Here is a 72,089-nt window from a genome sequence, read left to right on the forward strand (position 1 = left end):
GCTCTCTCCTTGGCAATTTGGATAACAGTTTCTTCAGGCAATTCCACCCATCAGTTGTTGAGGGGATACTAGATAATAGAGCAAACACTCAGAATAGGGCAAACACACGGAGTCTGAAAAAGGGTCTCGACCCGAAACGTCACCCATTCCTTCTCTCCAGAGATGCTGCCTGTCCCATTGAGTTACTCCAGCATTTTGTGTCTATCTTCAATTTAAACCAGCATCTGCAGTTCTTTCCTACACACAGAATTATTTATCAGCTATCATCCTCCAAAACATTTTTAAAGAGAAAGCACAAAACCAAAGTAGACATTTCTGCTCCAAGAGCAGAAGCACTGTGTTCAATTTGATGCTATTGCGTTTATACTTATCAGCTGAGATACCACTCTGGTGGTAGGATGTTAATTTGCTATCTTGGGAAGAAGGCTGCAGACTCCACTGACCATCCATGGGATGAAGAACATGGATTGTGAGTTTGGTGTCCAAACTTATTGGTTCCTACCACCCCATTCCCCGAACAGTAATTTGCTACTCAACACCCATGCTGCTCCCAACTACGATTTTCCTGAAGGGGATACACAGTGTTTAGGTTTATTATTGTCACCTGTACCAAGGTACAGGGTTTTGCATGCTATTCAGTTAAATTAAATGCTATGCATAAATACAATCAAGCTAAACTCCAGCACAATAAAGAGCAAAGGGGAAGATACAAAGTGCTGAGTATTGTAGCTCATCAGCTCCAGAGTCCAATGTCCAATGGAGCTGATGAGCTACAATGCTGGGGATTATACAATGGAGTAGGGGTGGATTGGAGATTATTGGCAGAACAACCAGAAATGGTGCTAAATTTACAGGTGGAAAAGGCATTTGTCTTCTTATCGTGTCCACACATGCTAGATATTGTGTTTCAGCCAAAACTGAACACAACTCTTCGCAATATCATTGTTCTCTGCGAGGTCCTCAGCTTTGCATTCATGCTCCAATAGAGGACATCTCAATAGGTGCTCCATAGTTTGATTCAGTGCCACATATGCAAATGACTTCTTCAGTGTCTATGTAACCCTACTTGAGAGTCACTTTACAACGACCAGTACCAGCTTTCAGTCTGTTGAGAGATTTCCATTCAGCATTTAAAAGAGCAGAGCGATTGTAACAGATGATAGTAGATCCCCCTCTGGGACCAACAAGCAATGAGCTGCCACATTTTGGCACCTTCTTGCAAGGACTTGCAGGATCCCACTGAAGGAGTCAAGCCTTTCCTGGTTGATTTGTCTAATAAACGTTCTGGGACTTAATCAATATTTTGCAACCTATAGTCCTCATAATGCATAATAGAGCACAGTTTGTTCACCGTGTACCTAGTGCAATCTGTGAACATTTAGTTCCCAATCAATAACTGCCCTTGTATTCACCTATTGCCTCCAACAGGTAATCACACCTTTCACAATTGCCAGAACTAATTTAGATAATTAGTCCACATTAAAAGTTACCTGCCACATAACAGTTCACACCTCCATTGCTTGTTCAGATTAACCTCTGCCCTATTGATCTTTTCTAAATGACTCAGAGAAGGAGCAAGCATTCATCCAACTTCCTTTGATTTGTTTTGCTGCCTCTCAAGCACAGACAAAACGAGGATTGCTTGTGTACTTAAAATTTAGGGGCTAATAGAAGTCGACAGAAAACAAATATTGCTACAGATTTGTTTCTGCAGATAAAGCTTAAATCTATTTAAACATTGCACCAGAATCAATGAGAAAACGTTTCTTGGTTCATCTAGTATTGCTTTTACTAGTGGGTAAATCTTTGATTAAAAACTTCACAATTCTTTTAAAATAATTTGTGGGGAATGCATTATGAGCCTATTACAGAGTAAACTTTTTAAATAGAAACATAGAAAATAGGTGCAGGAGTAGGCCATTCGGCCCTTCGTCCCAACAATTTATTTCCATAACCATTCAATATGATCATCCAAAATCAGTACCCCGTTCCTGCTTTCTCCCCATATCCCTTGATTCCTTTAGCCATAAGAGCTATACCTAACTCTCTCTTGAATTCATATAAAATAAAATATCCTTCCTGCAATAGACTTTGGTCTTATACTTTCTGCTGACACAGTTATACTTCCTTTGGGTCTTTGTTCTATCATTCTGCCTCAACACTATTCATTGATGATGTGTATTCCAGATACCATGATAGTCTTGGCCTTGGAGAGGGGGTGGAAATTTAACAGAATATTACTCTTAATATTCATGACTTAGTGAATATTGGATATCTATGGGTTGACTGATAGTTATTCTATATTTATTTAATATAGAGAAGCTTCTCTGGGGAGGGAATCTATCTACCAATGTGGAAGGAAGGAAATTCTTTGTAAGCTCTTTAGTTTAATAAGCACTTTGTAATTTTAGGTTATAAGCTATTCTCCAGAATCTGGACATAGTAACAGAAATGTTGGTTAATCTATATACTAAAACTCTTGTTTGTTTGTTTGTTCCTGAACTACAGCCAAAATGGTACACAATAGCGTGACAATTTTAGGCCCACTTACTCACCGTCGTCCCTTTGGTGCTCATGGAAGAGGTTTCATTGAAATCGGTGTTATATTTGTAAAGTTATTCACATTTTAAAGTTTAAATCTATCTCCGAAGGAGGGAGGGGGAGGGTGGATAAGGGGGGTTGAGGGGGATGGAGTGGGGGAGTGGGGGAGAGGGGGAGGAGAGGGTGCTGCACCAATGCAGGAGAGGTTTGGGCACAACGGGTTCACTTGGTCTAGTGAAACTATTAAACTTGCTTGAAACTGAACACTGAGCATTATCGCTCTCCATTTATATAACACAATTTATGCACTGGGAAACAGCAAGTGTTTGATTCAATCGAGACAATAAGTGATGGAGTAAATCAATATTCTCAAACCACTGGATTTCCAGGCAAGTAGCTGCCTAAAGAATTGCGACCAAGGAAGAAAGAGTTTACTAGTCAGATGAAATGACTATGTTGTTTACTTCATTTTTACAAGGAGAGAAAATTGTACCACATCAAAATGCATACATTTATTACCATAAAAATGGGTTGGATATATTACACTGTAAAAATGAAACAGTTCACTGTTCTTGGTTTTATTTTCATAACCAGGAGAAGGGGAAATAATTTAATGATTTATTTCTAAAATTAGGAGTTTTCACAGAATTGAAAGTATATCTTGTTCTTCAAGGGTTCCCTGTTTTCGTAAAGAAATTTGGATATTCATCTGTGAGTTGTACGGTGAAAGCGATTGTTTGTGTTGAATCTGTTTTCTGATCATAACATGTTGGACTGTCACCATTTCTATGTGTTGCACTGTATTAGTCCCAGGCATGGGTACAATATCTCCCTAGTCTACATCCAATTTCAGAGTCTTGTTTGCGGGCTTTATGGTATGATACAATTCTCCTCTCCATTACTAGTGAGGTAGAAAAACATGTTAACTTTTGTCTATGATTACGTTTTTTCCTCATTGGCAACTCATTTAAAGTACCAAGGCAGACAAATTGCCAGAAACCAATGACCTGTCCTCAAGTATATTAAAGGAAATGGTGGCAGAGATAGTAGAACCATTCATTGAAGTTTTTTCAAAACTCATTCACTTCTGGGTAGATAGCAATAAATTTGAAAATCGTAAATGTGACACCATTTTACAAGGGAGACAAAAAGCGAGGTATTTCTTACTGTCTGCTGTGAGCAGAACTCGGAAGTCTATAATCAGAGAATAAATAGCTAGTCCTTTTGGAAAGCTTAAGGTTATCAAACAAAGTCAATATGGTTTTATGAAAGGTAAATTACTTTGGACTAATATGCTGGAGTTATTTGAGGATGCAACAAGTGAAAGATGAAATATGTAGCTGTCTTATACACTATTTCGTTTTCTAGAGGAAAGATATTGTCAAGCTAGAAAGGGTGCACAGAAGATTTAGAGGATGTTGCCAGGACTCTAGGGCCTGAATTATAGGGAGAGGTTGAGCAGGCTAGGACTTTATTCTTTGGAGCGCAGGAGGATGAGGGGTAATTGTATAGTGGCCTACAGGATCATGAGAGGAATAGATTGGGTATATGCACAGAACTTTTTGCTCAGAGTAGGAGAATCGAGAACCAGAAGACATAGGTTTAAGGTGAGCGAGGAAAGATTTAATAGGAACCCGAGGGGTAACTATTTTTACAAAAAAAGATCGTGGGTATATGGAACGAGCTGCCGGAGGAACTAGTTGGGGCAGGTAATATCATAATGTTTAAGAGACATTTGGACAGGTACATGGATGGGATAGGTTTAGAAGGTTATGGGCCAAGTGCAGGGACTAGCAGAGATGGAGCATGTAGGTTGGCATGCGCAAGTTGGGGTGAAGGGTCTGTTTCTACACTGTATGACTCTAGGACTCGATTACTAATTGGAATTAAGGTGTGTTTTCCAAGCTAGAAGGATATAACAAGGAACAGTTCTTGACCCTCAGTTATTTACTATTTACATTCAATAACCTGAATGAATGAGCAGAATGCAAAGTGTCCAAGTTTGCCCAGGATATTACATTGGTGGGAGGGCATGCTGCAATGGGCTCTACTAACAGATATTGATAGGTTGACAAGTGAATGGAAGGTGCATTTTGGTAAGAGGAATCATCTATTATCTAAATGGAAAGAGATGGTAAACAAATGAATGCAGAGAGGTCTTTGTGTACAAGTCTGCGATAAGTTAGCAGGCACGTGCTTGGCAGTGGTTAGGAAGGCAAATGTTATATTGGCCTTTACCTCAAGAGAGTTGGTGTTTAAAATAGAAAGTATTGTTTCAACAGGCAGATAGACGGGCAGATAAAGCATGAGTACGGGACCTTTGGACTATTGGTAGTAAAGAAAGCAAACTCAACTAGTATTTATTTTAAGAGGACGTGTACAAAAACAGGGATGTAATGCTGAGGCTCTACAAGGTGCTGGTGAGGCTGCATTTGGAATGTTGGGCACCATATCTGAGGAAGAACGTGCTGGCTTTGGAGAGGGTCCAGAGGAGGTTTAAAAGAATGATCCCAGGAATGAGTGGATTAACCTATGATGAGCATTTGTCAGCACTGGGCCTTACTCGCTGGAGTTTAGAAGAATGAGGGGGGACCTCATTGAAACATACAGAATAGGGAAAGGCTTGGAGAGAGTGGATGTTTTCACTAGTGGATGTTTCCACTAGTGGGAGAGCCTAGGACTAGAGGTCATAGCCTCAGAATTAAAGGGCATTCTTTTAGGAAGGAGATGAGGAGAAATGTCTTTAGTCAGTGAATCTATGGATTTCTTTGCCACAGAAGGCTGCAGAGGCCAAGTCAGTGGATATTTTTAAGGCAGAGATAGATAGATTCTTGATTAGTACAGATGTCAGAGGTTATAAGTAGAAGGCAGGAGTATGGGGTTAGGAGGGAGAGAAAGACCAACCATGATTGAATGGCAGAAGAGACTTTATGGGCCTAATTCAACTCCTATCACATGACCTTAGGCCCACCGAATCCATGCCAACCATCAATCACCCATTCATGCTAGTTCTATTTCACATCCACTCCCTACACAACCAGGACAGTGGAGTGTCTTGCAGGGGAGAACTTGCAGATTTCACACTGACAACGTCAGAAGTCAGAATCAAACCCGAATCCCTGGTGCTGTGAGGCAGCATTTCTACCAGCAGTGCCACTGTGCTGCCCTTATATAGCATGTTGGTAAGGCAGCATCTTCCATCCATCACGACAATAAAACAATATGGAGTATAATTTATATTTATATTTTTATATTTGTGTGAGGTGTGGCATTTCGGGAAGTCAAACCAAGGCAGGATTTTATAGTGAATGTAAGGCCCAGGGAGTGTTAAAGAACAAAGGAATTGAGGAGTACAAATACATAGTTCCTTGAAAGTGGTGTCACAGATAAATAAGGTGGCAAAGGCAGATTTCAGAACATTGGCCTCATTGAGTGTAGCAGTTGGGAAGTTATGTTACAGTTGTACATGATGTTGGCGAGGCCACACTTGGAGTATTATGTCGTGCTTTGGTCATACTATTAATCTGAAAAAGTGCAAAGAAGATTTATGAAGATGATTCTCCAGGACCTGAACTACAGGGAGAGGTTGGACAGGTTAGGAATTTTCTTGGAGCACAAGAGGTTGAGGGTGATCTTTTAGAGGTATATAAAATCATGAACGAAATACATATGGTGAATGCATAGTGTTTTTTTTAGCTAGAGGAGGTTAATCAAGTACTAAAGGACATACGTTTAAGGTGAGCTTGGTAAGGTTTTATAGAAACCTGAGCAGCAAATGTTTCAACTGAGTTTGATAGGCATACTGTATGGAATGAGCTGCCAAATAAAGAAGTTAAAGCAGGTACAATTACAATATTTGAAATATATTTTAGATAGGTACATGAAGAGGAAAGGTTACAGGGATATGGGTCAAATTTGAACAAATGGGACTAGGTTAGATGGGGTATGGACGAGTTGGGCCAAAGAGCCTGTTTTCATGCTGTTTGACTGACTCTATGACTCCATAACATCTTAACTATGAAGTAAAAATGAGCCTAGACATGAGGTAGTAGCCAGCGTCATACAAACATGTTCTGTTGTCTACAATGACATTTTTCAGAGTTAAACAGTCATTTTAGGAAACAAAATTAGACTCTCCCGGTCATGCCCACTTACTCATTTCCTATGATATTTTTCACAGGTAAAATTATGAATATTCAAATTTTACAAGTTCTCATTCCTTCATAGTTGCATTTCAGAAACAAAAATAAATAGGAGAATGTAACAGAGAAGAGGTTAAAATAAATTCTAATATAATTTACTTGATGAATGAGGGCTGTGGAGCATCCTGCTGGCATCAAGAGAGAGCACAGAAGGTAGAAGACCTAATTAAAAGCAATGAAAAGCTATTAAATAGGTTGGACGTACCAAGAATGAAAGCATAAAGAAAGAGCATGAATTATGATTAGACTCCAACCAAATGCAATCAGAAAATGAAAAAAGGAAAACAAAAATACAAAGAGTTAGAAGCAAGGTTAAAGAGAGAATGAATGAATTTTCGCAAAAAAAGGCTCGAAATTCAGAAACCAAAGATAAAGAGTTTTGGTTTAATCATCAGCATAATTTTGCTTATGCTAATTGATAACTAGAATTCAAAATTTGTCTGTGCTTGGTTAGTTAATGGATTTGCATCAAGTGCCTGTAGGCTTTTAAAAAAATATGTCAATTGATTTAGACCAAACAGATTTGTTTGTATATTAAAAAGAGTGCAAAACATTTTCAGCCCTTTGTAGTCAGGCTCAAACTGATAATTGTTAAAATGCCACCCATGTGGTTTTGACTAATTCTGTGAACTAGTCCACTTACAGTTTTTACTTAACTTGGCAGATTGTTTGATATTTGAAAACTGACCCAAGTGAAGTAATCATTGAAAACCATTATCTTTTCCTAGCCAACTGCCCTTCTTTCTAATGGGAGTACATTTTTCCTTTGGGACATGTTGTACAGGAAGATCATTGCTCCTGAGATTACCCTGACTTTCAACCAGCAGACTCCTCACAGTAGCTAGGATGTACCCACTATTAATTACCAGCTGCAGCTCTTTTGAAAAGCTGCAGTAAGGGGAAGACTTTGGCTTGGGCAGATTTCTTCGCTTTAAAATGTGCACCAAAACTGAGTTACACAGCAGACTCAAGCCAAGTTTTTGTGAGGAGCACAGCTACCAAATAATGCATGACCAATGGCATCTGAGGGAGGAACTGGCCCTTTAACTTGCTGACGCCGACATTCATCTTTTGATGGAATTCTTTTCCTGAATCTGAGCTCCATTCTTCTTCTCAAACAAGCGAACATGCTATGAATTGTAGAAGAGAAGCTAACTGTCCTTTTGTGCTGATTGAAGTCACTATGGTGTGTCCAGCAATGACTGGTTTTAAATGTGTCAAATAAAAAATGTAGCATTGTGTTATATAATAGAATTTTCAGGTCTTTGCATTTAATGTGACAATTTTCATGGCTGCAAGATGTGTCAAAGCACCTGACAGCTCATAAAGTGTTTTACAAGATGCTCAGTCTTGTATAGCAGAGAAATATGATATTTTGAAGCAGCAATGGTATTGTTTATTAAATTCACGCTGTTCTTGTAGTGAAGGTTGAAGGACCTCAGAAGCTGGGGAATTATCCTGCTCTTCTTGAATAGTACATCCACCTGAGAGGTCAGGCAGGGCATTAATTTAATGCTACATCTCCAACAGTGTAGTGGTGCCTCATGAAGACAGTGAAAGATCAGCTGAGTTTACGTTTACTTATTAATTCACAGGTTGAGGGCACCACAGGGTAGACGATCATTTATTCCTCATCTCTAATTGCTCCTGAATGGAGAGACTTGTTTGGTGGAAAATCAGACAAAAATAAATCACCATGGTCCTCGGGTGAGCTCCAAGCCAAACTATGTCAGGAGGCCTGGTCTCCTTTCCTCAGGCTCATTAGCAAAACAGATATAATATGGTTCCATTTATTGAAGCAACATTTTAATTTCAGATTTATTTAATTACCAATATTTAAATTCTCCAACTGATATGATGAGATTTAAACATACGAGTTCAGATTAAATACCTGGATACTTGTGAAGAAACATCTTTGCTTCAGGATACTGTGTACTGACGTCTTTGGTATATTGCGACATTTTCAGAGTGTAAGGGTGAAAGAGCCAATAGCGTGGAGAAAAACGGTACCTAAAGCTACCAGAGTTCTGGAAGTAGAACCATAAATCAAAGTGATCACGTTGTCACAATGTTAGACCCTCATAAGACCTTCTCCAGAGAACTGACCGTTTATGGTACTTCCACATGGTCAGTGATAATAATAATCTTGGCAAAAATCCAGGGGATAGCTGTAAGGTTGATTCCTAACTTAAAGTACCAAGGACATTGTCTACCTACTTGAAGTGATAGATTATGAAAGTTTAACGGACCAAAAAAGACTAAGAGGACTATGATTTTAAACAGTATACAAATTGCCCAGACACTGGGGATTTAATAGTAAATCCTCAAACGCATTTCTAGCTGATGTGCTAATTCCCAATTATCTGCTCCATCCGCAGGACAGAATTTGTCCAGCTTTGGACCAGAAACGACATAGTGATGTAGTGTTAAAGTTGTTGCCTTACAGACCAGAGACCAGGGTTCAATCATAACTGCAGGTGCTGTCTGTACAAAGTTTGTATGTTCTCTCTGTGACCACGTGGGTTTACTCAGGGTGCTCCGGTCTCTTCCCACACCCACAGACGTACAGGTTTGTATGTTAATTGAGATTGGTAAAAATTGTAAATTGTCCCTAGAATGTAGTAGGATAGTGCTAATGTATGGAATGATCACTAGGTGGTGCAGACTCAGTGGGTGAAGGGCCTGTTTCCGTGTTGCATCTCTAAAGTAAAAGTCTAAAGAACAGAGATTGTATCATTCAGAACCTAATGCTTATGGGATCACTTACATTAATATTAATTTTTTGGAGTAAGGAGAGGAATTTCATATAAACATTGTTTCCGTATTACCTGTCTGTACTTCTTTTCATTCTTGGTCTTTCATCAGTTTAAGAAGTTACAGGACTTTAAAGTTGACAGGACAGAACACATCAGGAATTGTAGTTAATCACATATCAGATATGGGTATCATTGAAGTGGCTCGCATTAATAGCCTTTCCCTAATTAAACTTGAGGAGATGGTGGTGAACATCAATCCCTTTATCATTCAAAGACCTTCTGCCCCCACTTGAGCAGTGAGTTCTATTGAGAACTTTATCTCAATTACACTGAAGGAACAGTGGTATAATCCCAGTTTAGGATGATATAACTTTCTATGGCTTAGGGCAACACAGCGCCGCAGCTGGTTGAGCTGCTGCTGCCGCCTCACAGCGCCAGAGACCCAGGTTCAATTCTGATCTTGGGTGTTGTCTTTGTGCAGTTTGTATGTTCTCCATGGATTTCCTACGGGTGCTCCAGTTTCCTTCAAAGATGCGCAGGTTTGTAGGCTAATTGTCCTCTGTAAATTGCCCCTGGTGTGTCGGAAAGGAATAGGAAAGTGGAATAACATAGAACTAGTAAATAAGCAATTGACGGATGGCATGGACTCGGTGGGCCATAGGGGCTGTTTCCATGCTATATCTTTAAGCAAAACGTACTCTTTATCAATTCCTCCGCATATATTTTGAAATATCTATCTGAGGGAATTGCAATCCACATTCTTAAAGTATATCTTTTAGGACTAATGGTTAAATAATTATAAATCGATACACCATTATTATAACTCCTAGATCTCATGTAATTAAATATTTTAAAAAGTCATTCTGCTTTACAGTAAAGCTAGTTGAATTGCAGTTCTTGTCTTGTGGAGTGAATTGCCTTGATTCTGTTAAGAAAAGCTTCAAACCTATCCCAGTTAAGTAAGAACACAAGTTCACCACCAGCATTATCAGGATTTCTATGTTCAGATACTTTGCAAGGATGCTGTTAGTTTCACAATGTCCTGATAGTGAACTTTACCACTATCTTGCAAAATGCAGGCCAATAATTCAGTTTAACAATGCAAGTTCTTTGTACCCTGACAGAGTTATTATTCAGTGCATGTACTTATATAATAGTAACATTTGAACTGAAAATGGAAAACTTTGAATTTGACTTCCATCAGCAGAACCTTTAGAATTGGAGTCACATCAGTTTTTGAATTAGTTTTGATATGCATACTTGAAATGGGCAGGATGATGCATGCATGACTCAGATACAATGAGAATTATTAGAAATTCTAACAAGACAATCAAATCCTATTCATTATGCTCAGTAAAAGTGTCATCATAAAGCTGGCACTTGTATATTGTTAAAATGGGAAGCAATTTATCTTCATTCAGTATGACTGAATGCACAACATATTTAAGGCTATGCATTGTTGTCTGACTGTAACATTTGGTGGTCCAGGAGTCAAAAGAGCCAAACTAAATTTTGTTAATTGAAAATAATATACAGCTATTAATATTTGATGTTAATAATGAAGAAAGAACTTTGACCCTGATAGTGTTATCTCAGGCATGAAAAAGCAGTATGTTGAAATGCGTATTGTAGATTGCCTTTATGTTTATTACTATTGATACTAATTTTATCAGGGAAAGCTTGCACATGTTAAACTCAAATGTCCCTCGTATGAAAGGCAAGGGAAAGTTTAAATCTCAGCACAGTGGCGTACCTTGTGATTCATTTCCACATCAAGGAGATCAATAAAAGTAACATTTTAACTGTCAAATCCAGGATACAAAGATTGAAGATAATTGACGTGGATTGAATACATTAAAGTTTAGTTTAGTTTAGAGATGCAGCATGGAAAAAGGCCCTTTGGCCCACTGTATCCACGCCAACCACATGCTCACACTAGCCCCATGTTATTTCACTTTCTCAGCCTCTCCCTGAACACAAGCAGCAATTTACAGAGGCCAATTAACCTACAAACCCACACGTCTTTGGGATGTGGGAGGAAACTGGAGTTGTAAATCAGTGGAATTCTCTGCCTCAGAAGGCAGTGGAGGTCAATTCTCTGGATGCTTTCAAGAGAGAGCTAGATAGAGCTCTTAAAGATAGCGGAGTCAGGGGGTATGGGGAGAAGGCAGGAACGGGGTACTGATTGTGAATGATCAGCCATGATCACATTGAATGGCGGTACTGGCTCAAAGGGCCGAATAGCCTATTGTCTATTGTCTATTGTCAGTCGGAGGAAACCCACGTGAGAATGTGCAAACTACACACTGACAGAACCCAAGGTCAGGATTGAACCTAGGTCTCTGGTGCTGTGAGACAGCAGCTCTATTAGGTGTGCCAGAGTGCTGCCCTGAGCCACAAAATTATGAGTACAAATTACAAATATTACTGAAAAAGCATTTAGATCCTTTGGTTTACAGGTAGATGTATATGACACAATATAAAGAGGGTCATGCTATATCTTTGTAAAAGACTAATTGTTTCTCATTTGGGGGAATATTGCATTCAGTACTGGATAACACACTTTAGGACAGATGTTTAGACAATGAGTAGGATGCAAAAAAGTTTTATCAGATGGTAGCACAGCAAAGGATTTCATTTATATAGACAAAGGAAGAATCAGGATTCTTCTCTTCAGAACTGAGAAAGTTAGGTGAAGATTTAGCAGAAGTGTTCACAATTCTCAGTGGGTTTTGAAAGGCAAGAGGAATAATAATCAGCGGGCATGGATTTAAACAAAATCTGTGGAAATAAGGGTCGAAGATAATGCGTTTATTCTTTAGAGAACTAATTACAAATATACAAAATCAAGGTGGAAATCGATTCACTTCAATTTTCATAAGGCTTAATCAGTATTGGGACTAATTGGATAATTGTTTCTGAGAATCAGCACAACCTGATGGGTTGAATGGCTTCCTTTTCTACCATGTGGCCCTGAAATGCTGCGTATAGTCTGAGAAAATAGGTTTGCTCGTACATGCGCTTACACTTTTTCAAATGTCAAGGAAAAATAAATAACAGAAGTACAATTTTGATCATGGAAATAACACCTAATTTATTTTTTGTTCCAGGCGTCCCCTCGGGCGCTTAATTCATTGCAAGCAGATTTTCAAATCATGTTTTAAGTAAAAAGATCATCAACAGTGATTGCTCAGCAAGTCTTTCAAAAATGCTTGCATAGTCCAGAGTTTGATCTAGCAGGAACAAGAAGTGCAATGTTTTGTTAATCTTCAATTTGGAGAAGTGTCTTTTTAATTACACACAACTAAATTTTATATCTGGCTTAATGGGATTTATTTGTCTTGAAAAATACTAGAATCAGAAATCCATGGCTTATTAGAGAAAAATACTAGAATCAGAAATCCATGGCTTTTTAGAGAAAGTAATCATGTATTATACATTAGAAACTTAATATTTCATGATCAGTTACAGTTTAGATTTGTTTAAACATTAAGAAAACAATCCTCCAGCAGCTTGGTAAACTACAATCATTTTGGGGAGAAAAAAACAATAGTGTAACTTAGACCAGTGCTTCTTAACAATGGATAATAGACAATAGGAGTAGGCCATTTGGCCGTACGAGCCAGCACCACCATTCAATGTGATCATGGCTGATCATTCTCAATCAGTACCCCGTTCCTGCCTTCTCCCCACACCCCCTGACTCCGCTATCCTTAAGAGCTCTCTCTAGCTCTCTCTTGAATGCATTCAGAGAATTGGCCTTCACTGCCTTCTGAGGCAGAGAATTCCACAGATTTACAACTCTCCGACTGAAAAAGTTTTTCCTCATCTCTGCTCTAAATGGCCTACCCCTTATTCTTAAACTGTGGCCCTGGTTCTGGACTCCCCCAAAATTGGGAACATGTTTCCTGCCTCTTACGTGTCCAACCCCTTAATAATCTTACATGTTTCGATAAGATCCCCTCTCATCCTTCTAAATTCCAGTATATACAAGCCTAGTCGCTCCAGTCTTTCAACATATGACAGTCCCGCCATTCCGGGAATTAACCTAGTAAACCTACGCTGCATGCCCTCAATAGCAAGAATATCCTTCCTCAAATTTAGAGACCAAAACTGCACACAGTACTCCAGGTGCGGTCTCACTAGGGCCCTGTACAACTGCAGAAGGACCTCTTTGCTCCTATACTCAACTCCTCTTGTTATGAAGGCCAACATTCCATTGGCTTTCTTCACTGCCTGCTGTACCTGCATGCTTCCTTTCAGTGACTGATGCACTAGGACACCCAGATCTCATTGTACGTCCCCTTTTCCTAACTTGACATCATTCAGATAATAATCTGCCTCCCTATTCTTACCACCAAAGTGGATAACCTCACACTTATCCACATTAAACTGCATCTGCCATGCATCCGCACACTCACACAACCTGTCCAAGTCACCCTGCAACCTCGTAGCATCTTCCTCACAGCTCACACTACCACCCTGCTTTGTATCATCTGCAAATTTGTTAATTTTACTTTTAATCCCTCCATCCAAGTAATTCATGTATATTGTAAATAGCTGCAGTCCCAGCACCGAGCCTTGCGGTACCTGGTGAATGGTTCACCCAAGGGTAAATGAAATTATTTTGGGCTGAATGAAACTAGAGGGGTGAATGAAGGGTGAATGGCTTAATTAATTCAGATATTTATATATTTTTTTCCTCACAAGGGAGAATAAGGTGAAAATTATCAAAAAACATAAGAAAATGTATTCGATGGTTGATGAAATGTTGTGAAAAGTTTAAGAAACACTGACTTAGACTATCCTCTTAGCAGTTTAAATTGGTCACTTCAGATCTGTTGGGTTTAGTTTTGCACTCTGATGATGGTGTAATATTTTGCTAGCTATTTTGAAGAAGAGTAGGACAGTTCTGCCCAGCACTGACCAAAAGGTTGTCTCCAGATCAACATGACTACAGCATGTTATTTGGTCATTAGCACTCTGCTCTATGTGAGAACCTGCTGTGCACAAATTAGCTGCCATATTTCTTACAGTGGCCATTCATCAAAAATATGGCATTTGCTTTAAAGCTCATAGGGACATCCTCATGTTGTGAAATGTATTTTATGAATTCAACTGTTGCCAAGTGAAATAAATCTTCGGCAAAAAAATGAGCTGCTGGAGGAACTCTGCAGTCTCTTGTGCCTCAAATAACTTTTCAGCTGATCTAGAGCCAAGCTCGACCAGTTGCTATGGTAATTTGTTCTTCTCCATCTCTCAATCGAAGCAGGTGTAGGCCAAATGGCTCCTCACGCCCACTGCTGTATAATATGATCGTCGCTGATTTTCTACGCAAACTCTGCTTTTCCATCCTCTCTCTGCTTTCCTTCATTGCATTATTTTACAAAGAATTGGCATTATGGGTATTTGCTTATTATTGTGGCATGTATCAAGATATAATGAAAACTTGTTTTGCTTGTTATTATGGCAGATCATACCATACTGGAGTACCAGAGATAATGCAAAAGAGAAAATAAAGAGCGTGCTGCAGAGTGTGTATTGTTACAGCTTCAGACAAAGTGTCAACATATTAAAGTGTGAGGGGCGCAATGAGGTAGATTTTGAAGAATGGGAATTCATCCTCACCAAATGAGAGAATCTATTTAAAAGCCTGCTATCAGTGGGGATGAAGCTACTCTTTCCAAGAAGGATCTTGTGGTATGTGCTTTCAAGCTTTTGTATCTTCTGCCTGAAGGAATTGGGGAGAAGAAAGAATGACCAGGCTGTAAGTGGATCTTACTTGTGTTGGCTGCTTTCCCAAGGCACTATGAAATGTAGACGGAGTCAGTAGGGAGAGGTTGGTTTGTGTGTTGGACTGGGCTCAAACTCTCTGCAATTTCTCGCAGTCCATGGGCAGAGCAGCTGCCATACCAAGTTGTGATGCATCCACATTGGATGCTTTCTATAGTGCATCTATAATAATCGGTAAGAGTCATTGGACTCATAATTAATTTCCTTAGCCTTCTGAAGAAGAGGTGTTGTGCTTTTTTGGCCACAGCATCAATGTGATTTGTCCAGGACAAAACGATGGCAATATTTACAGAGAGGAACTTGAAGCTCTTGATCATCTCCACTTCAGATTATTGATATGAAGTAGGGTTTGCTGAAATCAAAGACCAGCTTCTTTAGTTTGCTGACATTGAGGGAGAGGTTGTTGTTTTGAAACCATACCGCAAAGCTATCTATCTCTGTCATGTTTGAGATCTGTCCTATTATAGCGGTGTAGTCAGCAAACTGGTAAATGGAGATAAAACAGAATTTGGCTGCAGAGTTGTACATGTCTAAGGGGTTGTGAGTGTAAGGGGTTGAGAACGCATCCTTGTGGGGTCTTGGTGTTGAGAATTATCATGGAGGATGCTTTGTCACTTATCCTTCCTGATTGCAGACTTTGAGTCAGAAGGTTAAGGATGTGTGAATCTGTGGAATTCTCTGCCTCAGAAGGCAGTGGAGGCCAATTCTCTGGATGCTTTCAAGATTTAGATAGAGCTCTTAAAGATAGCGGAGTCAAGGGATATGGGGAGAAGGCAGCAATGGGGTACTGATTGTGGATGATTAGCCAGGATCACAGTGAATGGCAGTGCTGGCTTGAAGGGCCGAATAGCCTACTTCTGCACCTATTGTCTAATGATCCAGATTTTGAGATTTTGAATATAAAATTTGGTTGGTATGGTGTTGAATGTGAATAGATGGAAGAGGGCAAGTCAAATTGATTGTGTTTTCTTAAACAGAGCTCTTCTTCCTCCTGTTCTTATCCTCCTGCTGGACTTCAGGATCTCCTCATGTTCTGGGTCTGCTCTTCCTCAGACACTGGCTCCTTTCTACGGTTGGTATGGTTGTGCAGCTAAATGCTGGAGTAAATGCAGATTGCTAGATATAACACAATCTGTTGACTTCAGAAACTTTTTGAGAATCCTGTAATAAGTTTTAAACTGCCAAGTCAGGTCACCTAAACTCAACAGAATGTCCTGTTAGGGAGTGGGGGAAAAAAACATAAAGGTAGTCCTGCATTTGTGATAGACTGTGCATATTCACATTGGAAAGGTCAGAAAAATGTGATAAAAATGAAGTTATCATTAGACTCAGAAGTCTGGCTTGTGGCAGAAGTGCCCATTCTAGGTAAAATAGTAATGTATCATGGCATGTTGTTTCACTTATTGATATATGACATAAATTTCAGGCAAAAACTAGACCATGTGGACCCGTTGGGCCCACAACTCATTGGGTTGCCATTGTGACGTGGGAAAATTGTGCTTTTTTCTTTAAAATAAATGGCTTTTTAAAAAAATCACAATGAAAATCGTGATTTTTCTTTAAAATGTTTTTTTTCTGCATTGGTCGAGCACCCTCCCCTCCCTCACTCCATCCCCTCAACCCCCCTTCTCCCCCACCCACTTCCCCCTTCCCCTTCCACCCTCCAGTCACCCACTCCATCTCCCCTTATCCCCCCATCTCCATTCTTACGGGCTCTCCAGCGGTACCGCCATTCCCGCCCGTCGGGTTTCCATTGTGACGTGGAACATGGAGGTATTACTGCACATGGGCGGCTGATGGGCACAGCAAGTGGAAAAGGGATTTATTAAAGTTTAAAATATGAATAACAACATATAACAATTTGAACGTTAATAGGATTTCTTGATGCAGGAATTTTCAACATCAGCATCATTTCCCCTTTTCACAACAGGAAGGAGTTGTTGAAAATCACCACAACAAATGGTAAGAATGCCGCCAAAAGGCCCATCGTTCTTTTTGCATAGATCTTGAAGAGTTCTGTCCACCACTTCAAAGCTCTCCCTCCTAATCCGGGCACTCATCCCAAACAATCAGTCTCACACTCCTGATCAAATGAACCATGTTGGAGTTCTTCTCAATGTTGCACATTGTATTATCGGTCACTTCGATTGGTATGTTGAATCGAGAATGTGCAGTTCTTCCACCAGGCATCAATGTAGCTGCTATACCAGAGGATGCTACAGCAAAAGCAACATCAACTTGACCTCAAACTTTGGAGAGGATAAAATTGGTGAGAAATGTCTTGCCCATTCCTGCTGGTGAATCAATGAAAATCATTGAAGGAACATTACTTTCCAAGCAGCTGCACACATGGTCATACATTGCTCTTTGCTCAGCATTCAGTAGAGGCTCCTTCTCTTCAACAAATCATTGTTGTTCAGGTCTATTGTACTGCAAGTCACGCAGCAAATCTGGATTGTCACCATCAAGGTTCATCCTTCCATTTCTTGGTAGTGGCAAATGAAAGTATCCCAGTGTCTTGTAATTCGCAAGCTTGTCTTGAATATACAACAGAGCCTGATCATGATGCCTCGCATCAATCATAACATTTGTATCATCGATTGTTCTCCATTCTCTTCAAAGGTAATCTTCAGACATTGAATTCTTGAAGCGATCCCATAATTGTCGAGGAGTGTTGATCTCAGCAATCGTCAGCAAAACAAACAAATCTCTCATTGCATCGGGGAGTCTTGTCCGCTCAGCATCTTCCATCGTCTGTTGCCAATGGTCGTCAGTTTGCAACAAACCTTTTTCTATGCAGACGTCTTTGAAGGAAGGAAGAATATGTCCGTCATGCGTCCTCGATGAATCGAAGGATACTGGTCATTTTACTTGATGGAGAAGCAGTCTCAAGTAGTAGAGGTCACCACATCTTGGAGAAAAGGGTATACACTCGTCCCAGAACGTTGGCTTCAAAAAAGCCTGGAAGATCTTCCACTATCTTCCCAACCTTCCTTCTTTGCCATTTCCTATTGTTCCATGTATAAAATCGGGATACATCAGCATAGTACAGTGTTCTTGCAAATTGATCTCGAGAATGCAATTCCATGAATTTAGTTAAAGTTGTTCTTGTGATATCCTCATTTCTCACCAGCCGACCAGCATCGATTCTGATGATGACTCATTGTTCTTGTGGTAGATGTACCTGGAGTCAAATGACAGCGGGGCGTCTCTCATGATTTGGAAATCCAAGGATTGATCCCACTGCTTCTGCTGGACCAATGTATCTGCCAGTAAAGTACTGTGCAATTTTGTCATCCCTATTAACTCCAAAAACTGTTTGATCACTCCCTTTCAAGGTGTACTTGAACACGTATTTGACCGACTTTACAGAGGAGCATATTTCAACGTTAATGTGATATTTGAACAACTTCAAGAGTTGAGCATTACAGGGCACCACCCATTCAGAAGTAGGAAAATAACTGCACATGCTGGTACAAATCGAAGGTATCACAAAATGCTGGAGTAACTCAGCAGGTCAGGCAGCATCTAAGAGAGAGGGAATGGGTGATGTTTCGGGTCGAGACCCTTCTTCAGACTGATGTCAGGGGTTCAGCCCCCCTGACATCAGTCTGAAGAAGGGTCTCGACCAGAAACGTCACCCATTCAATAGACAATAGACAATAGGTGGAGTAGGCCATTCGGCCCTTCGAGCCAGCACCACCATTCAATGTGATCATGGCTGATCATTCTCAATCAGTACCCCGTTCCTGCCTTCTCCCAATACCCCCTGACTCCGCTATTTTTAAGAGCTCTATCCAGCTCTCTCTTGAAAGCATTCCCTCTCTCCTCGATGCTGCCTGACCTGCTGAGTTACTCCAGCATTTTGTGATACCCATTCAGAAGTAATAGGTCGATAGCAGCTTCCTTCTTGATGTCCCTGAAATCCTCCCATATGCGGAGATCATCTCCTGTACAGAGGATGTGACTCATCTCCACACCTTGTGCTTTCGATAAACGGCTTTGGGAATCTCTTTCTGCATCTTCCATTCTTCCAACATGGAGAGGTGTGGTCGCAGGATGGTTCATGAACAGACCTCCCAACATTTGGTTTTACAAATTCATAATTTTGATGTCCAAAATTCAGAATTTTACATCAAATTCATAATATGGCACGTAATACAACTTTTCAGCAAAAAAAAAGGATGCACGCCAAATGCGCATTTGCGTTGCGCTACATTCATGTGTGAAAAACGACTATTATTTCCAACAGTCTGTAGTTCTTGGACTACGTGTACAATATCAGGCCTATCATGAGTATATTCGGATATTTATAGAAGGTTTATTGAACAGAAATATTTTTTACAACACAAAGAAAAAATTGTTTTGTTTTGTTTTTTCTAGTTTGGTTTATCCGTACACATCCCAATTTTCTTGGTATTGAATAAAAGAACAATGGTCATAAAATGTATGACTAAGTTATGAAGAAAGAGTTTCATTTAAAACTGCACATACCTAATTTCATTGAAGACATATTTGCTCCAGTGATCTTCAATAGCAAATTCGGAAGGGTTCAGAGGTCTGCATGACTTCGGAGGTCTTCCTCCCTCTTGGCATGATGTTAAAAAGAGATAGGTATTGATCAGGTGAGGGGAGAGGGGTTAAAGGGGGTGGAGGGGGGATGGAGTGTGTGAGTGGGGAGGGGGGAGGGGGGGATAAAGTTGGGGGAGGGGGGATGGAGTGGGTGAGTGGGTTTCTTTAAAACAACCTTAACTCAATTTCAGTTAATGTAGGGGAGGTTTGGGGAAGTTTTTAAGGGGGGGTTATCTTTAACAGCTCAGCAGCAAATAAAATCTTTATACAAAAACGCTTGTTTGTTTTTTCCGGAACTGCAGCCAAAACGGTACACGATAGCACAACAATTTTAGGCCCATCTTACCGTCGTCCCGTGGTCTTATTGGAAGATGTTTCATTGGAATAGGTGTCATATTTTTAAAAGTTATTCACATTTTAAAGTTTAAATCTATCTCCTAGGGAGGGGACGGTGGAGGGAGAGGGGGGGAAGAGGGGGGGAGAGGGGGGAGAGGAGTGGGGGGGAGAGGAGTGGGGGGGAGAGGAGTGGGGGGGAGAGGAGTGGGGGGGAGAGGAGTGGGGGGTGAGGAGTGGGGGGTGAGGAGTGGGGGAGAGGAGTGGGGGTAGAGGAGAGGGGAGGGGGGGGAGATGAGTGGGAGAGAGAGGAGTGGGGGCATGGGAGGGAGGGGGGGAGTGGGGGAGTGGGGGAGGGGGAGGGAGGGGGGAGGGTGCTGCACGAATGTGGGAGGGGTTTGTGCCCAGCGGGTCTGCTTGGTCTAGTTAGTCTGACCTTTAACAGCTCGGCGGCAGCGGTCGCTCAGCGGGGGCTCCGGGGCTGAATGATGAAGAAGACGCCCGTGGTTGAGAGCGGCAGCAGGAGCGGCGGCAGCGGTGATGCTGAGCGGGAGCTGGAGGGCGGAGCGGAGATGGCAGTGATGGAGACTCCCGGGGTTTAGAGCGGGAGCGGGAGTGGCGGTGCGATGGCTCAGCGGGAGGGCAGGGTGGCGGCCATGATGGAGATGCCCGGGGTTTAGAGCAGGGGCGGCGGCGGCAGTGACGCTCCCCCCACGTGGGGCCGCGGAACCAATCGGGCGTCTGGCAGGAAATGGGAGTTGAACGCAAAATGGCGACCCTCCCCCCCAACTGCACAAGCGCAGTCACTCAGCGGCCATCTTACGTAAGTGTAGGCGTTTGTCTGTTGGCCATCTATCGTGAGGATTGGCCCCCAACTGCGCATGCGCGGGTTTTTAAAATCTTTAAAATGTGAATAACTTAAAAAATATAACACAGATTTCAATAAAACTACTTGCATTACCATTAAAGCGACGGCGGTGAGTAAGGTGGGCCTAAAATTGTCATGCTATTGTGTACCGTTCTGGCTGTAGTTTGAGCACAAACAAACAAACAAACGAGAGTTTTAGTATATAGATACCGCTTTAGACACTGGTGTAAATTATACAAATAATCACAATTATTCCAAAGGAAAGAATGTTAATTGTAAATATAATAATAATAATAATGCATTACATTTATATAGCGCTTTTCATACACTCAAAGACGCTTTACAGGGATTTAAAGAACATAGGGAAGTGAATAAATAGATAAATAAGTAAACAAACAGAGAAAGGAGACAGAAGGTGAGGTGACCTTCAGTGGTTGAAGGCAGTACTGAACAGGTGAGACTTCAGTGATGTTTTGAATGTGGTGAGTGAGGAGGAGTCTCTGACGATTTGGGGTAGTGAGTTCCATAGGGTGGGAGCAGCGATGGAGAAAGCCCTGTCCCCCCAGGATCTGAGTTTGGTCCGGAGGGGGGGGGATAGGAGATTGGCAGCAGCAGAGCGGAGGGTGCAGGTGGGAGTGTGCCTGTGGAGGAGGTCAGTCAGGTAGGATGGGGCCAGGTTATGGAGGGCTTTGTAGGTCATGAGGAGGATTTTGTACTGGATTCTCTGGGGGATGGGGAGCCAGTGGAGTTTGTAAAGGACGGGGGTGATATGGTCACGGATCGGGGTGTGGGTGAGTAGACGGGCAGCTGAGTTTTGAATGTATTGAAGTTTACTGATGATTTTTGAAGGTGCGCCATAGAGGAGGCTGTTGCAGTAGTCCAGACGGGAGGTGATGAAGGCGTGGATGAGGGTTTCTGCAGCTGTGGAGGAGAGGGATGGACGGAGACGGGCAATGTTTTTGAGGTGGAAGAAGGCTGTCTTTGTGATGTGTTTGATGTGTTTGTCGAAGGAGAGGGTTTGATCAAAGATGATTCCAAGATTCCAGATGTGAGGGGAGGTGGATACTGGGAGACCATCAATGTTGAGGATGAAGTTTTGGGTGGATTTGGTGAGCGTTTTTGGACCAATGATGATGATTTCAGATTTGTTGCAGTTGAGTTTGAGGAAATTTGATTGAAGCCAAGATTTTATTTCAGTGATGCAGTTTGTCAGTGTAGAGTGTGTGGTGGTGGAGATTGACTTGGTGGAGATGAGGAGCTGGATATCATCGGCGAAGCAGTGGAAGTTGAGACCATGACGGCGGATTAATTGACCAAGGGGGAACAGGTAGAGGATGAAGAGGAGGGGGCCAAGGACTGAGCCTTGGGGGACACCTTGGGGGAGGGGAGCGGTGGGGGATTTACAGTTGTTAATGGAGATGAACTGGTGCCTGTCAGAAAGGTAAGATTTGAACCAGGATAGGGCTGTGCCGGTGATGTTAAAGGAGGTTTCAAGTCGGGTGAGGAGAATGGAGTGATTTATGGTGTCAAAGGCGGCGCTGAGGTCAAGTAGGATGAGGATGTTGAGGTTGCCAGCGTCGGAGGAGAGGAAAAGGTCGTTTGTGATTTTGAGGAGCGCAGTTTCAGTACAGTGTTTGGAGCGGAATCCGGATTGGAAAGTTTCATACAGGTTATTGGTAGAGAGGTGGTATTTGAGTTGGGAAGCTACAGCACGTTCCAAAACTTTGGACAGAAAGGGTAGGTTGGAGATTGTCCAAAACTATCCTGGTATCAGGTAAATGAGCTGTGATTCAAACATTCATTTGTATTAAATAATAAACGAGTCAAAATGAAATATATTCACATTGTCTATTGAATAAATTATGATTAAGTCATAGAAATGGTAAAGCAATCTACAGCATAAAAAGCCATTTCTATTCATTCTGATTTGCATTTTTCAGTTTGGGATTTCTTTGCACTCATTGTGAAAAATAGTAGCATAGGTTGGCATCTGATTCTTTGTGACTATTAAACCATTTTGTTAGCTTCTGGCTCATTCATAGCCCATAGCCATTGGTGACAAGCCAATATTTACTATCTATCCAAAACTGCCTTTGAATTGCAGGCATTTGAAAGGGCACTGAATAGAGCCAATCTCATTGCCGAGGGACTGCAGTTTTATACAGGTCAGACCAGGCATGGGCAGCAGGTTACCCTCCTTTAATAAACGTCAGTAGTGCTGATTGTTTTATTATGATACAGTGGTTTCATAGTTGCCATTACAGAGACTGGTGTGTTAGACACAAATTTATATAAATTCCCCCAATATTGCGTTGGGTTTTAAGCACAACAACGCGCAGAGCTCTGGATTTGCTAGTCCAGGCGGCACGGTGGCACAGCGGTAGAGTTGCTGCCTTACAGCGAATGCAGCGCCGGAGACTCAGGTTCGATCCTGACTACAGGCGCTGTCTGTACGGAGTTTGTACGTTCTCCCGTGACCTGCGTAGGTTTTCTCCGAGATCTTCGGTTTCCTCCCACACTCCAAAGACGTACAGGTATGTAGGTTAATTGGCTGGGCAAATGTAAAAATTGTTCCTAGTGGGTGTAGGATAGTGTTAATGTGCGGGGATCAATGGGGGGTGCGGACCCGGTGGGCCGAAGGGCCTGTTTCTGCGCTGTATCTCTAAATCTAAAATCTAAATCTAAATCCAAAAAAAACACAGCCGCATTATTTCCTGATCTTTTGTCTTGAGTAGCATTGTGTCTCAAGTTCAATTGCACTCAGTCTTGAGTGCTTGATAATTGAGTTTCAACAGCCAAATTATTTCATTAGCTGCAAAGAAATGTTGAAAGTAATGATGCTGTGAAAATCACTGCATTCAAAGTGTCTTCAGCAAATGTGCAAAACATATGTGTGGTCCAGAATACAACCAGAAAATGGACACTACAAATCCAAGAGGAAAGTTCTTGTGATCTGCAGCATAGTAATTGTGTTTCTTTACTTTGAGCTATTTTTTGTCTCTTAAAATGATAAGAACATATGAAAATAGGAAATGGACACAGGAGCCTGCCTTTGGCCCTTCCAGGGGAATTGAGAACCAGATGACATAGGTTTAAGGCGAGGTAGAAGATATAATAAGAACCTGAGGGGTAACTTCAAAGGGTGGTGGATGTATGGAACAAGCTGCCAGAGGAGGTAGTTGAGGCAGGGACTATTGCAACGTTTAAAAAGCATTTAGATAGGTACATGGATAGGACAGGTTTAGAGCGAAAAGGGCTAAATGTGCTGTATGACTCTGACTCATCTTGGTGCTAAACTGGCTGCCTCGCCAACAGTCTGTCTGTCCTTTCTTCTGATTTTGTTATTTTAAGTATGTGTTAAAAGTATGTTTTAGTGTTCCTTGGTTAGTTTAAAACTTTTTTTTCAATCTCTCACCTCGACAGATATGCAATTTCTTTTCCGTATCGTATACCCGTCCCCACTGCGGCCTAACCGAGGAGTTGGTGGCCATTCCTGGAGACTGGCCTGGCTCTTCATGCCGCGGGCGTGGCGCGGACTTTAACATCGCGGAGCTTGCGATCCTTTGCCGAGGATCGACTGTGGAGAGCTCCAACCGCGAGGCCTGTGGACTTTAACATCGTGAAGCCTGCGATCTCTGGTAAGAAGAGGCCAACTTGGGAGCTCCATGCCGCGGCGAGTTTTCAACCATCCCGATGTGGGAGTTTCGATCATCCCGATGCGAGAGTTTCAATCATCCCGACGCGAGGGCTTCGGACTGTCGGCTGCGGCGACCGCGGATAGTTCAATAACCCCAAATACCGGTGAACAAAGAGGAAGATAATTGAACTTTATTACCTTCCATCACAGCGAGGAATGTGGCATCCGAGGATGTTTATGTTAAATTTTATTTGATGTGGCTGTGTGTCTTGTTGCTTTTCCCTTAGTATGGCTGTATGGTAACTCAAATTTCACTGTACCTTAATTGGTACATGTGACAATAAATTGATCTTGAAATCTTGATCTTGAAATCTTGAACCTCCAAGATATCTATTGCAATTCTGCCCTTTGATCATTTCAATGGACAATAGACAATAGACAATAGGTGCAGGAGTAGGCCATTCAGCCCTTCGGGCCAGCACCGCCATTCAATGCGATCATGGCTGCTCACTCTCAATCAGTACCCCGTTCCTGCCTTCAGTTGCACTGTGTGTAGCCTTGACTTCCTAACCACGAAGTTCAAATCCCTCCATAATCCTCTCGGCTTCTCTTTTGTTTTAAGCCACTCCTAAAACCAAAATCTCTTTGACCATGCATTTTGTCACTTGCTGTAACTTTTACTTGAACAGATCAAAGTCTGATTTTGTTTAATAATGCTTTCGTAAAATGAAGTTGAACTTTCTGCATTATTAAAGGTGCAATCTAAATGCCAGTCACTGTTGTGGATACGCACACTACACTCCATAGAAGCTAACCTTCCTGAAGTGCCTACATGTACGTGTTCCTTCAGTCATCCATCCGCTGAGCTGGAGCAGCTTGATTATAATCTTCAGGAAGATTGACGGCAGCCTCCAGGACAAAATGAAAATGTGGTTTCTTTAACTCTTACAAAGAAAAATCCTGAAGCTTTAAGCTGAATTAACAGATGAGCACGGAAACTTTCAGCCGAATATTAAAGCACCCATAATTCACCAAAAAAAGTGTAAAATCAAAAAATAAATAGTAACTAAAAGGAAACTGAATAACATGGTGAAAATTGGAGGCTTGGGTCAGTTAAATTAGAGATAGATAGACCCAGTCATTTCCCACCTCTACCCACTGGATGTCAATATGAAATTATTTGTAGGCCCTTCTGTTAAAAGAAAAAAAAACAATAAGTGCTGGAGTAACAGTGGGTCAGGCAGCATCCCTGCATAGGTGACGTTTTGGGACAGGTCCCTTCTCCAGTCCCAACCCAAAACATCACCTATCCATGTCCTCCCATGGATTGGTGACATCTCTTTACTGAGGTCTGAGGTTCCCACCTGCATCAATAATACCAGTGCCCAAGAAGAGCAAGGTGACGTGCCTCAGTGACTACCGACTGGTGGCACTATTGTCCGTGGTGATGAAGTTCTTTGAGAAGTTGGTTATGGCACATATTAACTCCTACCTCAACAAGAACCTGGAGCCACTACAATTTGCTTACTACCACAACAGGTAAATGGATGATGCAATCTTACTGATTCTCCAGTCTGAAAAAGGGTCTCGACCCAAAACATCACCCATTCCTTCTCTCTAGAGATACTGCCTGTTCCACTTACTCCAGCTTTTTGTGCCTATCTTCGGTTCTCCACTTTAGACTGAACCATTTGGGCAATAAAAACACATACTTCAGGCTGTTTTTCATAGAGTACAGCTCAGTGTTCAACACAATCATCCCCTCCAAATTGGTTACCAAGCTCACAAAACTGGGTTTCTGCATATCCCTCTGCAACTGGGTCGTCAACTTCTCATTAACAGACAACAATCTACATGCATTGGCAGCAACACTTCCTCCTCAATAACTATCAGCACAGGAGAACCTCAAGGCTATGTGCTCGGCCTCCTGCTCTACTCCCTCTATACTCATGACTGTGCAGCCGGACATAGTTCCAACTCCATCTTCAAATTCATGGACAACACCACCTTTGTTGGATGAATTACAGATGACAATGAGTCAGAGTATAGGAGGAAGATTGATCAACTGACCAAATAGTGTCAGAACAACAACCTTGCTCTCAATATCAGTAAAGCCAAGGGACTGATTGCTGACTTTGGAAGAGGAAAGTCAAGAATCCACAAACCTATCTTCCTCAACAAGACAGTGGTGAAGAGAGTCAAAAACATCAAATTCCTGGGCATACAGATTTCTGAAGATCTGTCCTGGACCCAGCACATTGATACAATCATAAAGAAAGCCCATCAACAGCTCTACTTCCTTAGAAGGTTAAGTACATTCAATATGTCAACAAAACTCTCTTGAACTTTTACAGGTGTACAGTAGAGAGAATATTGACTAGTTGCTTCACAGCCTGGTTTGGCAACTCAAATACCCAGGATCAAAGAAGATTGCAAAAAGCACCAAACACTGCTCAGTCCATCACTGCTACTTACCTCCCCACCATCAAAGGGATATTCAGAAGTTGCTGCAGTATATGACAGACCAGGAGAAGCCAATCTCCAACATCATTGGTAACAGCTGGGTCTAATTAGCTGACATTAGATTGGCCACCGGAACTTCATCAGTCTACTTATAAAACCCAGGCATCCCCAGCTAGAGGGGAGATCAGGGGAGATCAGGGGAGATCAGGAGAGATCAGGAGAGACCAGGGGAGACCAGGGGAGACCAGGGGAGACCAGGGGAGACCAGGGGAGACCAGGGGAGACCAGGGGAGACCAGGGGAGATCAGGGGAAATGGGGCCAGCCATGTTTCCCTGTTGCAGGTTTGAAAGAGACTGAGCCAATGGGCAAACCTGAGAACACCAGTACCACACTGTGGTAAATACTGAACTGAAGGGGAGAAGCCCTCGACAAGCAGTGTCTCTACTGTGGCTAAGACTGAATGGCTGTGGGAAGTCTGAGATGCCAGTGCCACAGACAATGAGGGACTGTGCTCATGCTGAGGCAAAGACTGAGGCACCGGGATAATCTAGACTGCCAGTGTTGCTTCTTCAAGACCCAAAGCTGAGCTGCCTGGATAAACCTGAGACTGCCAACGCCTCCTCTTGAGGCAAGGGTGAAGTGCAGGGAGAAGCTTGAGATTACCATGCCTCCTCATTTGAGACCAGGACTGAGCTGCTGGGACAATCAGAGATTGCTAGGTTGACTGCACATGTGCCCTGATGACAAGGGACAGTGCCCCCATGTGGTTCTGGATATTCTTACCACTGTGAATAATAAAATATATCATGTAAATTCACCCTACTGGGAGTACATGTGTGGTCATGCTGAACCCTGTGTCATCCCTGATGCCATAATATATATTAAACTTTTTATGTTGTTTATGGTGTTTACAATGTTTAGATACTTGTTCTGCTGCAAGGAAGAATGTTATTGTTCTGCTTTGAGACATGTGACAGTAAAACATTCACTCTTGAGATGCTACCTGACATGCTGTGTTCCTCCAGAAATTTGCATTTTTTTGTAAATCTGCATCTGCAGTTTCTTTTTTCTCCTGTCAATAACACATGCAGGGTCTGCTGCTCTTTCCGCTTTTTTTTGTTTAATTGGCAGAATAGAGTTCCTTTTTCACTCTACAGTAGTCTAAAGCACTGCCAGATTAGAAGAGACCTGAGTAACATTAATTCAATGTGTGGAATGTGGAACAAGGGTTGGCACCACTTGAAATCCCAAACATTGCTGCCCAATCTTTCCAGAACTGTGACCTGTTCTCCAGAGATGTTGCCTGACCTGCTGAGTTACTCTGGCACTTTTTGCCTTTTTCTGTGATTTCTCCAATCCACTTGCCCTGTGCAGGAAATTGTGCCTTTGTGTGCCCTGGGTTTAAGCTTTTAAAAATCTTGGTTAATCACTGGGAAGCTGCTTTCCAAAAGGTTCCTGGACATATGGCACTTTAAACAGCTCTGCCTTAAAAAAAACCCAACTGAGTCTCATTGCTACTAAATCTAGAATAGTTGACTACTCACTCATCCATTGTAGACAGTTCTGTTCAACAAAAAGAATAATTTTCCTTTTCAGTGGTTGGAACAATGGCTTGATTTTTGTGAAGTGAGAGTGATTGAAGTGTTTTATTGTCATGTGTCCCGGATAGAACAATGACATTCTTACTTGTAGCAGCACAACAGAATGTGTAAACAATATAATCAAATTATAAGATTTAATCTCATTTAATGTATAGAATTCTTAGAAGGTTTAGGCAGCTTAAAGGGATATGTTCTTTCTGCAGAGTCTAGAAATAGAAGCATTCCAGAGATAAGGTTATGCATATAGAAATGGGAAGAAAAAAATCTATGCACTTAATAGTTATGAATCTTTAATGACTTTCAATCTTTATGTTCAAGCCATATATCTATTGATAGTTTTTGCTTGCAAGGGGGAAATTGAGGATATGGCAGAGATGTGGTGATGAGTTGTGAAGAAAGATTTATTTCATCATCTTAAAAAAAACGCCATTTAATTTAAAGAAAAGACACTTTATTTTCAAGAAAGATTTTTTCCTTTTTTTTAAAAGATCGCCATTTTCATTTACATTTCTTTCATCTTAAAAAAAATGCTGTTAAATTTAAAGAAGGAACGCTTTATTTTAAAGAAAGATTTATTTCATGTAAAAACAAATGGCACTTTCATTTAGGTTTGTTTCATTGAAAAAAAGGTTCATTTTAACAAATTAAAAAAAAAAAGTTTAATTTAAAGAAAAAATGCTCGGTAACCGATTGGTCACCGACCCTTCCCGCTCCATGCGCCCTGGTTGTCCATTGGGGCTTCTTCCCGCTCAAAGCAATGGCCGTCTCCTTCGAGCTGCCACTGCTGCTGAGCCGTCGTGCTGCTGCTGCTATTGAGCCGTTTCAGTTAAGCTTTATTACATTCAATATAAAAAAAGCATTTAATTTAATTTAAAGAAAAAGCGCTTTATTTTAAAAAACAATTTATTTCAATTTAAACACCGTTTTCATTTACATTTATTTCATTTTTAAAAAACGACTTTTAATTTAAAGAAGAAACGCTTTAGTTTAAAGAAATATATATTTTTAAATCATCACTTTCATTTAGACTTACTTCATTTTTAAAAAACGCCATTTAATTTAAACAATGTTTTGTTTTAAGGAAAGATATTTTCCTTTTTATTTAAAGATCGTCATTTTCATTTACATTTCTTTCATCTTAAAAAAAATGCTGTTTAATTTTAATAAACGCTTTATTTTCAAGAAAGGTTTATTATATTTTTTTTAAATAGACACTTTTATTTATATTTATTTCATTTTTAAAAAAAAGCCGTTTAATTTTTGCTGGGCCTGCAGGATTGTCAATTGGGGGAGGGTTGCAGGAGAGGCCAGCAGAAGAGATCCACCTCAGTCTAGTATCTTTATATACTTCTATCAGGTTTCCCCTCAGCCTCTGACCCTTCTTAAGACGCCTTTCAGGTGTAACCTAAGATACAAGGTTACACCTGATGTAACCTAAGATACAAGGTTACAAGTGATGTAACCTAAGATACAAGGTTACAAGTGATGTAACCTAAGATACAAGGTTACATCACTGATGATGTATTGAGGAGCATCAAGAGATGTATTTTATCAATCACTGTGCTGGCGAAGCCAGCGGCGACCAGGAATAGACTGATTGACAACGAAGAACAGGGTGGTGACGACTGGAGAGATAGTGGACAGCTCAGAAAGATGGCAACCGGGGCGGGGCAGGTGCCCAAGAGGGGGGGAGAATGAGCACCCCAATTTGACGGAGCAAAGGCTGCCAACTAATGGCAATGGACCACCGACTATGAGTATGAAATGCAGATGTGGAAAGGTCTGCAAGAACAGCCGAGGCCTGAAGATTCACCAGACCCAGATGAAGTGTTTGGAGGGAGAGGGAGCGTCACAACGCATAGGTCTCTTACCTGGTGAGACACAGGAGGGGACAGGCCCGGAAGCACCCCATAGAGCCTGAAGCCTCCAAATGGCGCAACTAGTCCCTCAGAACAGACCTCCGGAGAAGGTTTGAGTCAAATGGCCACAGGCCTGCAAGATGGCAGTCTGGCATCAGTTCGACGAGGACACCGACAAGGTGCGAGAATCAAGTGTGAACGGAATCATGGATCGAAGGCTGCAGATGGTGATGACAATCGTCGACAGCCTAGCTGAGGAAAGGTTTGGAGCAGTGGTGAAGAAGCCTGCCAGAACACCCTTCACCCTCCTGCAGGAGCTGAAGTCCCTCAAGAAACAGTGAAAGAGGCCAGTGAGGAACAACGACCCCCCTGGCGGAGCTGCAAACCATCCAGAGGAGGAAGCTGCTGACCCTCTGTAGAGCTGAGTGGCACGGAAGACGCCGGAAGGAAAGAGCCAGGAAGCGAGCATCTTTCATAGCCAACCCCTTCGGCTTCACCAAACAATTGCTAGCGCAGAGGGCGTTTGGCTTGCTCTAAGGAGGAGATCGACCGGCACATCCAGACCACCTACTGCAATCCCATCAGGCAGCAGGAGCTGGGCCAGTGCAACATCCTGAAACCCACCTCCACCCATCAAGGAGTTTGACAGTAGAGAGCCACTCCTGAAAGAGATCCATGATGTTGTGAAGAGAGCAGGATTTGGCTCAGCCCCTGGCCCGAGCGAAGTCCCCTACAAGGTCTACAAAAACTGCCCCTTGTTACTGAAACGGCTGTGGAAGATCCTGAAAGTCATCTGGAGGAGAGGGAAAGTGGCGCAGCAGTGGTGATTAGCTGAAGGAGTCTGGATCCCAAAGGAAGAAGATTCCAAGAGAATTGACCAGTTCAGGATCATCTCCTTGCTAAGCGATGAAGGCAAGATTTTTTTCAGCATAGTAGCGATGTGGCTGACCAACTTCCTCTCCAACACTGGCTACATCGACACCTCAGTGCAAAAGGGAGGCATACCTGGAGTGCCGGGGTGTCTAGAGCACACGGGAGTGGTGACTCAGCTCATCAGAGAAGCCAGGGAGAACAAGGGAGACCTGACAGTGCTCTGGCTTGACCTGGTCAAAGCCGATGGCTCCACCCCGCACAAGCTGATCCACTCATGGCCAAGCATCATGTGCTGAGCCAAGTGGCAGATCTCATCCTGGATTATTACAACCAGTTCAGCATGAGAGTCTCAGCAGGGTCAGTAACATCAGAGTGGCACAGACTGGAGGTGGGGATCATCACAGGCTGTACCATCTCTGTGATCCTTTTTGCCCTGGCGATGAACATGATCGTCAAGTCTGCTGAACCAGAGTGCCGGGGCCCTCAGACCAAGTCAGGAATGCACCAACCACCAATCAGGGCCTTCATGGACGACCTGACTGTCACCACTGAGTCAGTGCCAGGAGGCAGGTGGATCCTGCAAGGGTTGGAGAAACTGATTGGATGGGCAAGGGTGAGGTTTAAGCCAGAAAAATCAAGGTCAGTGGTGCTGAAGAAGGGCAAAGTCATGGACAGGTTCCGCTTCAGCATCGAAGGGACACTAATGCCAACTGTCTCCGAAAGGCCAGTGAAGAGTCTTGGCAAGGTGTTTAACAGCAGCCTGAAGGATACAGCATCAGGACAGGCAACCTGTCAGGAGCTGGAGAGCTGGTTGAGAGCGGTGGACCGGTCAGGTCTTCCCGGCAAGTTCAAGGCGTGGATCTGCCAGCATGGTATCCTGCCAAGGGTATCTGGCCACTGCTTGTCTACGGTCCCAATCTCCATCGTAGAGAGCTTGGAGAGGAAAGTCAGCAGCTTCCTCAGGAGGTGGCTGGGACTGCCCAGGAGCCTTAGCAGCATCGCCCTTTACGGTAATAAGGCCAAGCTCCAGCTGCCCCTGAAGTCCCTGGAGGAGGAGTTTAAGGTGACTCGGCCAGAGAGGTGATGCTGTACAGGGACTCCAGCGACCCCAAGGTGGCTCAGGCACCGGGAGGAAGTGGAGAGCCTGCGAAGCTGTGCTGCAAGTGGAGTCTCGGATACGCTACAGAGTCCTGGTGTGAGCAGTGACTCAGGAAAGAGCTGGTCTGGGAACCTTCCCAACTCTCCAGTTTGACAAGGCCAAGTGGAAGGAGAGGCGCAAGCTGGCCCAGGAGGAAGTGAGGGCAGCAGTGGAGGAGGAGAGGTCTCGCAGGGCGGTTGGCTTGAGGCAGCAGGGGGCCTGGACAAGGTGGGAGCAGGCCATGGACCAAAAAGTCACATGGACTGAAAAGTCACATGGACTGAGCTCTGGCGGGCTGTACCACAGCATATCAAGTTCCGTGGGAGTACCATCTGGAGGAGGCCCACGAGAGGAAGAAGACCAAGTACGAAGAGCTGGTCATAGACTGCCGTAAGCAGGGCTGGAAGGCAAGGTGTATGCCCATCGAGGTTAGCTGTAGAGGTTTTGCATGGCAATCACTCTACAAAGCCTTGAGTGCACTGGGCATCACCGGAATGGAGAGGAGAAGAGCCATCAAGAACACCACAGAGGCAGCGGAGAAAGCCTCGAGATGGCTCTGGATCAGGAGAGGAGGTCCATGGGGAGGAGCGAATGCCACCTGAACACAAGTCGTGGTCTGATCAACCACGGCTGGGTCACCCGGGCGAGGGTGTCTGATGTTGAAAGACCCGAAACACCCAATCACCCCAGGTTACATCACTGATGATGTGTTCAGGAGCATCAAGAGATGTATTTATCAATCAACTCTTCTACTTTTCTGTTTCTGTTTCTGTTTTCTACTGCACAACCGCCAACAGCTGGGCTATCTCGTGCAGGGTTCGCTCGTGTGGGTACTGGTTGCAAAAGGGTTATTTAGATTTTTATGTGGGCAGGTTTGGTGAGATGATCCATGTCCAAGTTGTCGAGCTGTTACTTGAAGAGTGGCAAGGTTGGTGCACATCTGGTGGTGTCAGGAAGGATGTTCCACTCTGGGATAGTCCATGGATATAGTGACTGTGGGTAGCTATTTTTGTTTGCTCTAATTCTAGTATAAATGAAGTGACCTGAGGACTGTCTTGTAAATTTCTGGGTATTGGATTGAATAAAGTGAGATATATTACTGGGGATAAGCGGGCTTTGGTGCACCTTGACTCCAGCGTCTTCCAGCCAAGGCGATTTAACATATCGGAGACGCTTGACTGTCTTGAGTAATCGTCACAAACAAACCGTGCTGCACGCCTCTGAACCTTGTCAAGGGTGTCAATGTTATTTTTCTGGTGAGGGTCCCATATTTTCTGGCAATATTCCAACAGTGGGCGGACAAGTGTTTTGTACGCTACCTCCTTTGTTGGTTTGTCACAACCGGATAAATTTCTCTGGAGAAGGCCCAAAGTTCTGTTTGCTTTTGTGGCAATCTGGTTCATGTGTCTGTTCCAGGCTCGGCCAGATGTGTCTGTTCCAGGCTAGGCCAGGTGTGAGTTCCACTCCCAGGTATGGGTGGTGATCACTTTCTTTAGGCAGGTTGTCTCCCATCTTGTACGTTTCAGTGCCCGGTGCGGCTCGGCCGCGGGACGTTTCGGTGCCCGGTGCGGCTCGGCCGCTGGACTTAACATCGCCCGGTGCGGCCGCGGGATGTTTCGGTGCCCAGGGCGGCTCGGCCGCGGGGCCTTCCATCCCCTTGCGGGGGCTGTGCGTGTCGTTTGCCTCGGTAGGGGTCGAGCTGCCTGTCCGTGGGTGCGGGGGAAAGAGAGGGGAAGTTTTGTTGCCTCCATCACAGTGAGTGGGTGTTTGGAGTCACTGTGATGGATGTTTGTGTTGGGGTCGGGTGTCCTGTGTTCTTTTCTTTTTTGCTGTGTTTTGTGTGACTGCTGAAATTTCGTTCGGTGTAAAAAGCCGAGTGACAATAAAGTGTTGTTATGTTATGTTATGTTATGTTATGATTGTCAGGAGTATAAAATGAGATGTGTAGGTTTGGTGTAAATGAGTATGTTTTGTTAGGCATGGACTCACTGGGCAGAAGTGCCTGATTCCATGCTGTATGACTGACTCCATTACATTTTCCTCACCTACAGTATGTCTTCAATAAAAGTGAGTCAAATATGATTTGCATTTAACAATCAATGCTGGCTTTCTTTCATTGACTCAATGTGCCCGAGTGCCTATTAAAAGAGAGTGATGCAGCAGGTAGTGCTGCTACTACACAGTGTCACCATTCCAGCTTCATTGCTGATTTCTGGTGCTGTCTTTGTGGCTTGTACATTTCTCCCATGACCACGTGGGTTTCCCCTCGTGTGTTCCAGTTTCCTCTCGCATCCTGTAGGTTAATTAGGCACAGTAATTTGTTCCTGGTGTGGTTGAGAGGCGTTAATGGGCAGACATGTGTGAGAGGTTATGTTGCAGGGAAATAAAATTCAGATCGCAGAACAGTTCTGCCAATCAATTTCTCATTGAACCAGGGGCCACAGTTTAAGAATAAGGGGTAGGCCATTTAGAACAGAGATGAGGAAAAACTTTTTTAGTCAGAGAGTTGTGAATCTGTGGAATTCTCTGCCTCAGAGGGCAGCGGAGGCCAATTCTCTGAATACATTCAAGAGAGAGCTAGATAGAGCTCTTAAGGATAGCGGAGTCAGCGGGTATGGGGAGAAAGCAGGAACGGGGTACTGATTGAGAATGATCAGCCATGATCACATTGAATGGCGGTGCTGGCTCGAAGGGCCGAATGGCCTACTCCTGCACCTATTGTCTATTGTCTATGTCATAAGGAGATTAAATAAAAATTTCCCCAAATAATTTATTCTAAAATCTTCCTCAGTACTGCAGTGATACCATTTGGTTAGTGATTGTTGACTGTGTTCTTGCATCTCTTTTCGAACTAGGTTGACATTTTTACAAATCTTCCCTTTACTAAATCCTTGCGTGCAGCTTATTATAAACATTTCGTCGAGCACCATTCCACTCCCATCAAGAACCTAGGATTCACCCCACATGCATGAGGTACCTTGGTCATTTTAATCAATGAGACCAAGGTCATTCCAGTACCTTGGCCTCATTGATTTTTAACCCATCCGTTTGGCTGAAAGATCCTGCCCCCTGGTGGCAGTTCACAGAAGAACCGTTGCTAAGGTTTCTCTCAATGGGTAAGCAAGTGCCTGACTTCTCCATCTGGCACAGCAGGAAGATACTGGGAGCTAGACATCCTGCTCAGCCTCTCGACACTGCCATTCATTACAATACTGTGGAGATACATGGAAAATAGACCACAGAAAAGTAAGCACTTTGACACTCGGTGTCTGATCTGAAAATGATGCCAAGCTAAACTAATCTCATCTGCCTGCACATGATCCATTCCCAACATATCCACCTGTCCATTTAATAGCCTTGAGTGCCTTATATCTGTCTCCACCACCACTTTGGTGATCTGAGAGACCCTCAACGAGTAGTGCAGGGTCTTTCAGCTTTATGCAGCATGTGTGTTTTATGTAGTACAGTCCCGTTGTATTGTATTAGATTAAAACATTAGCATTATTTTAATTAATATGAATGTTTTAAGTTTGTATATTTCTCATGACATAGGATGCCAACCAGCCCATCAAATTAATGCTGGCTCTTGGGGCCATCCCATCAATCCTATCCCCTCACTTTTCTCTCTGTAACCTATTCAATCTCACAGGGCAATCTGCTTCATCCTGATTCTTCTACATCGCTTCAACACCAGGGCTAATTTACAGAATTTAGTCAACCCAGCAAACGGCACATCTTCATGATGTGGAAGGAAAGCTGAAGACCCGGGGGTGAGCCTCCTCATCACAGGGAACGTGTAAGCTACACAGACAACGTCAAAGGTGAGAGGGGCAAAGTTACGAGGAGATGTGTGGGGGCAGGTTTATTAAACTGAGCGAGGTGGGTGCCTGGAACTCGCTGCCAGGGGTGTGGTGGTAATGGAGGCAAACATGACAGTTGGGTTTAAGGGGCTTTTAAATAACATGGATAAGCAGGGAATGGATCATGTTCTGGCAGCCGAGATTGTTTATCTTGGCATCATGTTCAGCACAGATGTTGGAGGCTAAAGGGCCTGTTGCTGTGCAGTTCAGTTCTACATGTTCAATGTCAGGGTCAAATTCAGACCGCTGCAGCGATGCAGCAGCACCACCTTAAATTAAAATTAATTAAATTAATTAATTAAATTTACTTGTTGCACTACCTTTTCACTCAAACCAAAAAGTTGTGAAACTGCAGCAGTACCTGCTGTGCCGCCCAAATTAATTGATATCAAGTAACCATGCTCTTAAGTAAACAAATACATCGTTTTATTTTACTTTTGTTTTACAATATGAATGCCTTAAATCAATTTCAACTGTTTGAAAATGTCTCTGATTATCAGAGATGTTTAGAAGCAGGTGCATGCTATCAGAAGGCCACATAGGAGTCCTGCAGGCAGGATGTTGGATCTCTCTGAGGCCTGCTTTTTGTTCAAATATAGCTCTTCATCTAATAGCCCAGGCAGCAAGTCCCCAGCTCAATCTGATCCATGGGGCGTGAATGGATTATTGTAATGGATTCACACACAGGCCGATCAGGGCAAATGTGATGTGTGGGCATAATACAGACTTTTTTTCACCACTCCAGTCTCAACTAAGATTTTGGTGTGTATGTGCTTTCCTTGATAAAGATTCCATTCCATTCTCATGTTTTCACCCTGCCCATCTTATTTACATTTCCATCTCCTTCGTGCTTACTATAGAAAGCCTGTTGTGCACATCAATTATTCACCTGATGTGAATGACAAGGATTGATTTTACATTATCACAATCAGAATCCCTATCTTTACTTACTTCGAATCCCTCTCCCTCTCCCTCTCCCCTCTCCCTCTCCCCTCTCCCCTCTCCCCTCTCCCCTCTCCCCTCTCCCCTCTCCCTCTCCCCTCTCCCTCTCCCTCTCCCCTCTCCCCTCTCCCTCTCCCCTCTCCCTCTCCCTCTCCCCTCTCCCTCTCCCTCTCCCCTCTCCCTCTCCCCTCTCCCTCTCCCCTCTCCCTCTCCCCTCTCCCTCTCCCCTCTCCCTCTCCCCTCTCCCTCTCCCCCTCCCCCTCCCTCTCCCTCTCCCCTTCTCTGTAAATATATAACATTGCACCTTTTGGAGCCTGCAGCATGACAATCCTGTAGACCAGTGTCATTTTATTTATTCATGTGAGGGTGTGGTCTGACCCGGTCTACTCCCACCCAATACTTTGCTTCTTCCTACTCCTTTATACTTCATATTTCCTTAATTACGGCATGCGGAGCACATGCCCTGACAATAAACTTCAAGTATTCCCCAACCATATATATCGTTGTCAGTTTCTGATAAAGATAACACTGCATGCTTTCAGGTAAATAATGATATATTCTTTTTCTAATTGGTGTCTAAGCAGACCATCGATATTTTGCAAGGCCACAAAGGAGCACAATTTGTACAGACAAATTAAGGAACACGTTTGGCATAAATCATGTTGTACTGAACTTAAGCCAAGAAATGGGTTTCGAGTGCATTATGCTTATTCGGCAAACCATTATTATCTGAATGGTGTCAAGTTAGGAGGAGGGGGAGTTCAACGAGATCTGGGTGTCCTAGTGCATCAGTCAATGAAAGGAAGCATGCAGGTACAGCAGGCAGTGAAGAAAGCCAATGGAATGTTGGTCTTCGTAACAAGAGGAGTTGAGTATAGGAGCAAAGAGGTCCTTCTACAGTTGTACCGGGCCCTGGTGAGACCGCACCTGGAGTACTGTGTGCAGTTTTGGTCTCCAAATTTGAGGAAGGATATTCTTGCTATGGAGGGCGTGCAGCGTAGGTTCACTAGGTTAATTCCCGGAATGGCGGGACTGTCGTATGTTGAAAGGCTGGAGTGATTGGGCTTGTATACACTGGAATTTAGAAGGATGAGGGGGGATCTTATTGAAACATATAAGATAATTAGGGGATTGGACACATTAGAGGCAGGAAACATGTTCCCAATGTTGGGGGAGTCCAGAACAAGGGGCCACAGTTTAAGAATAAGGGGTAGGCCATTTAGAACGGAGATGAGGAAGAACTTTTTCAGTCAGAGAGTGGTGAAGGTGTGGAATTCTCTGCCTCAGAAGGCAGTGGAGGCCAGTTCGTTGGATGCTTTCAAGAGAGAGCTGGATAGAGCTCTTAAGGATAGCGGAGTGAGGGGGTATGGGGAGAAGGCAGGAACGGGGTACTGATTGAGAGTGATCAGCCATGATCGCATTGAATGGCGGTGCTGGCTCGAAGGGCTGAATGGCCTACTCCTGCACCTATTGTCTATTGTCTATTGTCTATTAATATTTGAGAAATCAATGGGATAAAAAGTGATACTAGGAAAAGATCATGTCAATACAATTGCCTGTAATTTATTCCACCGTTAAATAAAACTATAATCCAATTACCTTATGAGAAACTTAATGTTTTAACTGCATTTGTCACTTAAATTCTTAAGAGCTTTGACAGGGAAGATGAAGAGCTAATATTGGTTCTGGCTGGGAGTCTAGAATCAGGGGATGTAGCTGCAAAATCTGGAGTTTATCATTCAGCACAGAGATGAGGATAACTTTCCTCAGCCGTAACACAGTGAAGCTTTCAAATTCACTGTGCAAGAGAGTGATGAAGCCTGTAAATAAATAGATTCATTCAGTGATCAATAAATCTTGGGATATGCAGGGAACCAAGGGAAATGGAGTCAGGGAAAAGAAAGTGGTAAACAGATAGAACATTTTATTGAAGGTCCGAATGGCCTGCTCCTGGTTCTTTTGTGCTTATGTTCTTGTGCAGAGAATAATGTTACCCACTTGCATGATGTGGCTTGAGATTGGGGATAGTGCATTTAAAGATACTTTAATTGCCCAACCTCTCTTTATTGAGGTAATGATGCATCTTACAAGAACAGCTGGAAGGGCATTGAAAGGCATTTTGTCCAAACAAGAACACTACAGAAACAATCCAACAACATTTGAGGGCTTACTACAAATCACCAGACTTGGTGAGGCGGGGTTAGCAACTTGCCATGGCAGCGTTTAAAATCACAACCTTTTGGCATACGAGTAACAGCAGCACTGAACTCGATTTGAAATAATAGTATGACAGTGAAACTAAATCTCTTCTATTGAAAGCCTTGCAATACAAGTGAGCTCTGATGGATTTGAGTAATAATGGTGCCACCTATGGGTTCTGATTGAAGTAGCATACAGTGGAAGAAATAAACTTTCTTTGCCATGTGTGCCTGTAAGTACACAACTTATCTCTTTTCTTTCATAATGGCTTCTAGTCTTCATATATGATATGGAAAATTATTTTAGATTTGATAGGTAACAATATGTTACAAAATAGCTGTTTGCTATTTTGCTTTTAATTTTGAGGAATTTGGGCCAGTCTGTATTCATATTCTTTCATGAGCTGTTGACAAGCCGCTGCCAAGGCCTATATTTATTGCATTAGATTCAGCCATCTGAGTTTTCTTGATGAAAAGCTTTAGACTTTAATTTGGACAAGACAAACAGTGGGAATTAGGCCCTTTAGCCCACCGAGTCCACACCGACCAGCACTAACCCTGTACACTAGCACTATGCTATAAACTAGGGACAATTTACAATTTTACCAAGGCCAATTAACCTTCAAACCTGTACAAATAGTGGTAGAATTATTGGAATGCAGGTGCATGGTTCTTAGAAACCTAGTGGGTCAGGTGGGCAGGATGTTGAAGAAGGCATTTGACATATTTGCCTACTTTGGGAAGGATATTGATTACAAACGTTGTGACCTCATTTTACATTGGTACGTTTGGAGTGTGGCAGGAAACCGGAGCACCCAGAGAAAAGTAATGTGGTCGCAGGGAGAACATACGTACAGACAGCACCCGTAGTCAGGATCGAACCTGGGTCTCTGGTGCCATAAGGCAGCAACTCTACCATTGTGCCATCCTGCTGGTGAAGAAATGGCCATAGTAATATTGATGTGTAGTCAAGTTCACCTCCTGTGATGATGAACAACCGTCAACATATTTCCAAGTCAAGACGCTCTGATTTGGAGGGGAACCTACAGAGAGACTTTCCTATGCATTTGCTCATCTAATCCTTCTCATGGATTATGTAGTTTGGGAGGTACTATCAAATTAACCTGGGTGAGTGAAGGCAGTTTATTTTGTAGATGATATAAACACCAGCAACGTAGTGTTGGTGAATGTTGAATAAATTGGGTGACAATCAAGTGAGCTGCTTTTCCTAGGATGGTGCCAGGCTACTCAAGCAGTACTTAGTGATAATATCGCAAAGCTATATAGAATGCAAACAGGCCCACCAGCTCAACATCTATGCTGACCAAATTGGCATTCTGGGCTAGTCCCATTTGGCCCTAGCCCTCCAACTCTTTCCATTGCAAATATCTTTTGAAAATCATAAGTGCATTGCTTCCATAGCTTCCTCTAGCAGTATATTGCAGGTATGGACCATCGGAGTGAAATCTTTCTCCACTCACCTTAAGATGCCCTTATGCCCTCAAGATGAAGATTTGTCCACCCTAAGAAAAACTTTGTGGACATTCACTTTATCCAAGCTCAAAATTTTGTATACTTAATAGGTTCATCTCTCAGACTTCTAAGCTTCAAAGAAAAAAAGTTGTAGCCTGTCCGGTCTCTCCAGCCTGCAGTAACATCATGATGAATCTCTTCTGCTCCATTTCCAACTTAATGACATCCTTCCTATAGTTAGACGATCATAACTGTACACACCACTCCAAGAAGGGTCTCATCAATAAGGTACCAATGTAAAATGATGTCACAACGTTGGTAATCAATGTCCTTCCCAAAGTAGGCAAATATGTCAAATGCCTTCTTCAACATCCTGTACACCTGAACCACGAGGTTTCTAAGAACCGTGCACCTGCACTCCAATATCTCTCTCTCCTACAACAGTTGTCAAGGCAATGTAAAATAATCCTGACTTGTAGTTTGCAGAATATGGAGAAGAAAAGAGTCACTCACTGCAGGATACCCAGTTTGTGACGTGACCTGCCCTCATGAGCATGTTTTATATAGCTGGTCCAAATGATTATTGTCCGTGATGATCCACTGGGATGTTGACGGTGGTGGAATTGGCGATGGTTTTGCCATTGAATATCGAGGGTAGCTAGTTCTATTCTCATTATTAATTCACCAGCACAACATCGCCGCTCAGTCCACCTAGGGTTACCCGATCTCTCAGTTATTAAACACTTTAACTCCCCCTCCCATTCCCACACTGAACTTTCTATCCTGGGCCTGGTCCATTGTCAGAGTGAGGCCCAACACAAATTGGAGGAACAACAACTCGTATTTCGCTTGGGCAGCTTACAACCCAGAGGTATTAATATTGATTTCTCTAACTTCAAGCAACTCTTGCTTTCCCTCTCTCTCCATCCCTCCCCCATCTTACCAGTTTAATTGTCCTCCTGATTAAATATTACTGATAGTATGCCTTGTCCCGGAATGGCGGGACTATCATATGTTGAAAGACTGGAGTGACTAGGCTTGTATACACTGGAATTTAGAATGATGAGAGGAGATCTTATCGAAACGTATAAGATTATTAAGGGGTTGGACACGTTAGAGGCAGGAAACATGTTCCCAATGTTGGGGGAGTCCAGAACCAGGGGCCACAGTTTAAGAATAAGGGGTAGGCCATTTAGAACTGAGGTGAGGAAAAACTTTTTCAGTCAGAGAGTTGTGAATCTGTGGAATTCTCTGCCTCAGAAGGCAGTGGAGGCCAATTCTCTGAATGCATTCAAGAGAGAGCTAGATAGAGCTCTTAAGGATAGCGGAGTCAGGGGGTATGGGGAGAAGGCAGGAACGGGGTACTGATTGAGAATGATCAGCCATGATCACATTGAATGGCGGTGCTGGCTCGAAGGGCCGAATGGCCTCCTCCTGCACCTATTGTCTATTGTCTATTGTCTATTGTCTATTGTCACCGTCCTCCAACTAACAATGTAACATTCTACATTTCCTTGATCATCGTCCCCTTTCATTTGTGTTTTCACAACTTAACCTTTCATATCTCTCAGTCTCCCTCCCCCTGATTCTCAGTCTGAAGAAGGGTCTTGACTCAAAACCCATCACCCATTCCTGAATCGTTGAGTTCTTTCAGCATTTTGTTGGTGTAAACCAGTATTTGCAGTTCCTTCCTACACATCAGGTTAGGTGTTGTTGGGGGGTTCTATAGTCTTTACTGCATTAAATCTTTCAGTAATTTCTTAATACAGCATGGAGTGAAGTGAATTATCTCAGGAGTGAGTTCAGTCACCGTGGGTATGTCAGATGGTAGACTGACAGACAATTCAGCTTTGTCTTATTCAACTTTCCATATGGAAAGCTAAGGATAGATTTAAAACTACTGAAAATTATGTAAACTTTTTGTAGGTCAGATCCAAAAAGAATTTCCACTTACTGAAGGCTAGTGAGCAGAAAGCACAGATTCAGGATAATTGACAATTGGACTAGAGGGAATTGACATTGGCAGAGTGAGGATAAGCATGACAGTGTCAGGTGCATTGAAATAGAAAGAGGCAATGAGAGTGAAGATGTGACAGGAGTCTCTGAGACAGGAAATGGTATGACATGTGATAATGTCACAGCAAAAATGAGATAATAGAAATTCAGATGATGCTACACTGAAAGTGAGATAGAAGAGGCTGATATTGGTTCAGTGGAACAAAGACAGTTTACATTATCATTGTGTGTGACCTTGAATTTGAGACAGGTATGAATCTGAGAGTGGGACACAAAATGCTGGAGTAACTCAGCAGGACAGGCAGCATCTCTGGATAGAAGGAATGGGTGACGTTTCGGGTCAAAACTTTTCTTCAGACTGCTTTTGGAAATGGGAGGAGTCAAAGAAGTTGTTGAGAGTAAGGACCAGCTCTGCTAGGCAGTGTTGGTAGAGGGAAATTGGCAGGTTCTGCGGTCGAGGAAGAAGTGGAGGGCTTCGGCCCAAAACGTCACCCATTCCTTCTCTCCAGAGATGCTGCCTGTCCCGCTGAGTTACTCCAGCTTTTTGTGTCCTCCTTATGGTTTTAACCAGCATCTGCAGTTCCTTCCTGCACAAGAGTCTGTGAGTGGCAGGCCCAAGCCAAAGGGCAGGGGCCTAAAAAAAGTGAGAGGAACAGGGAGAGGATTGTGAAAGGGACAGCTGTGAGACAGGAAGATGGTGAGAATGACGGCAACAATGAAAGTGAAAGTGACCATGAGCCAATGGTGCTGGGACACGAGGAGTGGCAGCGAGATGACAGGGAGAGTAACAGTGAGAGAGCGCTGGAGTGACAGAGTATCAGTGGCATGTTGATCCTGATGACAGCGGGACAATTAAATAGCCCTGTTCTCCCTGACCATCCACAGCAATCATTCTGACACAATTTGAGGAGGAGAATTTCACCTTCAGTTGTCAATGCTAAAAACGGGAAAGAATATCATCTTTCAGTTGTATCCACTCCTGCACATTCAGTTGTATTGAATTCAAATAATAGTTAACATTAAAAAAAATCACCTGCCTACTATCTGCTTAACTATCCACGTTCTGTGGAAACAACTTATTAAATATTGCATACATGCCTAATTATATGTTGTTATTGACATTACTAAGGTAAACTATTTAATATTGCCAGCAAGTTTTAAATGGACCTCCAGTCATGGAAACATAAAATAGGTGTTTCATTGCATCGTGCTCCAGTGGATAGCTTAATCCCTCAGGCGTCAACCTTGCAAATCCCATTTTTAATGGTCATTCATTATACTGCCATTACTTAGGCGACTCAGGCATAATAAATTATTCACCATCTGCAGCTGCATTAAAGGTGATTAATAAAGGGGAAGAGTCTGACCTTGGATTTTCAACCGTTTCTCATTTTGTATGGTCTGAAAATATAAACCTTGACTTATTCTTTGCTTAAATCGTGATGAGATCTTAACCAATCGCCAATTTTCAAGCGTTGAACTTCACGCCACTTAAAATGAAGGGGAGGGGAAACGTCAATATTACAAGATCTTAATGTGACGTTGTTAGATATTTCTTCGAAAGCCTCGTCCACCTTGACCCATTTGAGAGTGAAACAGGGGGGATTCAACCATGAGCTACACAAGTGGAATTGAGATAAAGTCCCAACTGTGTTTATAGCTCCTGGCAAAAATGAATGTCCTCAACTAACCTTTAGTGATTCTGCACTATCCAACCACACATCTTCGCCTGAAGTCATTGAATCGTTTCTGCCAGGAGCAATAAACACGGTTCTTTTTCTTCTTACCTGTAGCTAGTGAAGGTTATTGAACGATTCAATTACTTCAGGCAAAGATGTGTGGATGGATAGTGCAGAACCACTAAAAGTGAGTTGAGGACATTCATTTATGCCTTCACTTGCAACTCAAACCTTCTGCATAGCCACAGGTAAGGAGAAAAAGAACTGTGTATGCTCTTAATCTGGGGAAGTAAAAAAGTTAAACCTTCTGTGTTCTGCACAACTTCTTATAGGTTTACAAGAAAGTGCATTCCTATATTTCAATACTGACAATGGTTTATTAGCATTTTCGAAACAAAATATGAAGTTGTGAACTGTGCAATAGAAATGTAAGCCTTTTTTTTTCTCTCTCTTTGAGCTACTTTATGCTGTATATGATTGTTTTTAAAGATTGTCTGAACAATTACACTAAATGAAGTACACAATTGAGGAATGCACATTTCCAGTCTACATTACACTTTCAGATTTCTGTGGATTAAAAATGCCCCCTACAGTCATCATGATGAAGTGTCACCGGGAAAGTAATAGCAATGGGTGAATATGAAAAGGTATTGTATGGAAGAAGGCAAAAGTGGCAGTGGTGACAGATTAACCTGCGACATTTTATAATAATCAGAAGAAGTTAAAGTGGTGGGGCGGGGTCAGAAGGCAGTGGAGGCCAATTCTCTGAATGCATTCAAGAGAGAGCTAAATAGAGCTCTTAAGGATAGCGGAGTCAGTGGGTATGGGTAGAAGGCAGGAACGGGGTGCTGATTGAGAATGATCAGCCATGATTACATTGAATGGTGGTCCTGGCTCGAAGGGCCGAATGGCCTCCTCCTGCACCTATTGTCTATTGTCTATTGTCCTTTCACGGGTCAGCAAAACAAGCTTTAAGAAGCCGTTTAATAAACTGATTTTTACAATGCTTATGATGGAATAGAGGAGTATATTTGGCACCTCAGGTTCAAACTAGCTTTCAGGGTAGTAATTCCATTGCCTCCAATCCCAATTTTCTTGCAATTTATATACCCGTTAACTCCACATAGACTCTTTTGCCACTTTCCTTCTGTATGGGTAAGTAACAGTAATCAATGTTTACAAACTTCGCTATCATTAGAATTACTTAGAAGACAACAACTAAATCTAGATCAATAAAATTATAGATCAGGATGCCCATTCCACAAGACCGGGTCATGAGTTTAGAGACCTGACTTACTTCTAGATTGGACTGTCACAACATTCACTTGCCATCAGTTGTTACTCCAGAGAAGGAGACATAATGTGAAGCAGCTGAAGGCTAGCCAAATACGTGGAGTTTGTAAAGCACATTGAGAAGAGAGAGGGAGGTAGACAGGTAGTGGCTCTGAAAAGCAATTTCACAGGAGATGACAAGATAATTGCAAAGAACAGGATTCATTGGTGTACGAAAGAACTGCAGATGCTAATCTAAACTGAAGATTGACACCAAAAGCTGGAGTCACTCAACGGGACAGGCAGCATCTCTGGAGAGGAGGAATGGGTGATGTTTCGGGTTGAGACCCTTCTTCAGACTAGTCAGGGGAAAGGGAAACGAGAGATATGGATGATGATGTAGAGAGATAAAGAACAATGAATGAAAGATATGCAAAAAAAATAACAATGATAAAGGATACAGGCCATTGTTAGGTGAAAACGGGAAACTGGTGCGACTTGGGTGGGGGAAGGATGGAGAGGGAAGGAATGTCAGGGTTACTTGAAGTTGAAGAAATCAATATTCATTCCACTGGGTTGTAAACTGCCTAAGTGGAATATGAGATGCTGTTCCTCCAATTTGCGTTTAGCCTCCCTCTGACAATGGAGGAGACCTATGACAGATAGGTCAGTGTGGGAATGGGAGGGTGAATTAAAGTGTTTAGCAATCGGGACATCAGGTAGGTCCAGGCGGGCTGAACAAAAGGGCCTGTCCCACTTAGGCGATTTTTTTTGGCGACTGCCGGTGACTGTCAAAGTCATAGCAGATCGCCGAGATTTTCTTTTACCCGACGACAATGACCACAACATTGCCGAGTCAGGTCGAGATTACAGCGTCTTCGGAAACATTGCAAAATTCCCACGCTGTCAATGCTTCTCTGGCATCCTAATTTTCACTGAAATCACTGACAAGTCGGTAAGTACTTGAGAGTTTTGAAATAAAACATCTTGCCCGGGTTACTTGAAAACCAAGCTTGACTGTAACAAGGAATAAACTGGATTTACTTCCAGTTTACTAATAGCAATATTTTTAAAAATAATTTAAAAAGTGGTTAAGTGGATTTTTGTGAAAAGTATGTGGGCATTCTTTGAAAATGTAAGGGAGATGCATATCTGGTTTCTGAGTTGCATAATCTGGGTTTGGAGCCCACTTTAAATGTAATGGTTGATGGCCATAAACATCGCAAAAATTCCCAAGCTTACCTGACCGTCAAACTGTTGTCTCCAATCTACCTGTCAAATGTCCTGATGGTAAATAAATTGGTTAAGCACAAGCATTTTATGGTATTTTTAAATGACTTTACTTATTTTTATATTATGTACTTCTAAATGCTTCTAAGAGAACCTATCAAACCTGGGGACAGCATGCGACAGCGCCCGCAATAAGCTACGATACCTGCCGACAAGCCAGCTGTCGCTGAGAATTTTCAAACCGGATGATTTCTCAGTAACGCGCTGAGATCCACTACGATTTTTGATAGACTCCTCACGATCATGCCCGCGACACCCTGGCGAACTGTCGGCGACAGCCTAGTCGCCGGCAGTCGCCTTAAAATCGCCTAAGTGGGACAGGCCCTAAAGGTGTTCATTGAAGGTCTGATTCAGAAGATCTGTGTTTGAGAGGGATCCACCTCATCAAGTTTGCTGATGACACTGTGGTGGTGGGCCTGATCTCCGATAACGATGAGAAGGCCTACCGGGAGGAGGTGTCTGATTTGGCACTCTGGTGTCAGGACAACAGCCTCCTCTTGAATGTCACAAAAACTAAGGAGCTGATTGTAGACTTCAGAAGGGCTCAACATCCGAGGACATACTCGCCACTGGAGTTAAATGGGATTACTGTGGATAGGGTGAGCAGCTTTAAATACCATATCACAGAGGATCTGACATGGACAACACACATTAACGTACTGGTGAGTAAGGCAAGGCAGCGCCTTTACCACTTCAGACAGTTATGGAAATTTAGAGTCTCTCTGAGGATCCTTCAGTGCTTCTACTCTGGGCCGTAGAAAGTATCTTGTCCGGGAACATCACAATCTGGTTTGGGAATAGCTCTGCCCAGGACAGGAAGGCTCTGCGGAGAGCAGTGCGTTCGGCTCAACGCACTATGGGAACTACACTCGCCCCCCTGCAGGACCTATACATCAGGAGGTGCAGATCCAGAGCCAGCAACATTATGGGGGACCCCTACCACCCCAGCAACGGACTGTTCCAGCTGCTACAGTCAGGCAAACGCCTCCACTGTCACGCTGTGAAAACAGAGAGGATGAGACAGAGTGTCTTCCCACAGGCCATCAGGACTGTTAACTCTCATATCACCCGAGACTAATTAAATTTACTGTATTAATTTTTTTTTGTGTTAAAAATTTTTTTTTCTATTCTGTTTTGTAGTTTAGCACAATCCGCAGGCGTTGCCACTTTCATTTCACTGCACATCTTGTATATGTATGTGACAAATAAACTTGACTTGACCTTCCATTGACTCCATCTACATTGCCTCGGCAAGGCCTTTAGCATAATCAAGGATGAGTCTCACCCTGGTCATTTCCTCTTCTTTCCTCTCCCATCAAGCAAGAGGTTGAAAAGTGTGAAAATGCATTTCTCCAGATTCAGGGACAGTTTCTTCTCAGTTGTTATCTGGCAACTAAACCATCCTATCACCAACTAGAGAGTGGTCCTGACCTACCATCTACCTCTTTGGAGACACTCGGACCATCATTAATCGGGCTTTACTAGACTTTATCATGCACTAAATGTTATTTCCTTTATCCTGTTCCTGCACACTGTGGATGACTCAATTGTAGTAATTTATGATCTTTTTGCTGACTCAAAAGCAAGCAACAAAAAGTTTTTCACTGTACCTTAGTACAAGTGACAATAATCTAAACTAAATACTAAATTAAGCCAAGATACAAAGACATAGATGAGATTTTCAGAAGTAGATCGATTGTTGGAGATGTTACGGGAGATGATGGTTAACTAAGATGGGAAATGATGTGGAGTGGGAACCTCAACTCAGAGTCAAACAGAACCTTGAGAACATGGAGTAACTCAGCGGGAGAGGCATCACAGAATCACTGGTGGACATAAAATTCTGAGTAACTCAGCGGGTCAGGCAGCATTTTGGGAGAAGGAATGGGTGACGTTTCGGGACGAGACCCTTCTTCAGACTGATGTCAGGGGAGGGGGCGGGACAAAGATAGGATGTAGTAGGAGACAGGAAGGCTAGTGGGAGAACTGGGAAGGGGAGGGGAAAGAGAGGGACAGAGGAACTATCTGAAGTTAGAGAAATCAATGTTCATACCGCTGGGGTGTAAACTGCCCAAGCGAAATATGAGATGCTGTTCCTCCAATTTGCGCTGGGCCTTACTATGACAATGGAAGAGGCCCATGACAGAAAGATTAGATTGGGAATGGGAGGGGGAGTTGTCGCCTTTCCTGAGTCCCAGACTCAGCGCCGAGCCCACAGTCCCCAAGAGGCAGAGTTCCACAGCCCGTGGTCTGACTCTGCTGCGTCCTACTGCCCCCCCCCTCCTACAGGGAACCTCAGTAGGGGTTCCACTGGATCTTCCCCTTCCCCCTCTAGCCAGGTGGCCCTAGCTACTCCCCACCCAAACAATGTCCCCCTCCTCTCTGTAAACCAACCATCCCCCCACCAGACATCGCCTCGGCCTCCATCTGCTCCCCTGCCTTCACCCGACCCCAACCCCCACACTTGCCGGGTGTTAACCACCCCCCCTGACCCCTGACCTCCCCCTTTCAGATACCGAATGGTGTGTCCTCAGTTTCGGGTCTGCCACGATATGGAGCTCTTCTTCCGTCGCCTCCCCTCCGACCCTTTTTCCATGGGAATTAGTCCTCACCGCCCAGTGATGACTCCTTCTCCCATCTCCAGTGGAACCCCTCCTCTTGGCCATCTACCCTCACTGAACCTTTTAATTTCCAACTGCCAGCAGGACATCAACCGGCTCAAATTTTCCATTCCCCTAACTTACTCTAACCTCTCCCCTCCTGAATGTACTGCCCTCCGAATGGCCTACCCCTGCACCTATTGTTTATTGTTTAATACTCTCCTCCGCCTAGCAGAGCTGGATCTTACCCTCAACAACTTCTCCTTTAACTCCTCTCCGAGGCATAGCTATGGCCACTCGCATGGACCCCAGTTATGCCTGCCTCTTTGACGGGTATGTCGAACGATCCCTGTTCCAGGTGTACACTGGCCCATCCCTGAGCTCTACCTCCGCTACATTGATGACTGCGTTGGTGCTACCTCTTTTACCCATGCAGAACTCACTGACTTCAGTATGTCTACTTCATAGAATCACTGGATGCTTACTTGTGTGTGGAGATCCTGACTTAGAATTCCTAATGTTCAACTGGTAAGAAATGACAACACTCCTAGGCTGGAAAAATAAGATACACAATTTGAGGTTGTGGATGAATCAAGAGAGCTGAAAAAATGATCAAACTTTGTACTGTCAATGCATATGTGCATAATGAGAACAAGACTTATATGGTGTACATCTTGCAACATCTGTCCATTTCTTGTACCCTGCACATTTCAGATTTTTTAACACTCACCATTAGATTGCATTGTATAAATATTTCTGCTTTGTTCTGCTTTCTCTTCTTTCAGAGTTTCTTTAAAGTTCACCACTTTGACCAAGCTATTCATCACTCGCCTTCATAGCCCCTTGTGTGACTCAATAACATGTTAGGCTTGGTAAAAACAAGGCAGAACTTTCCCCCCCACCCCCACTCTATCCTCCCCCACCCCCACCCCCCAATCTGCCCTTTTCCCCACCTCGACTCTCCCCTGCCCCCAATGTCCCCCCAACCCACTCTCTCATCCCCCCACCCCCACTCTCTCCTCCCCCCACCCCCTCCCCCATTCTGCCCTCTTCCCCACTTCTACTCTCCCCTGCTGCCCACTGCCCCCCCTCCCCCACCCCCACTCTCTCCTCACCCCCACCCCCTCCCCCACTCTGCCCTCCTCCACCTCCACTCCCTCCACAACACCCTCCCACCTGCCCCCCACCCCACTGTCCCCCTTTGCCCCCCCACCCCTCCTCCCCCCACCCCAACTCTCCCCCACCCTCTACCCCCCACCCCCTCTACCCCCCACCCTCTCTCCCCCCCACCCCACTCTCTCCTCCCTCATCCCTCCCCCTCACTCTCACTCTCACTCTCCCCCATCTCCCCTTTTCCCACCCTCCCCCCTTCCCCTCACTCTCACTTTCTCCTCCCCCCACCCCCTTCCCCACTCTCTTCTCTCCCCTCCTACCCCCACCCTCCTCTTCACCCACTCGGCCCCCACACCCATTCCCCTCCGCGGACCCGTTGGTGGCGAAAGCCACTTACCACTATCCGTGCGTGGAGGGAGGAGGAGGGAGCTCTGAAATGTGGCCGTTGCTGTGGCCTGGTGAAGCTGGGACTACTTGAGATGGGTAGCACGGCAGCTGCATCTCGGCAGAGGTGGGAGACGGATAGCACGGCTGGGCGGCTGCGGGGTGGGACTACTCGAGGCGGGCGGCGGCTGGAGGCGCGCACAAGGTGGAGGAGCGTGAGGAGGAGGAGGAGAGTGGCCACCATCTTTCTGAAGTTGCGACGGGGCCGTCGGTGGCAGCGGCCCTCGTCGACGCCGCCATCGGTGGAAGCGACCGCTGAAGGAGGAGAAGAAGCTGCTCTGCTCCGGCTTGTGTGTGGTAATGGTGCGGGGCACTGGGCCCGGGCAGGAGCGGGGACTCGAGGATGCCATGGGTTGAAGGGACAGAAGGGAAAGATGAGTGGACCATTAGTCCGACCATCCCCCTCCTGCTCGGAGTGTCCCCCGGGTGTGGGAGAGTGGGGAGAGTGAGGGGAGGGAGGAGAGGGGAGCCCCTGATTGCAGGTGGATGACTCCACTAATGGCGTCCATCTTGTTTGTGCGAGTGAAGAGAGAGGCCGTGCGTGCCCTATGGTGACATCATACGCACAGCACTTCAAAAAATGTGTTTAGAAATGAGATTTTTAAACTTTAAAATCTCTCTAACTTAAAAAATATATGACCAATTTAAATAAAACTTGTTATAAACAGTCGCCAGGAGAGTGGTGATTAAGGTGGCGCTAAAATTGTGACGCTATGGTTTACCATTTTGGCTGCAGGTCCACATGTCTCTCAGAAAGATATACATACATACATATATATATACACAAGATCTGAGTTTTAATAGTATGTATATATATATATATATATATATATATATATATATAGATAGATGAAGAAGTTTTGAGCTCCATCCTGCCCCACTCACCCTTCTTTCAGTCAGTGAATGCCAGAGAATTAGATGTAAAAGATATTCTTCAGAATCTTTGTAGCACATGGCTGAATTAATGTTCATGATTGACTGAAGTATCTGTTGAGTAAAATAGGTTTTAGTTTTAGAGAAACAGCGAGGAATCAGGCTCTTCAGCCCACTGAGGCCGCGCCGACCAGCGATCCCCTCATATTAACACTATCCTATACACACTGGGGCAATTTTACATTTACCAAGCCAATTTACCTACATACCTGTACGTCTTTGGAGTGTGGGAAAAAAACGAAAATCTCGGAGAAAACCCACGCGGTCACAAGGAGATCGTACAAACTCCATACAGACAGCACCCGTAGTCAGGATCGAACCCAGGTCTCCGACGCTGTAAGCGCTGTAAGGCAGCAACTCTACCGCTGTCCTTCCGGTCCTTTATGCTTTTCTTATCTTGACTACTCATAACATTAAACAACTTTAATTAATTTTCTCCTCAAACTCCTCGGTACTAATTAAAATATCTCAGTCTGCTCACATTAGGCTGACTTGGCTTTTTGGCCTTTTTCTGAGTTAAATGTTTGGTTAAACACTAATGAATTTGTAACCCCTTGTTGGAAATAGATCTGCAAAAGGCTCACATTTGTGATCTTAAATGCATATTCTAAGCAACAAACCGAGCATATATATTGACATTTCAATACCGGTAGAAGGCAAAAAAAAGCCATATTACAAGGAACGAGATTTTTGTTTTAAAGAGCATTGCCTTTGAGGATTGCATGACTTCCAAGCATAAAAATGGTAAAATATGTAGGTCATAAGTCTTGGTTGGCAATGGGATATGATAAATATATGAGCCTATCAACATAACTCATAAGTGACAAACCCCTAGGTAGGTTATGCCATGTGTCTCTGGAAATCTGAATTGCAGCCTTCAGATATATTCATGGGATTTATAGCGTTTCATGAAATCAGGGCACATTACATGAACTTGCGAAGAATTTAACATTGAAAAGTAAGATTTCTTAACAATCTTTTTCTGCACGAGCTGAGTGTCATAATGACATTCCTTTCATCATGGAGGGAGACAAATGGTAGAAATTCATTTTGATATTACATTTTAAGGAATAAAACACTCCATTTACTTTATTTGCTGGAAATCATATGCAAATACTGTGGAGGAAATTAAAAGCATAAAATAAATAGTTATTTGCTTATAATTCTGTTTTCTTTGAATAATTAAACTTCCTGATTATTGCATTATTGAATTTCTTTATCGCTTGAGAATAGCTTTAAATTTGTCAAACTATCAATCTTGGAATTGAAAAAAAAACTGTTTCTTACTCAATTTTCACTTCCTGATAGGTAACATTCCATTCAATTCATAAATTCATTGAGTTGTACATTATAGAAATATTTCAGCCCCCCCATGTCCATGCCACCTGTTATACCTATTTACCCAAACAAAAATAACAAAATGCTGGAGTATCTCAGCGGATCAGGCAGCATCTCTGGAGAACAGTGATAGGTGATGTTTCTTCAGAAGTGTCTGAAAAAGGGTCCTGCCCAACACGTCACCTATCCATATTCTTCAGAGATGCTGACTGACCTGCTGAGTTATTTGAGCACTTTGTGTCTTTTCTCGTAAACCAGTATCTGCAGTTCCTTATTTCTATACTTTTCTACACCAATCCTATTTACCTCCATTTGGTCCACCGTCTTCCATATCTTTGCCCTTTGCTCGAGTGGTGGGTTCATTTTCCGAATATCTTCAGCAGGTCATGCAGCATATAGTGAAAGAGAAGAGGAACAGTATTAAGATTCAAGTCAATTACCTTTGATAATTTACTGTGAGCATTTTCAATCTAATTTTTGCTTGTTGTTACTGGTTTTCAAGCATCGGTTGTAATTTCCTCTGTATTTTCTTATCGATTCTTTTGTTTCTTGTTATCTTTTGTTTTAAGTTTTATATTGTGAAGCTCTCTGCAGTTTTCAAGGCCAAAAACTCCATGACAGGGCAAATGTTTATGTTTATATTTGGAGATACAACATGGAAACAAGCCTTTCAGTGCACCGAGTCCATGCCAACCATCAATCACCCATTCACACAAATTCTATGTTACCCCACTTTCTCATTCATTCTACATACTTTAGGGACAAGTTTACAGAGACCAATTAATCTATAGACTCATACTTCATTGTAATGTGGGAGGAAACCAGAGATCATATGGTCAAACCATCCTGGTCACATGGAAAGTGTGCAAACTCGACAGACAGATTGTTGAAATTGAATATTGTTACCTGAATTTCCCAAAATTCCTTGATCGGGAGTACTTTTCCATTATATGGGCACAGATTTATCGTATAACCTTAGATTTAAAATATTGAAGAAAGCTTTGAGTAATTTTCAAGCACAGGTGTCAGTGAATACGACAGAAATAGCAACATCGCATCTCTCCCACAAGCATCATTGAAATTATTTAACCATTTTTTCTTTTGCTTCATTACTAGATTTCCCCCCTTGACTGACTGCATGGTTGAATGTGAGGCTCTATAATGTAAATTAGTTGTGTTTAATAAATACCTACTTAGGAAATATTTGACAGTATTTATTTACATTCAACAAATCAGCACACCATTACATTTATATTCTTGAAGCTGCATTCAGTTTTTGACAACGTGCTAGATGTGCATGGAAAGATGCTTAAAGCTGGACAGCAATATCTGCGAATACATAAAAGGTAGAACAGTAACTCAATGTGAGCTTCATTTCTTCATACAATTTGTTCATGCATTCTTAGAGCACACAATTGCTACATGTCCTCCAAGATAAATATACTCATCTTGAATTGCTTTGATGTCTCATAAATTCTCATTATCAGCCAACCGTAATTTGGTAACATATTTTCCTCTCTGAATTGGAGTATATTCAGGTGGGAGTATTTTGGATGGATCAAACAATTTTAGTTATATTGTAGAGGCTCCGAGATGTAAGTGAAACACACTTTAGGCAGGAAATGGTGTTGGGTAGATTGATGGGACTGAAGGCTGATAAATCCCCAAGGCCTGATGGTCTGCATCCCAGGGTACATAAGGAGGTGGCTCTAGAAATTGTGGACGCATTGGTAATCATTTTACAATGTTCTACAGATTCAGGATCAGTTCCTGTGGATTGGACGGTAGCTAATGTTATTCCACTTTTTAAGAAAGGAGGGAGAGAGAAAACGGGAAATTATAGACCAGTTAGTCTGACATCAGTGGTGGGGAAGATGCTGGAGTAAATTATAAAAGACCAGATTGCGGAGCATTTGGATAGTAGTAACAGGATCGTTCCAAGTCAGCATGGATTTACGAAGGGGAAATCATGCTTGACTAATCTTCTGGAATTCTTTGAGGATGTAACTAGGAAAATTGACAGGGGAGAACCGGTGGATGTGGTGTACCTCGACTTTCAGAAAGCCTTCGACAAGGTCCAACATAGGAGATTAGTGGGTAAATTTAGAGGACATGGTATTGGGGGTAGGGTACTGACATGGATAGAAAATTGGTTGACAGACAGAAAGCAAAGAGTGGGGATAAATGGGTCCCTTTCAGAATGGCAGGCAGTGACTAGTGGGGTACCACAAGGCTCGGTGCTGGGACCGCAGCTATTTACAATATACATTAATGACTTGGATGAAGGGATTAAAAGTACCATTAGCAAATTTGCAGATGATACAAAGCTGGGTGGTAGTGTGAACTGTGAGGAAGATGCTATGAGGTTGCAGGGTGACTTGGACAGGTTGTGTGAGTGGGTGGATGCATGGCAGATGCAGTTTAATGGGGATACGTGTGAGGTTATCCACTTTGGTGGTAAGAATAGGGAGGCAGATTATTATCTGAATGGTGTCAAGTTAGGAAAAGGGGACGTACAACGAGATCTGGGTGTCCTAGTGCATCAGTCACTGAAAGGAAGCATGCAGGTACATCAGGCAGTGAAGAAAGCCAATGGAATGTTGGCCTTCATAACAAGAGGAGTTGAGTATAGGAGCAAAGAGGTCCTTCTGCAATTGTACAGGGCCCTAGTGAGACCGCACCTGGAGTACTGTGTGCAGTTTCGGTCTCCAAATTTGAGGAAGGATATTCTTGCTATTGAGGGCGTGCAGCCTAGGTTTACTAGGTTAATTCCCGGAATGGCGGGACTGTCATATGTTGAAAGACTGGAGTGACTAGGCTTGTATATACTGAAATTTAGAAGGATGAGAGGGGATCTTATCGAAACATGTAAGATTATTAAAGGGTTGGACACGTTAGAGGCAGGAAACATGTTCCCAATGTTGGGGGAGTCCAGAACCAAGGGCCACAGTTTAAGAATAAGGGGTAGGCCATTTAGAACTGAGATGAGGAAAAACTTTTTCAGTCAGAGAGTTGTGAATCTGTGGAATTCTCTGCCTCAGAAGGCAGTGGAGGCCAATTCTCTGAATGCATTCAAGAGAGAGCTAGATAGAGCTCTTAAGGATAACAGAGTCAGGGGGTATGGGGAGAAGTCAGGAACGGGGTACTGATTGAGAATGATCACCCATGATCACATTGAATGGCGGTGCTGGCTCGAAGGGCCGAATGGCCTCCTCCTGCACCTACTGTCTATTGTCTATTGTCTAAAACATTTCCATTAGGTCTTAATAGTCTCTCATTTCTATATTTCGCATTTGTGTATACATATGTATATGTATGTGTGTATATGTGTATGTATATATGTATGTACATATTTATGTGTATGTATATATTATATGGTACCTCAGTACACATATATACATACACACATACATAGCAGTTGAGTTTATGTGTATGTACAAACACACACACAAATACACACACACATATGTATATATATATATATACATATATATGTATATGTATGTATGTGTGTGCGCATAGGCTTGAATGCTAGCCTTAACGATAATATTAATTTCAATATGTGTTATATATATCATTATCTAGTGCATTCTGTATAGTGAAGGTACTCCCATATTGCTATTAGTTAGGAGTTTCGGGATTTTGACCAGGGATTATGAAGAAATGGTAATATATTGGTCAGTTTGGAATAGTGCATGACAGATGGGCGATTTGTGAATTTATGTGCAACTGTTATTATTGTCCTTACTGATGGAAAAATTGGAATCAACATTAATGATGGGTTGGGCAAGCATTTTATTGATGGTACGACAGCAGTCTCTTTAGTTAGTGATGATGGGAGCGAACCTTCAAGATTCTATATCAGATAGAGTGCTGCAGCATGGAAACAGGCCATATGGCCCAACTTGCCCACGTCAGCCAACATGCCTCAAGCACACCAGTCCCACCTGTCTGAGCTTGGCCCATAACCCTCTAAAACTATCCTATCCATGTACCAGTCCAAATGTCTGTTAAATGTTATAATATTACCTGTCTCAACTACCTATTCTGGCTGCTCATTCCATATACCCACCATCCTTTGTGTAAAATGTTACTGCTCAGTTTCCTATTAAATCTTTCCTCCCTCACCTTAAACCGATTCCTTTGGTTCTCGATTACTCTACTCTGGGCAAAATACTCTGTGCATTTACCCAATCTATTCCAGATCTATTGACGTTAACTGTGAACAAATAAGTGAAAAAAGAGATTATCAATGCATTTTTGTAATGCTCTCCAGAGATGTGTAAACAGTGGCTGGATTAATTCATTTAATACTGATCCAAATAATAGTGACATTTCAAGAATGAAAGGTAAGCAGTAAAAGTAAAAAAATATATATATGTTTTTATAATCAATATTTGGAGAATATGCACATAGGGTCTACCTGATGGTCGGTTAATTTAGTGAATTGTTGCTTGCTCAGCTGAAGATAGACTGTTATATTACCTTTGTTCCCAAAACGTAACATTAAAATTCACATAATTAAACAGTCATTAATTGATACATTTTTTGATGCCTTTTTCCAGTTTGATGAGGTATAAGCAAAAGGAATTTGTTCCCCTTGATCACAGTGCAGTACAATCCTTCAAGCAAGACCAAAGAAGTCATTGAAATGTTCTCATTATTCTGACCCCCATGGGTTTATCTGCTGTGGTTGGTTAGATCACCAGAAGCAAGTTTGAAATTACTGCAGCCTAAGTTATTTAAGGTAATTTGTAAATCCACCTGTATTTTTAATCTGGAGGAAAAGGCAGTTAAAATTATAGAGATGTTAGAAGGTGACAGAGCTTCCAGCAGAAACTCTGCTACTTAAGGCTGTACGGCAGCATTTGTTAAGTCTACCAATCACTCCACTGTTGGCTGCTTATTTTTATTATCTTCCAAGAAGGTTCATGACAAGTTATAGCTAAACCCCTGTATTTGCTATCCTAGTTTGGACTGATATGTTGGATTTGGTACAGTGATAAATGCTAATGTTTAGCTGATATCCAATGCATGAGTCTCACCCCTCCGCCTCACCAACATAAAACATCCTAGTTTTACAACCAAGCATCCCTCAGTAGAGCTAGATTACCTACTGCTAAGATTGGGCTCTGCTCAATTCCTTGGTGACCAGGGACCGGGGAAAAATACATGATCCTATCCTCTAAGGTATGTGTGGACCATTCAACTATTAACTTTGCCCTCTTCCCCCGCTCACCCCTCCGCCCCCTTCACTTTATATCCTTCCCTCTGGCTTCACGTTTAATTTAGTTTAGAGAGATACAGCATAGAATCTGGCCCTTCGACCCACCGAGGCCATGCTGACCATTGATCACCTGTATACACTAGTTCTATGTTCTTGCTCTATTGCATCCAATACTCACACATTAGGAATTTATAGAGACTAATTATCTTGCAAACTCACATATCTTTGGGAATCGGAATACCCAGAGGACACCCATACAACCACAGGAAGAGTTTTCAAACTCCGCACAGATGCCATCCGAGGTCAGAATTGAACCTGGGTCTCTGGCATTGTGAAACAGCAGTTCCACCAGCTGTGCCACTGTGCCGTCTATTAATTTTATGCCTCTTCTCACCTTATCTGACATTCTTTAGTCTCCTTTTCACCTCTAGCCTTTGACACTTACCTTCCCCCTTATCTGTATCCACTCAACCCCTCACCTGTATCCACCTATCACTAGCATTGTTCCGCCACCTCCTTTCTTCTAGATTTCTTCCCCTACCATAATTTGTCTGAAGGTCCCGACCCGAAATGCCACCTATGTTCTCCAGAGATGCTGCCTGAACACCAGCACTTTGTATTTTTTACTCAAGATTCCAACATCTGCAGTTCCTTGTGTTGACCCTTTTACCTCTGCAGGATAACAACCTATATGTCGAACAAAAGACTCTCAATGTTTAGTACAAGTTAATCTTTATTAACACTGGAGTTACTTAAGCATGCATGCAAACCATTGACTTCTAATAACTTCTCATTTACTTCACTATTCGTATCACTATTACTTCACCTTGACTACACTTCTTCCCACCCTGTTCCCTGTAAAAACTCTATCCCCTACTCCCAATTCCTCCGTCTACACCGCATCTGCGCCCAGGGTGAGGTGTTTCATACTAGGGCATCAGAGATGTCCTCATTCTTTAGGAAACGGGGGTTCCCCTTTTCCATTATAGATGAGGCTCTCACTAAGGCCTCCTCTATATCCCAAAGCTCCACTCTTGCTCCCCCTCTGCCCATTCGTAATAAGGATATAGTCCCCCTTGTCCCCACCTTCCACCCCATCAGCCAGCATATACACAAATTATCCTCTAACATTTCCGTCACCTCCAACGGGATCCCACTACTGGCCACATCTTCCCTTCTCCACCCCTTTCTCCTTTCTGCAGAGACCATTCCATCCGTAACTCCCTGGTCCACTTGTCCCTTCCCACCCAAACCACCCCCTCCCCTGGTACCTTCCCTAGCAACTGCAGGAGATGCAACACCTGTCCCTTTACCTCCCCCCTCGACTCCATCCGATCCAAACAGTCTTTCCAGGTGAGGCAGAGGTTCACCTGCACCTCCTCCAACCTCATCTATTGTATCCGCTGTTCCAGATGTCTACTTCTCTACATCGGCGAGACCAAACACAGGCTCGGCGATGGTTTCACTCAACACCTTCACTCAATCCTCCTTAACCAACCTGATCTTCCGGTGGCTCAGCACTTCAACTTGCTCTCCCATTCCCAGTCTGATCTTTCTGTCCTGGGCCTCCTCCATTGTCATAGTGAGGCCCAGCTCAAATTGGAGGAACAGTATCTCATATTTCGCTTGGGCAGTTTACACCACAGCGGTATGAACATTGACTTCTCTAACTTCAGATAGTTCCTTTGCGCCTCTCTTTCCCCTCCCCCTTCCCAAATCTCCCACTGTCTTCCTGTCTCCTACTACATCCTATCTTTGTCCCACCCCTTCCCCTGACATCAGTCTGAAGAAGCGTCTCGACCCGAAACGTCACCCATTCCTTCTATCCTGATATGCTGCCTGACCCACTGAGTTACTCCAGCATTTTGTATCTACCTTCGTTTGAACCAGCATCTGCAGTTTTTTCCTTCACTTATCACTTCTTGAACTAAATCACAAAACTCTTGATTTGGACTCAGATATTACCCGTATGAATGAATCGGTCAGATTCACTCTGTTGGTAGGGGTAGTCTTCTCTGAGTTTCGAACTCAAGTCCCTTCTTCTTACTATGGTTGTTCCCTCGTTGGCGCTCCAGAAGTCTCAGACTGCCGTTCCTTTATACTAATTTTGCCTTCAAACTCCTAAAAGAAGCCTTTGATCTAACCCAAGGCTCTCACAATTCTGGTCAATCATTTCGTTGTCACTCATCCAAGTGCTGAATAAACAAAACTCATCTTTGTTCCTTATCAGACTAGAGAGTTCTTAATTATGTTGCCGGTTCATATTTTTATTCTCATCATGCAGTTCCTCCGCAAAATGGCCATTCCCAAACACTTTATCTTCTCAAGGCCACACTACTACATAGCAATGAAGTTACCCTCTGGTCTGAAGAAGGGTCTCGACCCAAAATGTCACCCATTCCTTCTCTCCAGAGATGCTGCCTGTCCCGCTGAGTTACTCAAGCATTTTGTGTCTATCTTATGTAGTTACCTTCAGCTCTGCTCTCACCAGATGTCCATCATGTGACCATTTTCACAGTGCTTCTTTGTTCTCCAGGTTCCAGCATTTCTCTCTTGCTAGTAGCATACACCCAAAGCTTGTCGGGATACTTAACATCAAGTCTCCGGCTATACTCGTGTCTAAAGTAAAGATGATTCTCACCAATGACCTGAACTGAATTGAGCTTGTGCAGGTTATAAACCAGTATCTGCAGTTCCTTATTTCAACAGATTATAATAGGGTTTAATTCTGTAGAGTGGAGCTGCACTCCGTGGATTGTCACCTTGTCGTGATAGAAACATAGAAACATAGAAAATAGGTGCAGGAGTAGGCCAATCGACTCTTCGAGCCTGCACCGCCATTCAATATGATCATGGCTGATCATCCAGCTCAGTAACCCGTACCTGCCTTCTCTCCATACCCCCTGATCCCTTTAGCCACAAGGGCCACATCTAACTCCCTCTTAAATATAGCCAATGAACTGGCCTCAACTACCTTCTGTGGCAGAGAATTCCACAGACTCACCACTCTCTGTGTGAAGAAATGAGACTCACCACTCTCTGTGTGAAGAAATGTGATGGAGAAGCTTGTGTGATCCTGAGATCCTGAGAGCGATGCCTTCTGGAGCTACACTCCTGGAAGGGTCACCCATGGCGGTAAGGTCGAGGGGAAGGTCGCTGACAACGAGCAATCCAACCAAGACCTCAACGGTGAAACAGGCGGAGGATGATGGCTGACTTTCATGGAGCGTCACAATGGCTGGGAAGGCGGATGAAGGCTGCAGTGGGCAGGTGCTATAGACGGGAAGGTAGACGCTCCCGCGCCCACGAGTCTCGGGCAGATGAAGTTCATCAGCCTGGGAAGGCAGCCCATCTAGGAGAGGAAAAACTCTGATCTAAAACCTCCACTGCCTTGTGGCCATATCCAGTCATGGAAACGGCTCCAGGAGTAAACCTCAAGAAAAATCCGGAGTCGGAGTCCCTAAGGTGAAAATTCCAAACCCACAGGAGAAAACATTCCAAGTTTGTCCAACCTCTCCTTATAGCTATTGCCCTTTAACCCAGAGAATATCCTGGTAAACCATCTGCACCCTGTCCTAAACCTCCTTATCATTCCTGTAATAGGGCACAAAGAAATGCACACAATGCACAAATGCTGCCTAACCAAAATATTATAAGGTTACAACATGACTTCCTGAGTCAATAGACAATAGGTGCAGGAGGAGGCCATTTGGACCTTCGAGCCAGCACCGCCATTCAATGTGATCATGGTCTTGTACTCAATGCCCCAATCAACAAAGGCAAGCATGTCATAAGTTTTCTATACTACTTTGTCTTCTTGCATTGCTTCTTTCAAAGGACTCGGGATTTGGACCCCAAGATACATTTGTACGTGGATGCTGTTAATGATTCTGCCAGGAACTACATACTTTCCCCTGTATTTGACATCCCAAAGTGCACACCTCATGCTTGCCTGGGTTAAACTTCATCTGCTGCTTCTCTGCCCATACCTAAATCATTTCTTACATATCAAGCTTTGGCAGCTCTCAAGCAGGAAAATTAACAATGGAAAACCTCCCCATTCCGTCTGCTGAAATGTCGGCTGCAAATGGTATGCTCACTCAACAGACACATAACTTCTATTCAGCTCTATCAATGGTAATTGTAAGCAGATGTGCAGCATATATTTTGTCTCTCAAAATAAGCTACAAGGGGAACATAATGATGGGAAATGGAACACACAGGACCATGGATGCTGTAGAAAAACATGTTTCTTGTTTTCATCACAAGAGGCTGTTATTGTAGATTTAATTTCTATTTCTGGCTCACTTGCTTTGTTAATACCTTATTTAGACTGGAGAAGGTGAAGATATCTGCATTGAAACAAATGTTGAAGGAAATATATTAGATATATATAAGATAATTTCAGGTGTACCGGTTAGATTAGGTAAACAAAGACTAAGCTATTAGTGAATGGTTCAAAAACCAGATAATACACTTTTAAAAAGACAGACAAGAAAATGTTGAAGGAAATGTATGAGAGATGTACAAGATAATTTCAAGTGTACAAGTTGGATCAGGTAAATGAAGACTAAACTATAAGTCAATGTTTCAAAGTCCAGCAAATACAATGTTAAAAGGACAGGTAAGAAATGGGAAATAAATGCTCATGAATGCTCAGAATATTGCTGATCTTGAATTCACAGGTTTGAGAGACAATAAAAGCAAAGTTAATTGAGGTTTTCAAAAGGACATTTAGAATCACATGGGTGAAGATAGTTTGCAGAACGGAGATACAATCATGACATGGGACTAATCTGAATGGTCTAAAAAGAGTTAGCATGGACTTAAAACAAACTGCTGGGGGAATTGCATTGCTCAAACATAATCAACAGAGCAAAGGAATGGTTGAAATTTAGAGTCAAGTCCATTCATCAGAATTCTTTCTATGGGCCAGCGATCTCTGTGAAGTGGCATAAATGTTTTACTGTTCTAAAACATATCACATAAATCAAAATTATTATTACTGATTTCTGCCATTAATACTTTTGCACAGCATATCCAGAGAGTTACCACTTAATGAAAACAAATGAACTGCAGATGGTGGAAAATTGAAAGATATACAGCAAAATAAACCCATCTTTAAGCTCATAGACCTGAATTGTTAACCTTGTTTCCCTCACTACAGATACTACCTGGCTTGCTGTTTGTTTTCCCAACATCTTTTTGTTTTATAGAACATAGAACAGTGCAGTACAGAAACGAGGACCTTCGGCCCACAATGTCTGTATCGAATATGATGCCAAGATAAACTGTATATGATCCATATCCATCCATTCCCTGTATATCCATGTGCCTATCCAAAACCCCCTCGAATGACCCTATTGAATCGGCCTTGTTATAGAAGATTGCCATTAACTTTTGCCTTGCACTTTCAAACTACTTGATTATGCTGCCCTTCCTGGATTCCATCCTATCACAGGCCAGTTCTTTGCCTTTTCCCTCCCCTTCCTTTTCACAGCATCTTGAAACTTGCTCAACTTCTCATTTTCCCAGTTCTGATAAAGATCATTGACAAAATCATACCTCTAATTTGCAATCAATAGGTATTGAGCATTTCCAACAATTGCTGCTGTTAACTTTAGGTGAGATTTAATGAGTGGAGCACATTTGAGAGATAATATGATAGTGGATTTATAAAAATAACAGTCTTTGTTGTTTATATAACAATGCTTATTAAAATGTTAAAGCCCTGGGGCGATGCATACAAGATTTATATTCCCCCCAGCTTTCTTTTTTAATTAGTCAGATTTTTGTTTTGTTGTCACTGATTTAATAAAATAGTCATCAGCATATTAAAATGCCGTCACAAGTGACAGCTTAAAGAATCAACTAATGGAAATAATGAAATGGTGGCAAGTAATTATTTTCGGATTAAAATGCAAAATATTAAAATATGCATCTCATGCTAGATAATTAAAATGACAACAGGCTTAACAGCATGACCTTTATCTATAATCGAATGCTCCTGAGGTTTGTTGAGCTGTGTGATGTGTCTTTGCCCAACACTGAGCAAATATAAAAAGTTACATCAATATTCAAAGCTGTTGACAGTACAATATCCTTATAATGAGATTATACGGATTGCTCACTGCCATGCTATTGGATCTTCCATTGCCTGAGAACTTCCACAACTTCAGTGGGGGAGGAGAGATTTGACTCCCTCTTGATGATATCATGTGTTGCTTTAGTCAGCTCTTCATTCACAATGGGCAATGAGACACAGGGAGGTAAATGAACTGTTTAGGAAGGAACTGCAGATGCTGGGTTAAACTGAAAATGCTGGAGTAACTCAGTGGGACAGGCAGCATCTCTAGAGAGAAGGTGATGTTTCGGTTCTGAAGAAGGGTCTCGACCCGAAACGTCACCCATTCCTTCTAACTCTCCAGTTATTCCAGCATTTAGAAGTAAATTTACTGTTATGAGATGTAAGAGACTCGTCTGAAATTAATCCTACATAAATTCCATTGAAAAATCTTTCTTTCTTTTTAGTGTCTTAATTATTGTTACAACTTAACTTACCAAAATGAAGTCTGAGTTTTGTCTTTTAGAAAGTTAATTTAATTTCTTCAAGACTCCTGTGTGCACATGTCTGTAAACACAGTCTTCATAAACATCGACCAAAATGGTGCCTACCAAACATCAAGATACAAGCTGAGCCCAAAAACCCATGACCAATACTGGCTTGGGAAAGATCCACTGAACTATAATTACTGACAACTTAATTACATATATCACCTCATAAATTGCATATATTACTAAATAAACCTCCTCCCATCCAATTTCTGCTCTATACCAATTATTTTTTAAATATTTTAAATATGCTGGGGATCTCTCTTTGGTCTGACCTCCATGTGAGTCAATACAGGTATCCTTTGCTGCACAATACACCCAGACAAACTCAGTACTGAATTCCTTTACCAATGCTCTTTGCTGGCATTGCAAGATGTCTTAGAGCATCTGCGTATCCACACTTTAGAAACAACAGTTTATTCATATGCTCTCAAGGCCAAAGTCCACCTCCAGACTCACAGGGACACCATATGATCCACTGGCTTCACAGAACAAGGAAATAAAACGTCAATGTCAATTGTGAAATGACCTTCATAATGTACTCGAGGAACCTACTTGCACCACAACATGAAGAGTAAAGCTTCTTTATCTAGTCAAGACTTAGTTTCCCTTTGCTGCTGTCAGCATTTTGGACACAAACATAATTGGTGTTTTGGGACCATCTTTCCATTTGATAGCCCTGTGCACCACCAATAAAACTGGGGTGACTATTTTAACTCTATTGAGTGATGGACAAGCACACCAGCAGACAGTATCAATTCTGAGAGCACAGATCCCTTCTCTTGAGATTCACTTCACATTCTTTATATACAAGGCATTGTTAAATATGGCAAGAATTTATTATGATCATTCAATGGTCCCACATGAAACTTCAATACAATTACATTAGTTTGGGCAGGAGCATTGCTAAAGGCTTTTACCTTCACTTGAAGTGGGTGGAGTCCTTCAACATTTCAGGTTACATACATGCACTAAAAAATTGCTTTTTACTTACTTCTCTTCACATGTAGGTCTTCTTGCTACAGTCTGCCTAATTCCATATTCTACAGGTGCCAATCTATAGTCTCCTATAACCAGGATATGTTTTCTTACTGGCTTTGTCTGGGCTCAGCATCTTTCTCATTATAGGGGCTCCTGCCACATGAACTGGTCCTGCTTATTTTCATCATTAATGATGTTGCAGTAATGAAATACAACAATATCCCATGTCACATTTGAGAGCGAAGTGCAATAACAACATTTACAGTTACTCAAAGTGCTGGAGTAACTCAGCGGGTCAAGCAGCATCTCTGGAGTATATGGATAGGTGATGTTTCAGGACGGGACCCTTCTTCAGACTGACAGGACCTGCTTTTATTGCCACGCTTAGTTGAAGAGGGTGGATCCTTGGGTCAATTCAAAGGGCAGATAGGTGTTCAACTATATTACCATATTACTACCGAGAAGGGAACCGGTAGACACATTTGTTAAAAACAATTGCAAAGGAAAGTAAAAGTTTATTTGATACAGCTAGTTGCCACAATCACATAGGTAGAATTAGTGAGGAGATTCAGCAATAATCATTAGATTTGAATTGGATGACTGCTTGAAAAGGAGAAATGTGCAGAGCTATGGGAGTGGATTGAGGGATTAGCTTTAATTAGATAAAAAAAAGAGCCAGCACAGGGGCAGTAGAAGAATGGTTTCCCACTGTATGATTCGATCCAGTAATTTTGGACATTCATGCAATTTGAATTTGTAAAGGGCTTCTAATGTCGCTGGAGCACTCAAAGAAATATAAAGCCAAATGGGTATTTTATCTGTAAACTCTTCTACACAGCTAATGATAAAGGCAAGTAACAAGGTCAACGCTCATTGATGTACACAGCACTCAAGTTCAGCAATTGCTACAATAATATTTCAAAACATAAACCAGGTATGTGAAACCTTTAGATATATAAACACAACATAGAAGTAATTATTGCCAATAAAAAATAGCAAACCAGCCCACTTCAACAATAATGATGTAAAATATTACATCATACTCTCACAGTGTTTTCTATTGGAAATGGTCCCACATGAGCTAATGCCAATTACGATTTTCTCTGCCTATCCTTTTGGTTTAGGCTGTGCCTTCCATTCTCTGTGAGCCCCTCAGCATCTCAGCAAGGGAGCACCCTACAGTGCTGTGGGTGGTGCCCCGCAACCAATGCCAACCGATGAACCCATGGCAACTTGGTACCTTTACCCAATAACTACCATATATATCATTGTTTCCTTCATGTGTGGACAGATTATTCAGTCTCTCCCTTAGCTTCTGGATGACATGCAGATGTTCAACTTGTTGGGAGATAGATTCTAATTCCATTTAAGCAGAAAAGTGCAACCTGAACGGTGGACCATTTTCAAAAATAAGTACATGGAGAGGATGGGTGTTGCAAAACTAGCATTAATAATTTGTTCTTTAAAGGTGTGTGCTTTAAACAATAGTACTTTTAACTAATTTCTCTACTTGCTGGAGTTTAGAAGGTTGAGGGGGAAACTCATTGAAACTTACAGAATAATGAAAGGCTTAGGTAGAGTAAATGTGGAAAGGATGTTTCATTGGTGGGAGAGTCGAAGACCAGAGGCCATTGCCTCAGAATTAAAGGGCGCTCTATTAGATAGGAGGTAAGGAGGAACTTCTTTAGTCAGAGGGTAGTTGATCTGTGAAACTCGTTACCACAGGGGGCTGTGGAAGTCATCAGTGGATATTTTTAAGGCAAAGATAGACAGATTCTTGATCAGAACGGGTGTCCAGGGTTATGGGAATGCGGCAGGAAATTTGGATTAGGAGACAGAGATCAGTCATGATTGAATGGCGGAGTGAACTCGATGGGCCGAATGGGGTAATTCTACTCCTACAACTTATGAACATATGAACTAATTTGAGTGGTTCAAACCAGCTGACAAAAGCACTATTGGGAGGAATGTGCTGGGCATCTCAATATTTAGCGGGAGTATTAGTTGGCTGTGGTCTGCAAATACGGCATAGTACTTTATGCAAATCGCACTTTATTTGTCACATGAGGTACAGTGCAATTCATTGTTTATACAGTTCAGCACAAGTATCACTATACATAAGCACTTAGATACATGTTGGATAAGCATCTCAAATACTGTACAAGTGTATAGCAGTAGTTATAGCAGTAGTTCTGAAGTACTGTACAGAGTCAGTACTGAACTAGTATACAGAGTACTGTACAGCAGTAGTACTGAATGTATACAGAGTCACGCGATTTGGCACTATTTTCAGGTCCCAGTTGTAGCCCAGGGTAATAAACTTGCCTGGGCCTGGGTAATAGACTTGCCTCCGACATTTTCGCCCACACATAATCCTCCGACATTTTCACCCAACACATAATAGAAACATAGAAAATAGGTGCAAGAGGAGGCCATTCAGCCCTTCGAGCCAGCACTGCCATTCATTGTGATCATCCACAATCAGTAACCCGTGCCTGCCTTTTCCCTATGCCCCTTCATCCAGGTAGCCCCAAGAGTTCCATCTAACTCTCTTTTAAATGCATCCGGTGAATTTGCCTCCACTGCCTTCTGTGGCAGAGAATTCCACAAATTCACAACTCTCTGGGTGAATTTTTTTTTCTCATCTCAGTTTTAAATGGCCTCCCTTTTATTCTTAGACTGTGGCCCCTGATGCTGGACTCCCCCAACATTGGGAAAATTTTCCCTGCATCTAGCCAGTCCTTTTATAATTTTATATGTTTTTATAAGATCCCCTCTCATCCTTCTAAATTTCAGTGAATACAAGCCCAGTCTTTCCAATCTTTCCTCATATGAGAGTCCTGCCATCCCGGGGATTAGCCTCGTGAACCTACGTTGCACTGCCTCAATAGCAAAGATGTCCTTCCTCAAATTAGGAGACCAAAACTGCACACGATACTCCAGATGTGGTCTCCCCAGGGCCATGTACAACTGCAGAAGGACCTCTTTACATCGATACTCAAATCCTCTCGTTATGAAGGCCCACATGCCATTAGCTTTCTTCACTGCCTGCTGCACCTACATGTTTCCTCCAACATTTTCGCCCAACACATAATCCTCTGACATTTTCGCCCATCACATAATCCTCAAACATTTTTTCCACCTCCAACAGGATCCCACCATGAGTCACAACATCCCAGCTCCACCACTTTCTGTCTTCCACATGGATCGTTCCTTCTGCAACTCCCTGGTTCACTCATCCCTTCCCACTCAAACCACCCCCTCCCCAGGTACCTTCCCCTGCAACCATAGGAGATGCAACACCTGTCTCTGTACCTCCTCCATTGACTCTGTCCAGGGACCCTGACAGTCTTTTCAGGTTAGGCAAAGGTTTACTTGCACCTGCTCCAACCTCATCTATTGTATCCGTTGTTCAAAATGTGGACATCGGCGAGACCAAACGTAGACTGGACAATCATTTCGCTGAACACCTTCGCTCAGCCTGCCTGGACCTACCTGATCTCCCGGCTCCCAAATACTTGAATTCCCCTTCCAATTCCACACTGACCTTTCTGTCCTAGGCCTCCTCCATTGTCAGAGTGAGGCTAAACATAAATTGGAGGAACAGTGTCTCATATTTTGTGTATGAAGGAACTGCAGATGCTGGTTTAAACTGTAGATAGACACAAAAAGCTGGAGTACCTCAGCGGGACAGGCAGCATCTCTGGAGAGAAGGAATGGGTGACGTTTCGGGACAAGACCCTTCTTCCGAATTTTTCATATTTCCTCATATTTTGCTTGGGCAGTGGTATGAATATTGCTTTCTCTAACTTCAAGTAACCCCTGCATTCCGTCTCTCTCCATCCCTCCCCCACCAAAGTCGCACCAGCTGCTCATTCTCATGTAGCAAACAGCTAACAATGGCTGTTTCCTTTGTCATCATTACTTTTTTGCATATCTTTCATTCATTTGTTCTATATCTCCCTACATCACTGTTGATATCCCTCTTTTCCCTTTCCCCTGACTAGTCTGAAAAAGGGTCTTGACCTGACCTGAAAACGTCACCCATTCCTTCTCTCCAGATATGCTGAGTTACTCCAGCATTTTGTGTCAGTCTTCAGTTTAAATCAGCTTCTGAATTTCCTTTCTACACATAACAGACATGCCTTCCGGCTACCACCTTCATGTGAACAATGCCTACCTGTAATAAAAAGGAACTGCAGATGCTGGTTTTTACAAAATATAGACACAAATGCTGGAGTAATTCAGCTGGTCAAGCAGCTTATCTGGAGAAAATAGATAGGTGATGTTTCAGGTCAGGCCAACCTGAAATGTTGCCTACCCACGTTCTCAAGAGATGGTGCCTGACCCATTGAGTCACTCCAGCATTTTAAGTCTAACAATGCATACAATGTTATACCTTCAGAATCATCACTCTGTGATCTATCTTTAGACAATCTTGACTCACTGACAGCGTTTGCATTTTCTCCAGAATGTTTAACCTTCCCACCCTGGCATGTTATGTATACCATGAGTATACATGGTATACTCATAGCCCGAAGAATCTTCTGTATACATAGCTATGTTGACATTGTTGGCAGTAAATTAAAAATCATCTGCGACTTGCAATACAAAAATGCCCTGCTCCAATGAACTATTATCTCTTCCTATGGCAGGCACAAGAATACCTGCACAATAGAATTTAGCTTTAATATTCAGTATCCAGATGACTTGTCCGGCATCAATTAGCCGAAACCAAAATCAAAAGTGTTCATGGCTTCATTCAGGTGATCTTGCTGTGCACTGATGGCTTTCATTTTTATCTACATAACAAAGTTATAGGCAGCACGGTGGCACAGAGGTAGAGTTGATGCCATACAGTGCTAGAGACCCGGGTTCGATCCTGACAAATGATGCTGACTGTACGGAGTTTGTACATTCTCCCTGTGACTGTGTGGGTTTTCTCCAGGTGCTCCGGTTTCCTCCCACACTCCAAAGACGAACAAAGTTTTAGGTTAATTGGCTTGGATAAAATTATAAATTGTTCCTAGTGTGTAGGATAGTGCTAGTGTATGGGGTGTTTGCTGGTCAGCGCAGACTCAGTGGGCCAAAGGGCTGTTTCCGCACTGTATCTCTAAAGACTATAAACGAAAATTAATTTCACTATATTGCCCCCAGTGTGTAGCATACAAAAGTGGAATAACAAGAAAACTAATGAATGGGTGATTAATAGTTGGCGTGGATTCGCTGAGCCAAAGGGCCTGTTTCCAAGGCTATCTCTCCAAACTAAACTAAAATTAAAAAAACAAGTGTTATCTGCCAAAATTCCACCCCACTCTTTTAAATACATTTATAAAAGAAGTTTTTAAATTATTTAAAGACCCAAAGTGCATCGAAAATCCAATCTCTGGTGAGAAAAGCAGTGGTCTTTGGAAAAGACTGCATATGATCTATTAAAATTCACCATGTAGTGACTGTTTATCAAACCTTGGCAG

The 72,089-nt window shown here is 42.7% G+C and overlaps 1 pseudogene; it reads left to right on the top strand.

The window, feature by feature from the left end:
* Window positions 1-30,520: 30,520 nt before the first annotated feature.
* On the top strand, window positions 30,521-39,193 carry LOC144606441 (uncharacterized; annotated as a pseudogene).
* The last annotated feature ends 32,896 nt before the right edge of the window (window positions 39,194-72,089 follow it).

Source organism: Rhinoraja longicauda, chromosome 2, assembly GCF_053455715.1.
Source record: "Rhinoraja longicauda isolate Sanriku21f chromosome 2, sRhiLon1.1, whole genome shotgun sequence".
In the NCBI taxonomy this organism is placed as follows: Eukaryota; Metazoa; Chordata; class Chondrichthyes; order Rajiformes; family Arhynchobatidae; genus Rhinoraja; species Rhinoraja longicauda.